General features: G+C 43.9%; 1 long non-coding RNA gene across 1 annotated transcript; it reads right to left on the bottom strand.

Moving 5' to 3' along the window:
* Positions 1-42,666: 42,666 nt before the first annotated feature.
* On the bottom strand, positions 42,667-59,282 carry LOC145516473 (uncharacterized). The gene is made up of 2 exons (XR_014061417.1): positions 58,827-59,282; positions 42,667-46,087 (listed from the first exon to the last, which is right to left on the bottom strand). It is a non-coding gene; the product is annotated as an uncharacterized LOC145516473 (long non-coding RNA).
* Between the last annotated feature and the right edge of the window lie 12,807 nt (positions 59,283-72,089).

Here is a 72,089-nt window from a genome sequence, read left to right as displayed (position 1 = left end):
GAAAGCTCTTGGGTCACTGGGAGCCCTGATGGGCAGCCTCGTTGGGACAGAGAGGACCCGCTGTGCATGCAGCGTCCAGGATACTCTGGGGCTGGTCTCCTTCCAGGCTCCTCTCAGCGTTCAGGGCATTTTCCAGAACACCAGAGCAATGGCAGTGAGTGGGCCGGGGGCTGGGTCAGACCTGGGCTGACTGGTCCTTCCTGTCTCCTGCATCCCTTCCAAATGAAAGCTGGCTCCAGTAGGAGGAGGGGCGGGGCGATGTCTCTCCCTCCTCCCTGGGCGTGGGGGGAGCTCTGCTCCAGAGAATCTGAGGGTCCCGCCAGGAGAGGTCAGATCCGCGGGATCAAGTTTAGAAGAAACAGCCTCTGAGCCAATTAGCACCTCCGCCTGTGGCCTTGCTGCTAGTTTATTGTGTGCCCCACTGCTGTCTCTTCCTGGGCCCCGTAGGATCAATTATCACTCTTCTCTTGGTCCTGACAAAATCACCACTGACGAAAGGAAGTGGAGGCACTGGCCAAGTCAGTACACACCTTTAATGAAACTCACTCAAGAGCCTTTTGAGTGTTTCACAGAGTTACGGGGAAAAAGCAGTAAGAACAACTCAGTATCAGAATTGTTTCTTGGCATTTGAGCCTATGTTAAGCTGCTTTTTAAAAATAGTTGATCTTTCTCACATATTTTTGTAATTTTCACTAGATAGTAATATATCCAAACTGAACCTAAATCAATTATTTTATTTTATTTTGCTAAAAATAATTTTCTTGTAGTTTTTCCTGGGTATGTGTTCAGTTCAATTCAGTTCAGTTGCTCAGTCGTGTCCGACTCTTTGCGACCCCATGAATTGCAGCACGCCAGGACTCTCTGTCCATCACCAACTCCCGGAGTCTACCCAAACCCATGTTCATCGAGTTGGTGATGCCATCCAACCATCTCATCCTCTGTCGTCCCCTTCTCCTCCTGCCCCCAGTCCTACCCAGCATTAGGGTCTTTTCTAATGAGTCAACTCTTCGCATGAGGGGGCCAAAGTACTGGAGTTTCAGCTTCAACATCAGTCCTTCCAATGAATACCCAGGATTGATCTCCTTTAGGATGGATTGATTGGATCTCCTTGCAGTCCAAGGGACTCTCAAGAGTCTTCTCCAACACCACAGTTCAAAAACATCAATTCTGCGGTGCTCAGCTTTCTTCACCGTCCAACTCTCACATCCATACATGACCACTGGAAAAACCATAGCCTTGACTAGACAGACTTTTGTTGGCAAAGTAATGTCTCTGCTTTTAAATATGCTGTCTAGGTTGGCCATAACCTTCCTTCCAAGAACTAAGTGTCTTTTAATTTCATGGCTGCTGTCACCATCAGCAGTGATTTTGGAGCCCCTCAAAATAAAGTCTGACACTGTTTCCACTGTTTCCCCATCTATTTCCCATGAAGTGATGGGACCAGATGCCATGATCTTAGTTTTCTGAACGTTGAGCTTCAAGCCAACTTTTTCACTCTCCTTTTTCACTTTCTTCAAGAGGCTCTTTAGTTCTTCTTCACTTTCTGCCATAAGGGTGGTGTCATCTGCATATCTGAGGTTATTGATATTTCTCCCAGCAATCTTGATTCTAGCTTGTGTTTCTTCCAGCCCAGCGTTTCTCATGATGTACTCTGCATATAAGATAAATAAGCAGGGTGACAATACACAGCCTTGACGTACTCCTTTTCCTATTTGGAACCAGTTTGTTGTTCCATGTCCAGTTCTAACTGTTGCTTCCTGACCTGCATACAGGTTTCTCAAGAGACAGGTCAGATGGTCTGGTATTCCCATCTCTTTCAGAATTTTCCACACTTTATTGTGATCCACACAGTCAAAGGCTTTGGCATAGTCAAGAAAGCAGAAATAGATGTATTTCTGGAACTCTCTTGCTTTTTCGATGATCCATTGGATGTTGGCAATTTGATCTCTGGTTCCTCTGCCTTTTCTAGAACCAGCTTGAACATCTGGAAGTTCACGGTTCACATATTGCTGAAGCCTGGCTTGGAGAATTTTGAGCATTACTTTACTAGCATGTGAGATGAGTGCAATTGTGTGGTAGTTTGAGCATTCTTTGGCATTGCCTTTCTTAGGGATTGGAACAAAAACTGACCTTTTCCAGTCCTGTGACCACTGCTGAGTTTTCCAAATTTGCTGGCTTATCGAGTGCAGCACTTTCACAGCATCACCTTTGAGGATTTGAAATAGCTCAGCTGGAATTCCATCACCTCCACTAGCTTTGTTCGTAGTGATGCTTTCTAAGGCCCACTTGACTTCACATTCCAGGATGTCTGGCTCTAAGTGAGTGATCACACCATAGTGATTGTCTGGGTTGTGAAGATCTTTTTTGTACAATTCTTCTGTGTATTCTTGCCACCTCTTCTTAATATCTTCTGCTTCTGTTAGGTCCATACCATTTCTGTCCTTTATCGAGCCCATCTTTGCATGAAATGTTCCCTTGGTATCTCTAATTTTCTTGAAGAGATCTCTAGTCTTTCCCAATCTGTTGTTTTCCTCTATTTCTTTGCATTGATCGCTGAGGAAGGCTTTCTTATCTCTCCTTGCTATTCTTTGGAACTCTGCATTCAGATGGGAATATCTTTCCTTTTCTCCTTTGCTTTTCGCTTCTCTTCTCTTCCCAGCTATCTGTAAGGCCTCCTCAGACAGCCATTTTGCTTTTTTGCATTTCTTTTCCATGGGGATTGTCTTGAACCCCGTCTCCTGTACAATGTCACTAACCTCTGTCCATAGTTCATCAGGCACTCTGTCTATGGGTATGTGTATGTCACTGAATATATAAATGATGGGCATACGTTAATTATTAACAAGGAAAAGTGCAATTTTGTTAAAAATAAACCCCTCTGAGTTTTGGAACATAGAGTAAAAGGCTTAAAACCTGATACATATTTTGACTAGACAGTTATTTTTTTTTCTAAACATAAAATAAATCTTCAAGAGGTCATGCTAAACAATACTTAGAGATGCTCCAAATTATATAAAGATAACTGGTTCCGTGTTTTTAAAAAGCAAAGTTTAGAAACAATTTGTAGACCTACCAAGACCTTGGTTTAATAAATGGCAGTGCATTAGGTACTCATTAAAAACCACTTTGTAGGAGAAGACGATGTGGACAAACAAATTGGTGGCATTTACCTTACAATGTGAAACTTGTAGGAAAAATGTATATACAACCAAAGGAAAGAGAGTACATACAATTTTTAAAAGGTAATTGTTTTGGAGTCACTTAATGATCGATTATTTTCACTTTCCTTCCTTGCACTTTCTTCATCTTCCCCAAGTCTACATACACTGACTCAATGGACATGAATCTGAGCAAACTCCAGGAGACAGTGAAGGACAGAGGAGCCTGGCGTGCTGCAGTCCATGGGGTCACAAAGAGTCGGACACAATTTGATGACTGAATAACAACAATAACAAAAAATACACTCTAAATTTGGCCTGCAAAATATAATACAAATGAGACACAAATTACATTTCTTTATATATAGTATTTATTGTTTAACAGCTTTATAGGATATTGTTGATATTCATTGTACTGTATCTATTTAAAGTGTACAGCTTGATGCAGTTTTGACATGTGAATACACTTGTAAAATCATGACCATAATCAAGATAACGAACCTAGGCACCACTGTTGCATTTCCTCACGCCCTTTGGCAGTCTGCCCTCCTGCCCTCCCAGCCCCTGCCCCGCACCTTGTATCTAGGCAACCATTCATCTACTTCCTGTCCTTCTGTCATCTTCAATCAGCTTGTATTTTTCACAGTTTTATATAAATGGAATCATATGTGGTGTGTGCACTTCTTTGGTTCTTTATTTCACCCAGCACAATTATTCTGAGGTTATTCCACGTTGTGGTATATTTCAAAGGTCATCCTTTTTCATTGCTCAGTAGTATTTCATTGTAGAAAGAAATGGCAACCCATCCCAGTATTCTTGCCTGGGGAATCCTGTGGACAGAGGAGCCTGGCAAAGACTGGGACACAACTGAAGCTAACTAAACAACAGCGACAACAGGAGTTCATTGTGTGGACGCACCGGGTTGCTTTTCCTTTCACCTGTTGATGGGCATTTGTGTTGTTTCCAATGTTTGTCCATTTAAAAAGGAGCTCGGATCAGACTTCTGGAGTCTGGTGGCAAAGGGGTATTTCTCGGGATTATTTTGGCCCACTAGACTTTAAGATAAAAACTAATGTCAACAGTGTTCTCCTTGAGAAGGAAACGCTCAGTGCTGGGCGCTGACTTTGAAGAAATTCCGAGTGTGACACAGCGAACTCTGCTCAGTGCTCTGTTGCTAACTGGGCTGCCTGCATTGAGTGCTGAGTCGCTTTAGTTGTGTCTGACTCTGTGCGACCCCGTGGACTGTAGCTGGCCAGGATCCTCTGTCCATGACGTTCTCCAGGCAAGAATGCTAGAGTGGGCTGCCATTTCATTTTCCAGGGGAATCTTCCTGACTCAGGGATCAAACTCATGTCTCCTGAATCTGCAGGGAGGTTCTTTACCATAGTGTCACCTGAGAAGCCCTAGAAAAGAGCGGACGTACACATTTGGTAATTTGATCTTTTCAAATTAGAACACTTTCTATAGTTCACGATTTTTTTTTTTATATAAATTTGTTTATTTTAGTTGGGGGCTAATTACTTTACAATATTGTAATAGTTTTTGCCATACATTGACATGAATCAGCCATGGGTTTACATGTGTTCCCCTTCCTGGACCCCCCACCCACCTCCCTCCCCATCCCATCCCTCTGGGTCATCCCATTGCCCCGGCCCTGAGCATTTGTCTCATGCATCGAACATGGAACAGAGTATGTAGTATAAAGTTGGGAAGGATGGTGGAAAAGCGTGGGACAAGGGCTGCAGTTCTAGGAGAGCTGGTTAAGGGATGAGGACAAGCTGCGTGGGCATCCGGGAGAAGAGCTGTCTCAGCAGAGGGCACAGCAGGTGCAAAGGCCCCACGGTGGACACGCTTTACGGGAGTGTCCCTGGCATTTAAGAAAGGGCCTCAGTATGTTAGCGTGAGAGAGACTTCTCACACACGGGTTTCCTTCAAGGACTTCTTTAATGACAGGATGAGACTATATTAAAGGTACAGTAAAATATAAATAAATTTAAAAAAAGATCAATGATGGTTTAAAAAAAAAGCAAATGTAATACTCTTCCTGTACTGTAGTAATGTGTAAAATTTTAGTTCATTAAATAATTAATTCAGAACAAGTATGTATACACACACACACACACACACACACACACTCACACTATATTTTCATGCTTAGGTATACAGATACAAATCCTTCTTTAAGAGGCAAGTCTTTGGAATTTTAAAACACAATTTTTTTTGTACCTGAAGTATAAGCTCTCTGTTTTCATTTTAATTTCAGCCAAGTGACATTTAGCAAAGCCCCAAGGAAATGTCTGAACATTATGTTTTCACATTTGACTCTGCTTTCACACTTAGTTAAAATGGCAGACCAAGAGGAAGATCTAGACTCTAGACTGAAGTCTGACCCGTCCACTTTGCTGTGCTGAGCCCGGGTCAGCAGGGGTCACATGCAGTAAAGGGGCGATCCCTTCCTCTCTGCCACAGTTATTCCAGTGATCTGCCACCACTGTGCATGGATCTTTGGGTTTCATCTAAGAGCTGGGAGTAGGGAAAAGACAACCATGATGGGACTGATCAGACTATGACTGCGTGCACTCTAGGTGGGAGGAGAGACTGTGTGAGCAGGTGTGCAGAACAGGACAGCAGGTAAGGGGTGGCTGACCCACAAGCAGCGAGGGCTGGAGTGTTGGTAGGAGGTGGGAGATAGGTTGTGGTGTCACCTGGGGAGTGATGGGGTTTTTTGTTCAGAACTGAAAAGTAAACACGGGACAAAAATGAGAAGAGCCACATGACGCACTGAGACATTTCAAATTGCTCAGGAGGGTGCAGGAGCGTCGAGTGCTTTGTGTGTGTGTGTATGTGAGTGTATGTGTGTGTATTTGTGTGTGTGAGGGTGTATATGTGTGTATGTGTGTGTGAGTTTGTGTATGTGTATGTGAGTGTGTGTATGTGTGTGTGAGTGCATGTGTGTGAGTGTATGTGAGTGTGTGTGAGTGTATGTGAGTGTGTGTGAGGGTATGTTTGTGTGAGTGTGTGCATGTGTGTGTTTGTGTGTGAGTGTGTGTGAGTGTATGTGAGTGTGTGTGAGTATATATGTGTTTGTATGTGTGTTTGTGTGTGTGAGTGTATGTGTGTGTTTGTGTGTGTGTGTGTGGCTGTATGTGTGTGAGTATATTTGTGTGTGTGAGTGTGTCTGTGTGTATGAGTGTATATGTATGTGTATGTGTATGTATGTGTGAGTGTATGTTTGTGTTTGTGTATGTGAGTATATGTGTGTGTGAGTGTGTGTGAGTGTGTGTATGTGAGTGTGTATATGTGTGTGTGAGTGTGTGTATGTGAGTGTGTATATGTGTGTGTGTGTTTGTGTGTGTGTGTATAAAGTACAGAAAGAAGTAGGCACAGAACAGCTCATGCAGGACCTCAAGTATTGTTCTACGTTTTCCAGGCTTCTCTTGTAAGCACTGTGGAAGACAATGGTGTTCATGTAAAATGACAGAACTCTCCTTTGGAAGGCTCATTATGTGAAAAAAGCAAGTAGTTCAATAGATTATGCTACATAGAAATTAAATAAAGCACAATAAAAGACTCTAAATTATTTGGTATACTTATATGTGCTGAAAGTATAAAATCATGGACTAGAAGGACAAACTCCTCTGAAAAGGGGGAGATGACAGGGACACATAATTTACTAAAATCTGTGAAGGCAAAATGAGAAATAGTTAATTTGAGTGGTGCATACATGGGTAATTGTTATTGCTACTTTTCTGAAACTTAAAAATTTTTAAGAAAAAAAATATTGATATTCCTGTAACTTTGAGTTGGGTAGAGGACTGGACTGGGAGGATCCCATGATGGTAGCTAGAGATTAGGGGGACCCCGACAACAGACAGGAAGAGGTACACCCTGGAAATATTAGGATGAACTTATTATGGTTGGTGATAACAGGGTGGTAGGAGAGAGGGAAAAGGTTTAGAGGCACCTCAGTTTTTAAAAATTGAATTTTATCATTATTTTCAATGTTTCATTTATTTTTTTAAATGGTGGAAAATCGTTTTACAGTTTTGTGTTAGTTTCTGCCCTATAACAACACAAATCAGTCGTAATCAAACATACCTCCCTTCCTTCCTGAGCCTCCCTCACCTGCCCCACCATCCTACCCCTCTAGGCCATCGCAGAGAGCCAGGCTGGGTTCCCTGTGTGATTTAGCAACTTCCCAGTAAGGCGATGGCACCCACTCCAGTTCTCTTGCCTGGAAAATCCCATGGACGGAGGAGCCTGGTAGGCTGCAGTCCATGGGGTCGCTAAGAGTCGGACACGACTGAGCGACTTCACTTTCACTTTTCACTTTCATGCACTGGAGAAGGAAATGGCAACCCACTCCAGTGTTCTTGCCTGGAGAATCCCAGGGACGGTGGAGCCTGGTGGGCTGCAGTCTATAGGGTCGCACAGAGTCGGACACGACTGAGGTGACTTAGCAACAGTAGCTATCTACTTTACACATTTTATCTTGGGTGATGGGTGGAGCAGTGCAGGTCATGGCACAATTCTGCATGGAGAATGAATGAGTCTGAGCTGAGAAGTAATGACCTAATCTTCAAAGAGACAAGTGTCTGTAAGACTTCTGGTTGGAGAGGTCTGGTAAGTTACCGGGCGAAGAGTTCAGGAGTCCAGGAGAGCTGCGGACCAGAGACTTAGGTTCGAGAGTCAGAAGAAGGGGGAGCATTTTCCAGCAACAGTGGACAGAGGAGAAAATGGTTTCGGAGACTTCTCAGCAGACAACAAGGTCTTTGATGGAAGAGGAGGGGAAGCAATGTGATGACCACAGCAGACACTGCTGCGCTTCTGCGTGGCCTCGCTGGTTTCCCATAACAACTCTTTTGGGCTGTGGTCCCACTTTACAGAGGAAGCTGAGGGGCAGAGAGATGAGGTCATTCATCCACAGTCATCCCAGGAACTCGGGTGGTCTGGATCCAGATGACGGCGCTCACAGGGACAGTGGGAATGGCTGAGCCCAGAAGGAAGAGAAGTCTCCTTGCTCTCCCCCACCACTCACACTCTTTTCTACTTGAGCTTTTGTTCTCTGTGGTGTGAAGACTTGACTTTAGAGAATGTCAGCTGGCGAATTCCTGAATTTCAAATGCCAGGAAGTGTTTTTCTGCCCTCTGATTTTGGTATCAGAGTATTTTGATATCAGTATTGCCACTGGCCCTTTCATGTATGTGATGCTGCATCCTTACTTTACAGCCGCTCTGTAAAGAAGGACCCAGGCCCTGAGTCTTCACCATGAAATCCCAGGGGTTCCAAAAAGAACTTTCTCTACCCTGCTCCATCACATGAGTGTGCGCGCACACACACACACACAAACTCAAGAAGTGCTGACTCACAAATCCTACTGAATTCTAGATAAACATCTTTTTCTGGACGCATACTCCTTGCATTATTGGAACACAGTACACTGGGCTGGGAGCACATTGGGGTGAACAGGGCTGACCTTGGACATGAGAAGAGGGGTCATAGAAGCAGCATCTTCTCCATGTAAGATCAGATATATCCCCCCATCCTTCCACAGTTCATTAAAATTTTAAGGTAATAAAAACTCAGTAGCCTTGTTGACCAAAATTTGTCAAGATGGGGCTTATCTTTGTGATGTTTAATGTAAATTCTCTTGGTTTAAAATGGGTTATTAGCTCTCTTTTTCCCATTACTGTATAAGAAAATGGCAATTTTGGCTACATTATAAATGTTAGTAGCAGGAGAGATAATTTAAACAAAAAAGCAAGAAGAAGGGAAATTGTGAGCAGAATTATTTTAATTTTAACTTGAGTTCTATTTGAGTTCCTGTTATTTCATTCTAATTAGGGGAGGAAGGAGTGTTGAATTTAGACATTTCGTATTTCCTTCAGTAACTTCAGCTATTTCTAATCAATTTTGCTTGCAGCTCAATGTTGGGTACAAAGTATTAAATTCTGTATGTGATCTTGCCTTACTATTTCTGCGTTTATATAGTAAACATCTTAAGAAATAAAGAGAAGTGTGAAAGATGAAAATATAATTTATATTCTTTTGAGATTAGAAATTCATTACTTACACAGAGGCACCGTTTTAGCAGTCATTTCCGAGTACTCCTTTAAACGAGATCTAAGTGAATCACATTTAAAATAGATATTTAAAAATGATTACTATAAGAGTATTCTGGCACCATTTTAAAAATTAAGAAGGAGAACAGGTCCTAGAATGAACCACTATCTATCTATTCTCTCTTTAAGGGACTTTGAGACTGTTGAAGTTCTCTTCCCTTATATAGACTCCATCCTCTTCCAAGTTGTTTGGCAGTGGGTTGAATGATTTAGATGAGGAGAAGTCCTATCTGAAATTTTAATCCATAGAGACCAAACATTTCCCCATTTGATAAATTGATGATTGTGGACGTGCTCGACATTACTCAGTCCATCTCTGTGAAAGCTAACCCAGATGAAGATCATTTCTGCTGTCTAACAGCAAAAGAGAGCTAGGCTGAGAAAGCCTGGATGAGGAGCAGGCATCACGAGATGCCTGGGTTCTGCTCAGTGGTGACCAATGACCAAGGAACAGGAGGTCCCCACCAGGCAGCACCATCTCTTGGCACTTTGAAGACAAGTATCACGGCACCACACTGAGAATGGGAAGACACCTGAACTGACATTATATTGAGTTGGCCAAAAAGTTCGTTTGGATCTTTCTGTAATATCTCATGGAAAAATCCAAACAAAAATTTTGGCCAAACCAATATTCTTTTCTATCCCCTCACAAGGAGGATTGTGAGTAGCTTTAGGGAAAAAAAAAAGCAATGACATTCCTTATAACTTGAAATTTGAAGGGTTTATATGTCCTATGGATCATTTAGATGAGAAAGTCTTCACAGGTTGACCAGATGTTCGTCTCTCTCCAATGGGGTATGTATAAGCAGACCCTTTTAAGGTGCTTGATAAAAATCAATTCTTACTTTGTACATTACTAACCACCATCATCCTGTTAAGCACTCAAGTAGGGGCCTTCATTCCTTTTGCTCCTGCAAGCACTCCATTGTGTAGCTTACAAATGATTAGATTCCCTTTTCCCTTTTTTCTTCTCTTCAGCTATTTCAGATCCTAAAGAATTTTTGCTTTAAATCCTTTAATTCACACCTCTGGAAGTCAGTACATTGATAGTCTGTGAAAGGATACTCACATTCTTATATGGTCTCGTTCCACATGACTGGGTATTGTATGCTACCAGATATGGCCGGTAGAGCTTCATCAGGGTTTGGGGTGGTTAGTTACACATTCCTTGGTACAGAAAATGTCTTCCCCTTTTTTCTGTCCTCTCCCTCACCCCACTGCGCTTGGTAACAAATCTACCTTCATCACCTTTTCTTACTCCTCTGTGGATGCCCTGCTTCTCTAATCAGGAGAATGCTCACCATTCCCAGATAGTAAGTCCGCTACATATGACTCTTCAAGTTGCAAAAATGCAAAGATGTAAATCTTCCCTGCCAGCTGTTGTACTTCTGTACTTTCCAAGGTACTGTACCATTAGATTAAAAATGTTTTCTTTGTTTTTTGAGTTTGTTCTTTAATGTATTATTTGTGTGAAAAATATTATAACCTTATTACAGTACGGTACCATATAGCCAATTGTGTTAGCTGGGTACCTGGGTTAACTTTGTTGGACTTACGAACATGCTCTCTAAACAGACTTGTTTGTAGGTAGGAGACTTACTGTGCAAGCCTTTGGCTCCTGCTGTCTTTCTTCTGCTTGCTGTGGCTTCTGAATTATCAGTCAGTGTCTCCTATGAGCCACTTCATCTCCCAAAGCCTCAGCTTCGTAAGCTCCCTAGGCAGGCCTGCTTTGCTCTGGAGCCCTGGGGGCAGCTCCTTGCTTATTATTGACTCTCCCCTCTCTGCTCCTGCTTTGTGGCTCGCTAGCTCCCAGAGCGCCATTCTGTGTCCTCACAATGCCTGGCACGTACTGAATGCTTGTCTCTTGAGCTGAATTCCTTAAGTTGTGTACCAAGGAACACAGTGCTCTTATAAGTACAAGCGTCTCAGTGAGCAGGAAAAACCAACCAGCCACATAGGAAAGTACCGGGTAGAGCTGGAATTATGTGAGTCAGAAAACAAAGAGCAAAGGAACAATGCAATAATGGTCTTCACATATTGCAAAACCCTCTGTAACACTGGTGCTTAAAGAATGTGATTGACGCTGGGCTTATGAGTTTCCTAATTTTTAAAACATAGAAGTGCAATGGTTCCAAAGACATGATTAAATTCTGCAAAGTATTTCCAAAGGGTAAAGAGATATATTTTAGACAGTCAGATAGAAAGGCAGGTAGGTGGGTAGGTAGATAGATGGATGGAAAGATAATAGATGGATAGATTCTTAGTATAGCTTCCCGAGGACTACAATTTGGAGAAGTAGAGTTAAAGGCTGAATGACAAACAAATCCTCACACATGAAGGGCGAGGTCCGTGCAGGCATTTCTTTGGTGGTCCGGTGGTTGAGGGTCTGTCCAGTGCAGGGGTCGCGGGTTTGATCCCTGGTCTGGGAGCCAAGAGCCCATGAACCAAGGAGCGAGTAAACTGGCACACCAGTACGGAGCCCCTATGATGCAATTAAGACCCAGTGCAGTCAACACTAAACAGCTATTTGTTTAAAAGTACTGCTGGAAAACTAGAGATATTAAACGCACACACACACACATATATATATAAGGATGAGGGCTGTGCAACATAATTCCCCAGCCCAGGACACTCGACACTAAACGGCAGATGTTTTTTGAAAGGTGCTCCAATGAGCTGAGGCTTCACTGTGCAGCAGGAACTGTCTACCTGGTTTTGCTCAGTCTGGGGCCTGGGCTGTGGTCTTATTTCTGGTGTAATAAGCCACATGGTCCAGGATGACTTGTGAGTATGTTGGTGTCAAAGCAATATTGTTTTCGAAGTCTCTAATTGTTCAATCTCTGTGTTTTGCAGCAAGATAGAATTTCATGGAAAACAAAACAGAGGCTGCATAAGGACCCCAGTATGGCAGAAAGCAAAGAGGAACTAAAGAGCCTCTTGATTAAAGTAACAGAAGAGAGTGAAAAACTGGCTTAAAACTCAATATTCAAAAAACAAAGATCATGGCATCTGGTCCCATCACTTCACGGCAAATAGATGGGGAAACAGTGGAAACAGTGACAGATTATTTTTGGGAGCTCCAAAATCACTGCAGATGGTGACTACAGTGATGAAATTAAAATACGCTTGCTCCTTGGAAGGAAAGCTATGACCAAACTAGACAACATATTAAAAAGCAGAGACATTACTTTGCTGACAAAGGTCCATCTTGTTAAAGCTATGGTTTTTCCAGTAGTCATGTATGGATGTGAGAGTTGGACTATAAAGAAAGTTGAGCACTGAAGAACTGATGCTTTTGAACTGTGGTGTTGGAGAAGACTCTTGAGAATCCCTTGGACTGCAAGGAAATCAAACCAGTCAATTCTAAAGGAAATCAATCCTGAATGTTCATTGGAAGGACTGATCCTGAAGCTGAAACTGTAATCCTTTGGCCACCTGATGTGAAGAACTGACTCATTTGAAAAGACCCTGATGCTGGGAAACATTGAAAGCGGGAGGAAAGGGGGACAACAGAGGATGAGAGGGTTTGAGGCTATCATTGACTCAATGGACATGAGTTTGAGCAGCTTTGGGAGTTGGTGATGGACAGGGAAGCCTGGCTTGCTGCACTCCATGCGGTTGCAAAGAGTCAGACACAACTGAGTGACTGAACTGAACTGAAGGACCATCAGTGGGGCTTCCCAGGTGGCGCTAGTGGTAAAGAACTTACATGACAATGCAGGAGTTGTAAGAGACTCAGGTTCGATCCCTGGGTCGGGAAGATTCCCTGGAGGAGGACATGGCAACCCACTCCAAGATTCTTGCCTGGAGAATCCCATGGACAGAGGGGTCTGGCAGATTATAGTCCATAGGGTCGAACAGAGCTGGATATGACTAAAGCAACTTAGCACATACATACAAGGACCTCTGGAGAAGGAAATGGCAACCCACTCCAGTATGCTTCCCTGGGAAATCCCATGGACAGGGGAGCCTGGTGGGCTACAGTCCATGGGGTCGCAGTGAGTCAGACATGACTGAGCCACTAAAAAAACAGACAAACAACAAGGACCCCAGGGGCAGAGAATGCTATAGTCCTTCATTCTTCTGTTCACGTCATGGTGTCTGCTTTCCCAGCCCTCTGTCATCACATGACTTTGCAATGTCAGTCTAAACACCTGAGTCTTTTCCTCCCCTCAATTCAGTTCAGTTCAATCGCTCATTCATGTCCCACTCTTTTTGACCTCATGGACTGCAGCACACCAGGCCTCCCTGTCCATCACAAACTCCTGGAGTTTATGCAAACTCACGCCCATTAAGCTGGTGATGCCATCCAACCATCTCATTCTCTGTTGTCCCCTTCTCCTCCTGCCTTCAATATTTCCCAGCATCAGGGTCTTTTCAAATGAGTCAGCTTTTCGCATCAGGTGGCCAAAGTATTGGAGTTTCAGCTTCAACATCAGTCCTTCCAATGAGCATTCAGGACTGATTTCCTTTAGGATGGACTGATTAGTTCTCCTTGCAGTCCACGGGACTCTCAAGAGTCTTCTCCAACACCACAGCTCAAAAGCATCAATTCTTCGGTGCTCAGCTTTCAAATTTGCCAACAAATTTGGAAAACTCAGCAGTGGCCACAGGACTGGAAAAGGTCAGTCTTCGTTCCAATCCCTAAGAAAGGCAATGCCAAAGAATACTCAAATTGCCTCACAGTTGCACTCATCTCACATGCTAGCAAAGTAATGCTCAAAATTTTCCAAGCCAGGCTTCAACAATACGTGAACCATGAACTTCCAGATGTTCAATCTGGTTCTAGAAAAGGTAGAGGAACCAGAGATCAAATTGCCAACATCCGATGGATCATTGAAAAAGCAAGAGAGTTCCAGAAAAACATCTATTTCTGCTTTCTTGACTATGCCAAAGCCTTTGACTGTGTGGATCACAATAAAGTGTGGAAAATTCTGAAAGAGATGGGAATACAGACCACCTGACCTGCCTCTTGAGAAATCTGTATGCAGGTCAGAAAGCAACAGTTAGAACTGGACATGGAACAACAGACTGGTTCCAGATAGGAAAAGGAGTACGTCAAGGCTGTATATTGTCACCCTGTTTATTTAACTTATATGCAGAGTACATCATGAGAAACGCTGGGCTGGAGGAAGCACAAGCTGGAATCAAGATTGCCAGGAGAAATATAAATAACCTCAGATATGCAGATGATACCACACTTATGGCAGAAAGTGAAGGAGAACTAAAGAGCCTCTTGATGAAAGTGAAGGAGGAGAGTGAAAAAGTTGGCTTGAATCTCAACATTTAGAAAACAAAGATCATGGCATCCAGTCTCGTCACTTCATGGCAAATAAATGGGGAAACAGTGGAAACAGTGGCTGACTTTATTTTTGGGGGCTTCAAAATCACTGCAGATAGTGATTCCAGCCATGAAATAAAAAGATGCTTACTCCTTGGAAGAAAAGTTATGACCAACCTAGACAGCATATTAAAAAGCAGAGACATTACTTTGCCAACAAAGGTCCATTTAGTCAAGGCTATGGTTTTTCCAGTGGTCATGTATGGATGTGAGAGTTGGAGTATAAAGAAAGCTGTACGATGAAGAATTGATGCTTCTTCCCCTACAGCTTACCTTTCCTGTGCCCTTGCCCCTGGCAAAGATTTTAGTTTCAAATGGATTTTTAGATTAGGTAGAAAATGAAGTACAGAGATACTAACAACTCTTAAAACTTCTATATGGATTTGTAAAACAAATCTCAAGCAAAACCCTTTATCAATGATGGTTTTAATGAGCATGTAATTCCAGAAGACACAAAACAGTTTTATTTAGTATTATGAAATTACTAGGCATTCACCTGATTATTATTTCTTTGCCATTATTAAGCAGATTAAAGCATACATCTGTGAATTGAGGAAATGGGAGAAATTCATGAGTAGATGGAATGGGTCTTTAATAGGATTTTGAAGTCAAACGCATAAGATCTTCAAGGAAATAAGAAGAGCTGAGGGGTTTAACATATGAAATGGTTTAAGTCACCTTCAAGGTTGAGAGCCCCATGGATCTAAATGGATTATTTCTCCTTCAATGTTCATCCCACAGCGAATTCCAAAATGCTTTTCCATTTTACTCAATTACTGCATACTTTTAAAATACGTTAAAATAAGTGGGCTGGAATGGCTTTCCATTTCGCTCACAGACCTTCCTCGATTAGACCAGGATCCAGAGGCCCCAACACTCCAGCTGGGATGGCTGCTAATCAAAGGGTAAATAAAAGGTCTCTGGGAAAATCACACTGCAACCTAATACCTGTAAATAGTCATTGTTCTCTCAGTGTTTATGACATTATAAACATATTGTCAAAGCAGATAAAACAATTGTTTTAGGTACCTTGTATCTTCCATTTCGGAGAAGTAATAAAGACAATGTACTATCACTGCTATATTTAAAATGGATAACCAACCAACAAAGACCTAGCACATGAGATTCTGCCCAATATTATGTGGCAGCCTGGATGGGAGGAGGGTTTAGGGGTGAATGGGTACATGTATATGTATGGCTGAGTCCCTGTGCTGTCCACTTAAAAAAGAAAAGAAAAGAAAATATCCTGTGTGGGTTCCCTGGTGGTCCAGTGGTTAGAACTCGCCACTTCCACTGCAGAGGCCGGGGTTCAACCCCTGGCCAGGAAACTGAGATCTCATAAGCCACACAGCCAAAAAAAAAAAAAAAAAGAAAGAACAAGAAATTGTGCTACAATCTTGGTCCTCACTGCTCCTGGACAGCCTCATGGCCACGCCCAGCTCGACAGCATCTCTGAGCAGGAATCCGCGTCGCTGATTCAGATGACCAGCCTCACCTGTCCGCTCCCACGGGAACACACGTTCTGGAGACACGTCCAGGATGTGGGGTCTGATAGCACTGGACACAGAGCTCACCCTCAGTGTGAACAGGTGACGGGGATTCCCCTGGGCCCAGTCAACACCGTCACAGGCTGGTAGGAAGCTGCTGCTACTGGCTGAAACCCCATGTGCTCTGACCTGGAGAATCCCATGAACAGAGCAGCCTGCTGGGCTACAGTCCATGGGGCTGTGGAGTCGGACACGACTGAGAGAGGAACACACACACCACGTGCTCTCTGTAGGTTTCATACGCGACGTCCCCTCTGTCTGGAGCACAACTGCCTCCCATTTCTACCTGCCATAAACAGCCCACCCTCAGTGCCACATGCTCAGGGCAGCCCCATCACTAAGCCCTGGAACCTGAGTGAGACGCCCTCCCACGTGCTCCGACAGCACCTGGGCGCCTCCAGTCCTGCTTACTTCATCACCTTGGACATCTTCACCAGCCCTATTGATTAGTGTCCTGGAGCAGGACTGATGTATCCATAGAGATCACAGCAGAGCTCTGTGCTGTCAGGACTGTAGCCATGAATCAGGGGTGGCATCAGCCCTTGGAATACGGCTGGTGTGACCGAGAGACTGCCTTTTCACTTGAACTGAAAGGCACTGCAAATGCAAAATGCACCCGAGATAAGATCTAGACCAGAAAGAGGTATGTGTGATATGCATCAAGTCTATTATTACATGCTGAAATGACCATATTTTGGATATATTGGGTTAAATAAGGTATATTAAAATAATTCCATTTGCTTGTTTTAAATTTTCTAATGTGACTGCTAGAAAAGGTGAAATTACATGCGTGGTTAGCATTGTGTTTCTATTGGAGACACTAGTATAGCACAGAGTAGATTCTCTATAGATACCAGATTAATGTCTAGACTTTATTTTTATTTTGTAATATAGAGTTGAGTGGGCTTCCCTGATAACTCAGTTGGTAAAGAATCCACCTGCAATGTGGGAGACCTGGGTTTGATCCCTGGGTTGGAAAGATCCCCTGGAGAAGGGAAAGGCTACCCACTCCAGTATTCTGGCCTGGAGAATTCCATGGGCAGTCCATGGAGCTGCAAAGAGCAGGACATGACTGAGCAACTTTCACTTTCACTATAGAGTTGAGTATAAAATAAACAATTTAGATCTGATCAATGGTGCTGGGGAAAAGGACAATCTATTCTGACCAGCAAAAGAGACATATTTGGGGAGTCCAAATGACAGTATATAATGCGGCATGGAATAGATTTAAGTCTTCTTGATGCAGACTTTTTAACTGGACCCTTTATAACATTTTTGCCTCCTTTTCGACGTGAAATTTCATCACCAGTCTAGGATTTGGGCAGCAATGAGGCTCACTATCGCTGTCAATTCCTTGCTGCTAGGAATCCTCATTCTCAGCAGCTCTGCTGACCTTGAGCCCTGTGCTCTGAGGCCTCAAACTTCCTACCCATGACCTATAGGGTGAACTTGGTTAAGGAACCCATCGGACTCAACGATCTGGCCATGCACATGATCTCTTGCAAGAGGAGATTTCTCTTTCTTCTCTGTTCTTCCTGCTAAACCTGCTGAGGGGCTCTTTCCCTCCTGCATAGTTTAGCTCTCAGCCAGGGATCTAGGCAATTTTTGCTCTGAATTTTGGTCTCGTTCCTGTGGTTTCTGCGCTGGCAGAATTTCCTTTTTTTACTTCCAGCTGCTCTCCCAGTTCTGAGCTCTGAATGCCGCTATCTTTAGCTGATGAAGCTCAGCTTTGCCCCCCATCCTTCCCCCACCCCCACACCATTGTCTGCAGTCATAGAAGAGTGGGCTGGGCAGTGCCCTCAAGCCAGGGAGCCGTCATAAATTTGCCACTCGACCATTTCCAGTTACTTCTGGATGAGTTCTAGTGTGTTCAATGATTGTTTTATATATTTTATTCATTTTGAACATTGATATCTGCTAGGGATTCACATGACCTACTTCATATTTTTGTTCTTTTTTACCATTTCCATCAGCAAACTTCCACATCCAGTTTTCATGGTAGGTAGACAATGACAGCATCCACAGCTTGGGAAGGCCGTGTGGCCAGTCTCTTGCCTGGTCAAGCACAAGGGTGTGGGTCACACTTCCAGGAAGCCAGCTAAGCTACTAGAGGTACTAGCTCAGAATAAAGGAATATGGAGTGAAAAGAAGAGAGAGATGATGAATTAGTCAGCTTGAGCTACTATAAAATAGTCAGCTTGATGCTACTATAAAATAACATCAACAGAGTGGCTTCAGTTACAGGAAATCTCACAGTTTCCAAAGGCTGGACATCCACGATAAATACAACCGCAGCCTCGGTTCTCCCAGCGAGTCTTCTCTCTGTGGCTTGTAGACAACCACCTTCTCATTGTATCCTCACACGGTGCAGAGAGAGAGAAGAAGCAAGATCCCTGTTTTCTGTTTTTGTTGCTGCTGTTGTTTAGTCCCTCAGTCGTGTCCAACTCTTTGTGACCCCACAGACTGTAGCCTGCCAGGCTCCTCTGTCCATGGGATTTTCCAGGCAAGAGAGTGGGTTACCATTTTCTTCTCCAGGGGACCTTCCTGACCCAAGGATTGAACTTGCATTTCACAAATCCCATCACAGGGCCTCATCCTCCTGACCTCGTTTGAATTATTTACCTCCAAAGGCTACCCTCCAAATACCATCACACAGGGACTTAGGATGTCAACATATAAATTTGCCAGCAGGGCACAGGTGGGTCCCTAATATATGGACAGATCAGTTATGATCCTAAACCCACTGCTGTGTTGGAGGCTTTAGTTTGTCACACTAATATCCTTCTTTCATCTCTCTCCAGGAACTGAGGCTAGCCAGAATCTGGAGAAGCTGTTTCCAAGTACAGTAAAACCTCAAGGCCGTCGTGCATATGAGATGTTGACTCACAGCTGTATTCATCTTCAGAAAGTCCCCTGTAGGGAGAAGTCTTACCCAAGGTGCTGAAAGGCCATCTCCTTTCCCTCAAGTCGGGGGACAGCTCTGAAAAGGCATCCTGTCTCTACCATCTGCTTTTGCAAACTCAGTGCATTTAAAACTTACCTTCTCTACCCCTCCACATTGTCACAGATCACTGGCTTTGGGGGCCCTGTGTCATATGTCAAACTCGCACTATCTGTTTTACATATGGTAATGTATATGTTTCAAAGCTATTTTCTAAAATCAGAGGGAGGTGGGGGGGGTTTCAGGATGGAGGGGGCACATGTATACCTGTGGCTGATCCACACTGATGTATGGCAAAAGCCATCACAATATAGTAAAGTAATCATCCTCCAATCAAAATAAATAAATTGAAAAAAAAAAAACTTGCCTTCTGCTCAGTCCTGCCTGTTTCCCTCCCTCCCCTTCAGGGCTGTTGCTAAGAGCAACCCTGAATGTCTGTGTTAAGTCTGTGGCAGGGACCCCTACCCACCACCAGGGGTGTGAGGAATCTTGGTCAGAAGGTGAGCAGAGAGGAGCAGAGAACGCTAACCATTCCCATTTTGCACCCCTCCCTGTATTCAAGCCCTTCCACACACAATTTTGTAATTTTCTTACCAAAGAGGCACTGTTTATTTCATTTACTTTATACTCCTTGATTGTGGCCATCCAGTTGCTTTGCATAGTAGGCTGTTAGCAGTATGCTTTATGTAAATAGTTGAAAACTGCCTTTAGATTCTACTTGGCTCTTGATCCTCTTTTATCTACAGGAATTATGCCAGGAAAAGCCCTTTACAATACAATACAATTAAAGACACTGTCTCTTTGAACTTGAGACCAGTTTCTCTCATTACAAAATCCTTCACCAGCTCTGTATGGCAAGTCAAGCTTAGTGGAAGAAATACATTTTTTTTTTAATCTGCATAGAAGATGGAAGATCACACAATCTTTTGCTGGATCATTATTCTGCTGATTACAAGACTCAAAACAGAATGAGGGAAGAAAGGGCCTGTGGTTCCTGCTGAATCATCCTGCCATGGGGGGCAGAAGGTGCAGCAATGTCACTGTCACCTGGAGAATAAGGATGGATGCTCCTCGAGTCTCCCTAATTGAGGTCAGGTCAGTTCAGTTCAGTTGCTCAGTCGTGTCTGATTTTTTGAGACCCCATGGACTGTAGCACACCAGGCTCCCCTGTCCATCACCAACTCCCAGAGTTTTCTCAAACTCATGTCCATCAAGACAGTGATGCCATCCAACCATCTCATCCTCTGTCATCCTCTTCTCCTCCTGCCGTCAATCTTTCCCAACATCAAGGTCTTTTCCAATGAGTCAGCTCTTTGCATCAGGTAGCCAAAGGATTGGAATTTTAGCTTCCGCATCAGTCCTTCCAATGAATATTCAGGACTGATTTCCTTTAGGATGGAATGGCTGGATCTCCTTGCAGTCCAAGGGACTCTCAAGAGTCTTCTCCAAGAAGTCATTTCTTTTATCTGAAGAGATGAACAAGTACACGATTCCCTCCTTGACAAATGTACATAAATTTGATTGTCAAATAAATATTGTACAAATCCTATGTTGTCTGACTCTCAGTCAGTATCCCCTGATAAACACTAACGTGACTTGTTTCTCAGAGAATTCCATTTCAGAACATGACACTGAGATGCGGAGTACACTCTGCTCTCAGAAACCATCGTTAGCAGACAAGGCATTTGACCTACAATTTTGAAGGTAGTTTATTTAATTTTTCTGAGATGTCCCACTTTAATTCAAGTCTTGTACACAATCCAAAGGGATTACATGAGTTTCTTTTACATGCAGAAGTTCTCCCACATTAAATAAAATGGCAGTTGTTTGTCTGGCAGTTTTGAGTCTATTGCTCAGATGGGTGGTGCTAACCCATGCAGACTAGGTGAATTATCTGATTACTTTGTTAGTGAGCATCACACGATCAAGATCTCACCTGTAGGAATGTTAGTTGGAGTCAGTGCATCCCTTTTCAGTCTTGGGAGAAGGAAGCAGAACTTGAGAAGGGGAATCAACACAGAAAGAAGAAATCCTTTGGTCTAATGGAGAGACAGTGTGCCTTGCTCTAGAAATCAGGCACCGGGGCTGGGATGATCATGCTAATCAACAAGAGGCCCCAGTGTCTGAGTCTGGACGTTGCACTCTTCTCCCATCCAGGATGAGGCTCCAAGATGGTGGCTCAGTGGTAAAGCATCCACCTGCCAATGCAGGAGATGAGGGTTCAATCCCTGAGTGGAATAGATTCCCTGGAGTGGGAAATGACAACCCACTCCAGTATTCCTGCTTGGAAAGTTCCTTGGATGGAGGAGTATGGCAGGCTAGAGTCCATGGGGCTGCAAAAAGGCAGACACGACTGAGTGCTTGAGCAGCAGCAGCCCCCCACCCTGGACATGCCCCTCTCTCCAGATCCAGGCCTCTGCATGTCCCCTCTACCCTTCTCTTCATGACCCTTCCTGAGCTGAGCTTCCTCTGGGTCCTGGTTTCAGGAGATTCTCACATCTCCATCTTGTCTCTACCATAGGTGAGTTAAGTTGGGATAACAATACCCAGATCCTGCGGAGTTGGATTAGATGGAATAGCATGGGCAAAAGTGCATCATCAAAGGCCAAATGCAATTCAACTGCAGAATGTGTAGGAGTGAATGTCCCCTCTCAACAACAAGTCTCAGTTTCCTATGTATTATGAGACTTAACATTTACTTGTGCTTATAGTGAATTATTCATTCTTCTCTGCACTTCAGGACTGATATCTGTATGTGTAGTAAAAAGTTAATGGTATAACCATCATACAGTATTATATAACTGTTGCATGATATAGCTATTATATGGTATGGCCACTATATGATATGACCATTATGTGGTATGACCATTTGGCATTCGTGACAAAATCCAGTCAATTTCACTGTTTGAAGTTTTTTTAATAAAAGTTAGGGAAAAATTAAATCCCATAGCAATCTTTCACTGCTTCTGAGACTTTTGGTCTCTCTCTTAGTAGCGATGGTACTGAGGAAGCATGGTTGCAATCAACAAGTGAGTGTTTCTCAAAGTGTGACCTGGGAACCCACCCTGAGACCTTTGAGGGATCTGCAGGGTCCAAACCATTTCCTTAATAATAACAACTTCTAACACTCAGATGTTGTTTGCTTTTTAAAAGCTCATCCTTTTGCAAGTGTGTAGTGGAAATGTTTAAAGGCCTCTTGACTTGCGGCATCTCAGTAGATTAAATCCAGAAGCAGCTTGAGAATCCAACTGCCTTCTATTAAGTTAGACAATAAAAAAATTTTTCTAAAAATATAAAAAAAAATTCCACCTTCTCACTAATTTTTGGTTGTTTTGGAAAATATAGTTATTTTTGTTGGAAACGTATGATGGATGTTGACATGTAACGGTTTTATTTTGCCATTTTAAACCACATAAATAATTTTTTATAAAGTCCACAGTTTCACTAATATTGCAAACAGCCATTCTTAGCAGTATTAGTTGAAGTCTAGATCATTTTGATCATGGGTGTTTCTTTGGCAGAGTTTACATTAGTGCTATTTGCACAGCTGAAGTTAGGGAGTCCTTGGTACATGTTAGGAGAGCAAGGGGTCCCGAGAGAAGAAAGCTTGAACATCTCTGTAATCGCCATTTATTAGTATTTCATGAAGACAGACAGAGCCTCGCATGAAGGTCAGGAGGACCTGTCCTGGCCCTGCCCTCTTATAGAGCCATGTTCCTTAAACTCTCTTGAAAGTGAGAATGCTAATGGTACCTGCCTCACATGGATGGGGAAAGATCAGAAGAGTTGACAAGTAGAAGGTCCTTGGAGATGGCGAGTGTTAGAAGAGTATTTGTAGAACATAAAGCAAACCTCGTATTCTGATCATTTGCACATGATGTATTTCATTCTTCTCACATATCAAGGCCTCCTTGAGGAAGGAAGATACAGCTTCATGCTTGCCTCTTGCATCCCCACTGGAGCCCTCACACATCACTCCTGAATTACTGCAAGGTGGGGGTGATAAAGTGTCCCCACACCGTGTCCAAGTTCCTGGCACAGAGCAACTCCCCCACATATAGGTATTGCAGTGGGAATTAATACATACACACATCAATGCAATGGCTTGCATTTTATCTAGTTGGGAGTTGAATGACAAAAGTTCTCAAGGAGCCTTTATATGTTACTTTCATATGCACAGATATTAAACAAAGCCACACTTGAAACAATGCATCTAAGAGGGGTTCATAAGAAAACTACTTAAAAAAGAAAGAAGAGTGAATTCCAATTAGAATGCCAAGTGTTTACAAGTAAATAGATGCTTCTAGACACTTGAAGGTACTTGAAAACAGTGTTCATCTAAACAGTCTGAGCATTTGTTTGAAATATTATTTCCACTACACAAGTTTGTTTAATAAGTGCTCTTCAAATGAAGGGCTACATTAAATGTAAGTTGTAGCTCTGACTCAACCATTCAGCTCAGAATCACAGTGGGAGACAAACCTGGATGTTATGAAGTCTCCGTGTATGCAGTACGCATGAAGAAAACTGGTGCAGGTGACCAACAGCATGTGCAAAGAAGCATCAGTTGTCAACAAGCACTGCATATTGAAAAGAAAAAGCTTTGTTCCTTCGGCTGTTGCATCCAGGAACCAGAGCCAACAATTCAGTTCTTTTCACAATGTAGAAAAATAGAAAAGGAGAGGGAGAAGGCTAGGGGATATGGCTTCCTCTCCCTGATTTTAGCTATGCACATTGAATTTTGCAGGAAAAGGTTGATGATTAAAATATATCTGGTTTCCAATCTCTGCAGTTTAGAATTGCCTATTACAATGCTCAGGCTATGATGGCAAATTTGCTAAGCACATTGAATTCTAGAAAGAGCTGACAAAAATAAATTATGGATAGAGCATGCATTAATACAAATTGCCTTCATTTGCTGCACGTTAATTTCAAAACGAAAAGACACCTAAGAAAGCAAAAATATTTTCAAGTCTGATGCCATTATTTGAGTCGGCTTCCATGGAACGGTGGTAATGAATGTTGGACCAGGGCAGAAATGGTTCTGTTAAAGAGCTCATAAGCGCCAACCCATAAATACTGCTGACACTGATTTCCACTTTGGAGACTTTCTGCTTATTTTATTCAGGGATATTTTTAGGTATCTGAAATCTGTTGTATTTTACCAGATTCTTCAGTTCTCTCTGCCCTGTTGGTTGGACCTCAGTGTCCAAATGTCTTATTGAAAAAGGATATCTTATAACATTCATTTTAAGTGTGACCTAAGAATGTTATGGTGCTGGAGAAGACCCTTGAAAGTCCTTTGGACAGCCAAGAAATCCAACCAGTCAATCCTAAAGGAAGTCAACTTTGAATATTCATTGGAAGGACTGATACTGAAGTTGAAGCTCCAATACTTTTCCCACCTGATGCAAAAAGCCAACTCATTGGAAAGGACACTGATGCTGGGAAAGATTGAGGGCAGGAGGAGAAGGGATGTGATGGTTAGATGACATCACTGAGTCAACGGACATGAGTTTGAACAAACTCCGGGAGATGGTGAGGGACAGGGAAGCCTGGCAGGCTGCGGTCCTTGGGGTCGCAAAGAGTCGGACATGATTTGGCGACTGAACAACAATAAAATGTTATTTGCTTCTTGCTTTCTATCTTAGTTAAATTCCTTACATTCAAATATGTCCAGGAATGTTTCAGCTTGTTTTGAACATTTTGTTTGTTTGTTACTGAGAACTTGATTGTGCTAAAAAAATGTCAGCGTGGGTGGCTGAGACACTTCGATGAAGCAGGTCTCTGAGATGAGTTTTTCAGGACTTCTCCACATGGCCACACCCATCAGTCTCTGAGATGAGTTTTTCAGGACTTCTCCACATGGCCACCCCCATCCCATGACCGCTGCCTGACTTTGCACCAGTATACGTGTCTCTTCTCCCAAACTTGTCACCTCACCAGGTGCTTATAGGTATCTGCTGACTCCTGTCGACTTAGAAAATAGCCACAACCTAAAAGCCGAGAGTTATATTTCATTTGTTGAGTAGTTCTAGGACTCCAAGCCTGGGAGACAGCATCTCAAGTGATCCTGAGACAACTGCTCCAAGGAGGCGAGGGGAGGAGCCAGATTATATAGAAATGTTACAACAAAGGGCAGGTAGCCTGAACATCAAGAGATTATTGTTGATTAAAGGAAACCAGATATCCCAAATTAAGGGATTTAGTGCTTTTTTATGTATGGGAAGATGCAAGAGTCTGCTCACTGAGGTTGTCCCTTGCAAATGCAGCTCAGCACTCTGTGACCAGTATCCCGTGTTTTTTACACCTGGAGGTCCGCAGGGCTCACTGTAGGGAGTGGCTGCAGCCTGATGGCTCTTGGACAGCAGGTGTGCTTCCCCTTCCTGAGTGCCCTCAGGGCTCTGGCGTTCATATCGGGAGGGCCAGAATAGCTGATAACTGTGACACCCTTGTTTACTGATACGGCAGGAAACACTTCATTTCTCATTCCACTTTATCAGAGCCAAGGTTAGGCTTATGAAAATTAATCCCCACTTCATGGGAGCTATGACCAGCTTGGAGCAGAGGGCAGGGGGCACCCCAGGCATCGCTGGCCCCCCTGCCTCCTGTCAGGCCTCCCGGACACACCCCGCTGTCTTGCGGGGCCTTGAGCTCTGCCCCCAGTGTGGCTCTCAGGTCTTGTCTTGCACCTGATTTTGCATGAAACACTTGTTTTGACTACAGTTATTTCTGCCTCTTGTCTCACCTGATTCTGACCTCTGGCTTTTTCTGGTTTATTTCTACCTTCCGTGAAATGAAAATATCTTCTGCCTATCAATAAACAAGGAATGTCACAGCCAGCAGTGATTTCTGGCCTCCAGATGTGAACGAGGGCTCCCCAAACTGCGATCCAGCAGATGCTGCCACCCACCACGGTGATTGCTGAGGAGCTGGGGGAATGCAAGAAGCAAGGTCAACAAGGAAACAGGCTTGGCGCAGACAGCTGAGGTGCATATGAAAGGACTGAATTCAGTGAGCCCAGAGGCTTGCACCTTCCCATACATAGAAAGCTAAATTCCTTAACTTGATACCTGATCTTTGATATCCAGGCTGCCTGCTCCCTTTGTTGCAAACTTGCCTATAGCTTGACTCCCCCTCCTACCTCCTTGGAGCAGTTTTTTCAAAGCTACTGAGATGCTGTCTCCTGGGCTCAGAGTCCTAAACATTCCCACCAAATAAAATAACTCTTACTTTCAGGTTGTGACTGTATTTTTTAGTCGACACTTCCACCAAATATCCCTGATCCCCCTTGTTCATGAACACTTTGCCTTAATATTCTAACACCACACCCTCAGGTTTCATTTCATTTCCCTCATTGTCATGGGTTCTACAGAGTCCCCTTTGCTTTCTGAATTGCCCTAAAATTAAAATAGGAAAGAAGCTCCCAGAAAAAAATATCATAAAGTCCTGAATATTCACTGGAAGGACAGGTGCTGAAGCTGAAGCTCCAATACTTTGCCCATCTGACGCAAAGAACTGACTCATTGGAAAAGACCTTGATGCTGGGAAAGATGGAAGACAGGAGAAGTGGATGACAGAGGATGAGATGGTTGAATGGCATCCCGGATTCAATGGACATGAGTTTGAGCAAGCTCTGGGAGTTGTTGATGGACAGGAAAGCCTGGCGTGCTGCAGTCCATGGGGTTGCAAAGAGTCAGACACGACTGAGCAACTGAACTGACTGAACTGATATCATCTATATATCTCACTCCCCAAACAAACCTCAGTTCAGTTCAGTTGAGTCACTCAGTTGTGTCCGACTTTTTGCGACTGCAGCACGCCAGGCCTCCCTGTCCATCACCAACTCCCGGAGTTTACTCAAACTCATGTCCATTGAGTCAGGGATGCCATCCAACCATCTCATCCTCTGTCATCCCCTTCTCGTCCCGTCTTCAATCTTTCCCAGCATGAGGGTCTTTTCCAATGAGTCAGTTCTTGGCATCAGATGGCCAAAGTATTAAAGTTTCAGTTTCAGCATCAGTCCTTCCAATGACTATTCAGGACTGATTTCCTTTAGGATGGACTGGTTGGATCTCCTTGCAGTCCAAGGGACTCTCAAGAGTCTTCTCCAACACCACAGTTCAAAAGCATCCATTCTTCAGTGCTCAGCTTCCTTTATTGTCAACTCTCACATCCATACATGACCACTGGAAAAACCATAGCCTTGACTAGATGGACCTTTGTTGGCAAAGTAATGTCTCTGCTTTTTAATATGCTGTCTAGGTTGGTCACAACTTTTCTCCCAAGGAGTAAGCATCTTTTAATTTCATGGCTGCAAACCTACTCTCTCCGTGAAAAGTCTTAGCTTATATAAATTTTTCCCTCTACATTTTCCTCAATCCACAGGAACTTGAATTTTTGTGTTTTCAAATTACAATGTGGTCTATGAAGGAGATGGAGGGCAGGGAACAGAGTGGACGCTGGCATTTGACGAGAGACACAGCCAGTGGTCTAGAGTCTGCACAGATTCTTTTAAATGAATAATAATAATAAATAAGGGAAGCCTAGGTGACCCAGTGTTAAAGACTCTGCCTGTCAATGCAGGAATTGCAAGAGATGTGGATTCTATCCCTGGGTCGGGAAGATACCCTAGGATAGGAAATGGCAACTCACTCCAGTGTTCTTGCCTGGAAAATTCCATGGACAGAGGAGCCTGGCAGCCCACAGTTCATGGGGTCACAGGGTCACACACACAATAATAAATATAACTTGCTGAGTATTTACTCTTTAAAAGTGGACTATAAGCAATATTGTTTACCTTTAATTTATGCATTTATTATTTATTATAGTGAACACAAAGCCTTATTAAGTTTCCCTACCAATTTCCCCTGAGAGGTCTTCAATTCCTCAATCCATTCCACTCTTCTTAATTAAATTTACTTCAGCCAATATTTATTGATTATCCATTCCATCATTCTCACTACAGTCGAAACATAACCCTGAATAAGACATAATGCCTGTCTTTTAGAAGCCTGCAGACTACAGGGGGTTTTGGAAAATTGGACAATTGGGATTCAGGGCTACTGATGCTGAAGTTGAAGCTCCAATCCTTTGGCCACCTGATGCGAAGAGCCGACTCATTAGAAAGACCCTGATGCTGGGAAAGACTGAAGGCAGGAGGAGAAGGGGAGGACAGAGGATGAGATGGTTGGACGGCATCACTGACTCGGTGGACATGAGTCAGTGTGGACAGTGCTGAGTTGCCACATGACATGAGAAAGGGCAAAGCCTGGAGGACGCAGGGTCTGAACCAAGAGGACATACTTTTCTGCCCTCTACCTTCCATCCAGCTGATTTGGGGAGGGGGTCCTCTGATGTCACACCTCTGCGCAATTTTAATAAAAGCTGAATTCCCGTGTTGGTCCTCTCATAGCTCCAGGGTCATTGCGGCACTACAACCATACACTGCTAGTTGACACAGCCAGCCTGGGATGCTCTGCTGTGTGTGGTCCTGTGGTGTAAAAGCTGACTCACAGTTTTCTTGGGGGAAATTTAAAAAAGCTACATTGGATAATACCCCATGGGATACACTTGTATCCATTTTCTATTGTTGCTGTAATACATACCACAAAATGAGTGGTTTAAAACAACATAAGTGTATTAAGTGTATTACTACTCACTCTGGTATCCTTGGGCTTCCCTTGTGGCTCAGTTGGTAACGAATCCATCTGCAATGCAGGAGACCTGGGTTTGATCCCTGGGTTGAGAAGATCCCCTGGAGAAGGGAAAGGCTACCCACTCCAGTATTCTGGCCTGGAGAATTCCATGGACTGTATAGTCCATGGAGTCGCAAAGAGTTGAACACGACTGAGTGACTTTCACTTTCATTTCATCAATAGTACATATATATGTCATTCTCAGTCTCCCAACTCATCCTACCATCCCCTTTCCCCCTCTGGGTGTCCATATGCTTACATAACAACATAAGTGTATTACCATATACGTCTGGCAGTCAGGAGTCTCACTGGGCTAGAACCAAGATATTGGCAGGGCTGTGTTCCTCCTGGAGCCTAGGGGATAATCTGTCTTTTTGTTTTTCTAGCTTCTAGAAGCTACCTGCCTTCCCTGGTCCAGGGTCCTCCATCTGTAAAGCCAGCTTTAGAATCTTCAAATATCTCTGTGACTTCAATTTCTCTTCTGTCTCCTTCTCTTACTTATAAAGGCCCTGTTGATTCTATTGGGCACTCTAGATAATTCAGGTCAATTTTCCAGTTTCAAGATCAACTGATCAGCAACTTTAATTCCATCTTCACCATAATTCCTCTTTGCCGTATGATCTAACATGTTTGCAGGTTTTGGAGATTAGGACGTGGACGCCTTTGAGGGGGGTGTTATTCTGCCTACTACAACATTTAAGATTCTTCTCTTTAAACATTCCAGCAACCCAAATGCATGTCTGGTTTAAAAACCTCAATATTTCTGGTGATGTTGTAACATCTTCTTTCAGATTAATTCTTTCAGATTAATCTACCACTGAAAACCATCAGAAAATCTTGAGAAAGAAATCCCTCAGATTTGCTTAAGTGAGTCAGAGAACTACTTAAGGAGGCCAGAAATTACAATGTCCTAGAGAACTCACTGAGATGAGTCCAGCATTCTGTGACACTATACTCTGTAAAGAATTTGTTAATTCATAAGTGTTGTAAGACTCAGAAATCAAAGATCTGAGTAAGAAACAGGAGATCAAAGTCTAGGCACTTGAGCTAAGGTTGGTTGATGATACAAAAGTTGGAGTTGTGGAATCTAGAAAAATGCTAGAGAGGATCTTACTTGCAAAGCAGAAAGAGAGACCCAGACTTAAAGAATAAGCATATGGACACCCAGAGGGGGAAAGGGGATGGTAGGATGAGTTGGGAGATTGAGAATGACATATATATGTACTATTGATGAAATGAAAGTGAAAGTCACTCAGTTGTGTTCAACTCTTTGCGACTCCATGGACTATACAGTCCATGGAATTCTCCAGGCCAGAATACTGGAGTGGGTAGCCTTTCCCTTCTCCAGGGGATCTTCTCAACCCAGGGATCAAACCCAGGTCTCCTGCATTGCAGATGGATTCGTTACCAACTGAGCCACAAGGGAAGCCCAAGGATACCAGAGTGAGTAGCCTATCCCTTCTCCAGTGGATTTTCCTGACCCAGGAATAGAACTGGGGTCACCTGCATTGCAGGTGGATTCTTCACCTGCTGAGCTATGAGGGTGATTCTGTGTATAAAACAGATAAATAATGAGAACCTGCTTCTGGCTCAGGAAACTCGACTCAGTTCTCTGTGTTGACCTAAATGGGAAGGAAATCCAAAAAAGAGGTTGTGTGTGTGTGTGTGTGTGTGTGTGTGTGTGTGTGTAGCTGATTCAGTTTGTTGCACAGTAGAAATTAACACAACATTGCAAAGCAATTATACCTACAATAACAAATTCATCGGCATCCAATATGGAGATGCTAAAATCAGGGAAACAAGGGGAAGGCTTTCAGGTGAACAAGAAGCTTTCTGTTCCCTTCAGACCTTTGCTGACCTTTAAGTAGCTGGTGGCAGAGAGAAAAGGGAAGGAGGACTAAGCTCGGCCTTCCAAAGACAAGGTGGCCTCATAACCTTCCAAGTTCACAGGAAGGACCCCGGAACCAGAAAACAAAAACTCAGTGTCAACCGGCTTAACCCGAGTCTGGACTGAAGTCATCTGCTCATGTTCCAAGTGCCTTCTAAGTAAAGATATGCACATTTTTATTAGAGGAAAACAACCACAACAGGAGACTCACCTATTTCTGTAGCTTTTCCACGCTTGGTGTTTAGCATTCTGTAAACAATGGCCAGGCCTGTTGTGAGGCAGAAGGAAAGAGTTAATGCCAGGAGAGAAAAGAGAAAATGGATGTCAGTGTGTGGCAAAAACCACTACAATATTGTAAAGAAATTAGCCTCCAATTAAAATAAATAAATTAATTTAAAAAATTAAAATTATAATAACTAATCATAAACACCATTAAATATATACCATTATGAAAATTTTTTAAAAAAAATAGAGAAAATGGAAAGGGATCCAGGGAAACCTTTGCTGTCTTGGATGACTCCCTCTGGGGAGAGGCACGGGTGAGGATGTCCAGCCTCAGGGACAAGTTCAGGGACAGGAACTGCATTCCCCCAGCCAACAGCCCCCTCTCCTCCTTTCATCCCAGCTGACGGCTGGCGGCAACCAGAGGGGAGACTACAGGCAGAAACTGCCCAATGGGGTCCCTACAAAACCATGGGAGAAAACAAAGGATTATTGTCCAGCACACTGAGCTCTGGGGAGATTTATGTATCATTAGATAGGAAATACAGCACTCCAAAATACATCCGCATATGTCCATCCAAAGACCTGTATGTAATGTTCATAGTAACATCCTTTGTAATAATGGAAAATTTCCCCAAACTGAAAAAACTCAATGACCATTCACAGTGGAATGGATAAGTAAATCGTGCTATATTTATGCCAAGAAATACTACAGAGCCATGAGAATCAATAAAGTACTGACGCATGCAACAATATGGATACATTTCAAAAATACAATATTGAGCAAAGACTGTGTACTAAGTGGAAGTTAAAGTGTTAGTCACTTAGTCACGTCTGACTCTTTGTGACCCCATGGACTGTAGCCCGCCAGACTCCTCTGTCCATGGGATTATCCAGGCAAGAATACTGGAGTGGGTTGCTATTCCCTTCTCTAGGGAATCTTCCCAATCCAGGGATCAAACCCGGGTCTCCTGCTCTGCAGGCAGATTCCTTACTGTCTGAGCCACAGGGAAGACTACTAAGTGATTCCATCTATATAAAGCTTAAGAACAGGCAAAACTAATTGATGGTGATGATGTCAGGATAGTGACCTTTCAGGAGGATGTAAGTGGCCATTGAGAAAGGCATCAGGAGTATTTCTAAGAGATAATAAAATTCTATTTCTTTATCAGATAGTGGTTGAAAAGAACTATTTAACTTTTGACAATTTATCAAGATCTATAATTCCTTTTGAGAAACAGCTCATAATATCCCTATATGACAATGCCATTGAAAGTATACACAAGCAAAGAAATCTCAGAATATTTTGGATAAGTAATAACTCTTCTATAAATCTCTCCAATTAAAAAATAGAGCAGAGACTTCTTTGGCGGTCCAGGGGTTAAGACTCTGCCTTCCTGAGCAGGGGGCACAGGTTCGATTCCTGGTCAGGGAACTAAGATCCTACATGCCATGCAGAATGGCCAAAAAATAAGCAAGTAAATAAATAAAATGCAAGATAAAAGAATATTCAATCATAGTGTTAAAAAAATTAAAGAAATAAAAATAGAATAGCTTGCCCTGAAGATATAGGCCTGCTATTCGGTGGGAGAGCCTGGATAATCAAAAAGAAGGCATTTTCCATTGTTTGGCAGGCTCCAGTAACTGCAGCCTTCCCTGAGAAGAAAGCAGACAGTGAATGGTGATGAGGGAGCTCCTCCACCAGGCTCTGTGTGATGCACTGTGGAGGCTGACAACCCTCCTGGCTATTGAAGTCTGCAAACAGAACGCCAGGGATGCCTCAAGACGTTAAATCTCTCCCAGGCCCAGGATGGCTGGTGACTGTGCGGAGCTGATTCTGTAGCCCAGCGGAGGAGGCTCTGTGCTGCCCGGCGGGAAGAGCCTCGAGACACGAGAACCTGAGGACTGCAGGGTCTTTCCTGCTGCAGGCTGAGAGATGCCAGCCAGCCTTCAGACTCAGCTCTGCTCTGGATCAGGACCAAGGTTTTGCCTGCTTTCTGGGCATCTGAAAAGCATAATCAAATTGCACGGCTTTCACACTGAAAATCATAAAACGGCAACTTCAATACTCGGCTGGTTACCAAAACACCAACCTTAAAATTATTTCATTGGCTTGAGGGATACATTAGTTCGTTTGCGCCTCATTGCGTTCTGTTTCCCCAAATTAAATTGTTCTCAGAGTCTCTTTTGCTCTTAAAAGTTATGCAACAGCAGTTTTTTTTTTTGTCCTGCATGAGGTTGTGTGTTAGTTGCTCAGTCATGCCCAACTCATGATCCCAGAGACTGTAGTCTGCCAGGCTCCTCTGTCTATATTGGAGTGGGTCACCATTCCCTTCTCCAAGGGATCTTCCTGGCCCAGGGATGCAACCTGGGTCTCCCACATTGCAGGCAGATTAATGTAATTTTATTAATCGAGAGGGAGGCAGTTGAAGCTACTCTTGTTGAAAATGTGGAATCTCTGCAAAGTGCACCATGAACACTACAGCGTGTTAGCTAATGACCGTTTCTTCCAGCAAAAGATAAAAAATACAGTAAAAACTCTTGAGGAAATTGGCTTCATCAATTCTAAAAAATAGTTTCTTTTCAATGCAGCTATGTGAAAACATCAAGAAATAGATATTAAAACTCTTTTTTCCCTCTGCTGTTTTCCCCAGCGTCCAATTCTTTTCGAGATCTGGGAAAACTTCTGTTTTGATTTTTTCTTTTTAATCTCTTCTCCTGTGAGAAAGTGTATTTTAAATATCAGTTCAGTTCATTTCAGTCGCTCAGTCATGTCCAACTCCTTGTGACCCCATGGACTGCAGCACGCCAGGCTTCCCTGTCTGTCACCAACTCCTGTAGCTTCCTCAAACTCATGTCCATCAAGTTGGTGATGCCATCCAACCATCTCATCCTCTGTCATCCCCTTCTCCTGCCTTCAATCTTGTCCAGAATCAGGGTCTTTTCCATTGAGTCAGTTCTTGGCATCAAGTGGCCAAAGGATTGGAATTTCAGCTTCAGCATCAGTCCTTCCAATGAACATTCAAGACTGATCTCCTTTAGGATGGACTGGTTGGATCTCCTTGCAGTCCAAGGGACTCTCAAGAGTCTTCTCCAACACCACAGTTCAAAAGCATCCATTCTTCGGCGCTCAGCTTTCTTTATAGTCCAACTCTCACATCCATACATGACCACTGGAAAAACCACAGCTTTGACTAGATGGATTTTTGTCGGGAAAGTAATGTCTCTGCTTTTTAATGTGCTGTCTAGGTTGGTCATAGCCTTTCTTCCAAAGAGCAAGCGTCTTTTAATTTCATGGCTGCTGTCACCATCTGCAGTGATTTTATATTTTAAGTATAATGTGTACCTAATTGATTTCTAGTTCATGTCTAAGTTCAGGAACTGCTTCTTTAGGAAAGTTTTTATTCTTAAACTCTGACCCGCAGTGAAGAGGGACAGTCTTCTACTAGTTCCATAATGTAAAAGAGTAAATATTTAAAAGACAGAATGTCTATTTTTTCTTTCTGTTTCTAACTCTAGTTCACTGTGAAAGTGAATTTTAAAAATAGGGCTTTGCAGCCCAACTCAAAAAAAAAAATCACAACAAAGTTTCTGTTCATTTCACCACATATCACTATCTGATATGGACCAGAAAAAACACTGGTTCTGGAGACATAAATAGGGATGAAGTTGCCCAGTTCTTAGGGCAATGAGGCTCTTCAAACACAACTGTTGCATTATCGAAAGATGGATGATTTTGATCTAAAATGTGGAGATTCTATGAGAATTGGGGAGGTTTCTTTGACTGAGGGTCTTACACACACACTCACCCACACTGTTTTCTTCATCTTGCAAATAGTTTGTTTAGTTCTGTTTGCTGTTTAAGAGAGAAATAGAATAATTCTTCTTATTTGGTTTGCAAATTAGTAATGGGAAATAGCAATTTCCAGCTCAATGACTATAACATTTTAAAATTATAAGTTCAGTAAAGTAGAGTAGAAGACAGAAAAATCTAGGAAGGAGGAACGTTGATGGTAGAAAGTGACACAGACTCGGAGGGTAAAGGGTAAGCCTGCAACATAGCCCTGGTGACAGTCCCGCAGCTCACTCACGCTCTGAGGCCCAGCTGGTTCATTGCATGCTGTCCACCAGGTGCTGTCAGGTGTGAGGGTACAGTGAAGGGACAGCACGGCATCTGTGGGACGTTTTAGAATTAAAGGTACAGCTCTGGCAGTCATGGTACCTACATGTCGTTAAGGTCAACCCTACACCCACTCCCTCTTCAAATTAGTTTAGAAACAAACAAGATCATAAATCAAATACACCCACAGCAAACCTGAGTTTGTGAATCCTTGTTTAATGTAGTATCATACACCCACATGCCCAAATCCCGCATCTGGAGGGCTGATTTGATATCATCTGGATGATTCCCAGGAACCCATAGGGGTGGATCCAGGGAGATTAGCTTTCCCACACCCTGTGTGCCTGGGTTTCAATTCGCAACAAGCCTCTCAGTAAGAGCCAGGGCCTCAGATCAAAGGATGAGCTAGACAAGCCTCCGAAGCACCGGCCAGAGCACGTTGGCAAGCCACTCGGTGACTCTGCGTGTTGCCTTTCAGACAATGTCTCTGGTTTTCAAAGATCAAATATCAGTCTTCTGTTATGGCTCCTAAAGTGAAGGTGCTCGTGCTGAGCTGCGCAGTCATGTCTGACTCTTTGTGACTGCATGGACTGTAGCCTGCCAGGCTCCTCTGTCCATGGGATTTTCCAGGCAAGGATACTTGAGTGGGTTGCCATGCCCTCCTCCAGGGGATCTTCCTGACCCAGGAATCGAATCCATATCTCCTGCATCTCCTGCACTGGCCAGCGGATTCTTTACCACTGAACCACCAAAGTGAAGATGAAGTGAAGTGTGAGGTGTTAGTCAGTCAGTCGTGTCCAACTCTTTGTGACCCCATGGACTGGGGCCTGCCAGGCTCCTCTGTCCTTGGGAATTCTCCAGGCAAGAATGCTGGAGTGGGGAGCCATTTCCTTCTCCAGGAGATCTTCCCAACCCAGGAATCGAACTCACGTCTCCCACTTTGCAGGCAGACTCTTTACTGTTTGAGCCACCAGGGAAGTTTATAAAGTGAAGATAGATCTCTGCCAAACTGGCTTCCTAGAGCCCACCCCCCACCTCCACAATGCATGTTCACAGATACGTATACAGGCATACACATGTGTGTGTATACACAGGCACACACATATGCAGACACACACAAGTGCACACAGATATATCCTAATCTTAGCAATCAGAGCATAGCTAAGTAGCTGACGACAGGAAGGTAACTTGTTTCTATAATGTATGATCCACTCAGCTTTCCTTTCTCTGTCCCCGTATAGAACTTCTGGAGCAATGGCATTGAATGGGAAAGATTTACTCATCAAAACCAGAAGATCCCACATGCTTCAGAGCCACTAAGCCCATGTGCCACATCTACTGAGCCTGTGCTCTAGAGCCGGAGAGCCTCAGTTCCTGAGCCCATGACTGCACCCTCTGAAGCCCACGTGTCCTGGAGCCCGGGCTCCAAAACAAGAGAAACCACTGCAATGAGAAACCTGGGCACTGCAACTAGAGAAAAGTCTGCAAAGCAATGAAGATGCAGCACAGCCAAAAATTGACTCAATGGACATGGGTCTGAGCAAACTCCAGGAGACAGTGGAGGACAGGGAAGCCTCGCGTGCTGCAGTCAATGGGATAGCAAAGAGTTGGACACAACTTAGCGACTGAATAACAACAGCAATTTAAAAAAAAAACAAGGCTGGTCTGCTCTTCCGTATGCTAATATGTGCATATGAAAGCACCAAAGCTCTGTCCTGTCTTCAGTTCTAAAATGCCTTATGCTCTGCATGGTCCCGTAAGCATCACTCACTCTAAATGTCCTAGAAAAAATAGAGTAGAAAGGTTTTTTTTTAATCCCCCTTGAGGACACTGCTCTTCATCAAGGAGAGGAGAATCCAGCATCCGTGATGCCACATCAGAGCTGGTCCTCGCTTCTCTACGAAGTCTCCGTGACTTGGAGTCAGGCAGTTGCAGCCAAAATGTGCCCCCGACATCCAATGTGAAAAGATGTGAAAGGAAGCCTACATCTTGGTTCCTTTATGAGCATTTTTCTTTGTACTGTTTTATTAAATTCTTGTCAAAGAACCTGAGGTCAGGAGCCAAATAAGGAGAGAGCATTAAGGATCAGTTTCTTTGCATCATGGTAAAATAATGCAGGATCCTTCACCTCTAGAGCCAGTGGCATGGAACCCAAGGAAGGAAAGTGCTTCCAGGCAGGGGATGACTTCTTACTGCTGGGGGTTAATGAGGTGGTCAGCACAGACAGGTGGACATAAGGCAAGGAAAGCACAGATGAGCGGTTTAGGTCATCAGTGACCTTGACAATGGCCATTCTGTTGGGAAGCCCTGGTGAGATGGACAGAGAGCTCGTCCTGCTCACTTTCACTCCACAAAACAGAGACACATGGACATAGCTGCACATGGATTCATAAAGAAAAACAAAATGATGTCTGCATGATGATTTAGGAAAATAGCAAACAGCCTTCTGAGCAGCATCTCTGACTCCCCTTGGCTTCCTCTGTTCTTGCTCTGCACAGCACTAGAATGTTCCTCCTACAAAGCCAGGTAGACCATGTTAATCATGCTCAAAACCGCACGAGACACTGCATTCAGAACAGAAGCTGGCTCCTTATCCGTCTGAGCTCTGCTACCAGCCGCCCAGCCCTCGCTCACGTGGCCACAGCTCTCCCACATGCTCTGAGTATCACCCCTGGCTAAATAAATTGTGCAGGTTTACGTGACTGAACTCAGGCCTGGTTGCTCGTGGCCTAAAGGCCAATACTCCAGAGGCAAGTGCTGGTGGAAGGGAAAGTTTGCTTTATCCTGGAGGCCACCAACCAGGGAGAAGGTGGACGCATGTCCAAAGGCCAACCCCTCACTCCCAACTGGGGGCAAGAGCTTTTAAACTGGAGTTCCAGAGGTATGTAGATGGATGGAGGGGGCTACATGCAGAAACAGCACAGTCATCTTGAAGTTGGTCATCATTGGTCTGACCAGAGTTATCTTGGTTGTTTTAAATACAGTTAATCTTCAATTCCAGGGTCAACTTGTTCGAATTTCTTGAGGCCAGTTCTCAGAATTGTGCAGCTAATGTCATGGCTACAGTCTGCTCATCATGTAGTTGGCTTCTACCTGGCGGGAGTTTCAGTATCTATAAGACGGCTCACAGGATACGGCTCAGAATATTATCTACAGACCCTGAGGAGGAACTAAAGGTCCTTGGTTACTGACTAAATTGTTATTATTTCGTCCTGTTTGACTGCTTTTCTTTGTTTCTTCATTTTCTCACTTCTTTGATTAAATTTGTTCTTTGCCTGAAGTTTATCGATGGGAAAGAGACAGGCAAAGGACTTGGGGGGGGTGTCTGTCCTAGGAAGTCCTCGTAGAGTCCTTCTCCATTTCATTTATATGAGATAGTGAAAGTGCTCCTGTAAGTATACAAGCAAAAAGACAGCTCACTGGGAAAATGAGCGAGGAGATGGACAAGGAATACATAGAAGAGGAAATACACAGTCAGAAATCTCAACATCATTGGCCTGCAGGAAAATGAAAGCTGAAACAACTGTACCTCATATTTTCCATGCAGATGACTAGCAAAACACAGCAAGTACCATATCTTCCAGTCTGAAAGAGGATTCAGAGAACAAGATGAAAAACCCTTGCTAGTTAAGATGAGGATTGCTACAGCTTTCTGAAATAAATCTCTAATAATTTGATAGACACACACCCTTTGCCCCAGCAGTGCCATCTTTTTAAATAATCTATCTTGTTACAATCAAAGAACAAAAATATTAAATTAATTGCACAAGAATATTTTTGAAACATGAATTTTCTGAATATGTTTGAGTATAAAAAAACTATAAAATTATAGCTAATTTGCATTGTTGTACAGCAGAAACCAGTACAACATTGTAAAGCAATTTTCCTCCAATTAAAAAATTATATTAAAAAAGCCACCTTTTCAAATGCCTACCTGAAAATATAGTCACATTCTAAGGTATTGAGCAGAGAAGGCAATGGCAACCCACTCCAGTACTCTTGCCAGGAAAATCCCATGGACGGAGGAGCCTGGTGGGCTGCAGTCCACGGGGTCACTAAGAGTCAGACGCGACTGAGCGACTTCACTTTTTGCTTTCATGCATTGGAGAAGGAAATGGCAACCCACTCCAGTGTTCTTGCCTGGAGAATCCCAGGGATGGGGGAGCCTGGTGGGCTGTCGTCTATGGGGTTGCACCGAGTCGAACACGACTGAAGCGACTTAGCAGCAGCAGCAGCAAGGTATTGAGGATTAAGGCTTCAACATATGAATTTGAGGGAGGGGTTGTGATTCAGTCAGTGCTGGCTGTGTATGATTCAGTCATGTTTGACTCTTTGTGACCTTATGGACCATAGTCCGCCAGGCTTCTCTGTCCATGTAATTTTCCAGGCAAGAATACTGGAGTGGGTTGCCATTTCCTCCTCCAGGGGATCTTCCCACCCCAGGGACTGAACCTGAGTCTCTTGTGTCTCCTGCATTGGCATGCAGATTCTTTACCACTAGAGCTACCTGGGACGATTCAGCCAATTTGTTGTTGTTTAGTTGCTAAGTAATGTCTGGCACTTTGAGACCCCATGGACTACAGCACATCAGGCAGGCTTCCCTGTCCTTCACCATCTCCTGGAGTTTGCTCAGATTCATGTCCATTGAGTCAGTGATGCCTTCCTACCATCTCATCCTCTGTCGTCCCCTTCTCTTTCCGCCTTCAATCTTTCCTAGCATCAGGATCTTTTCCAGTGAGTCAGTTCTTCGCATCAGGTGGTCAAAATATCAGAATTTCAACGTTAGCATCAATCCTTCCAATGAATATTCGGGGTTGATTTCCTTTAGGATTGACTGGTTTGATTTTCTTGTTGCCAAGCGACTCTCAAGAGTCTTCTCCAGTACCACATTTTGAAAGCATTAATTCTTCGGCCCTCAGCCTTCTTTATGGTCCAATTCTCACATCAGTACACAGCTACTGGAAAAGCTACAGCTATAACTATTAGCCAATAGTCTTGAATGTATTTCTTTAACTATAATTTTTCACAATAAAACAGCCCCTAGAGCAACATTTTCTAAACCGTATATTGTAGCACAGGAATGGATTACAAAATAAAGTTTAATGAGTCACAATCCAGCTTGTAAAAAAGTTGAAATAGGACAGAGACATGTCAGATTGAGAAGAAAATCGTACAAGTTTGAGTCAGGATTATTTTATGTTGCACACAACTTTGGTTTCAGTGTTACATGTGGCGAGTGGCATAGATTGAAAGGTCCCATAGGTGCCCGTGTAGAACTCATGGCCAATGAACTTTTAAAAGCCACCATGGTAGATAATTGGAGAAGGAAACGGCAAGGCACTCCAGTGTTCTTGCCTGGAGAATTCCATGGACAGAGAAGCCTGGCAGGCTACAGTCCATGGGGTCGCAAAGAGTCAGAGACGACTGAGCGACTAACACACACACGGTAGGTAATCCATCCTTCCTGCTCTGCAACTCGGACGGTCCTGTGCCTTCTCTACGAGCACAGCCCCAGATGCTGTGCCCTAGAAGGAGACTATAGTCCTCCACCTGGAGAAACGACCCCGTTAGTGCTTCCACGGGTTTGTGACTTCTTGAAAAAGGCACAGTTGGTTTTTTTTCCTCTTAAAAATAATTCAAGGCTGAAAAGGGCAATTAGAATATTTAAGATTAAGTGATGGGAAAGATTTCCTAAGATGGAACTAAAAATAGTGTTCAGAGGCAGAGTCAGAACACATAGAGATAGCAGACGAGTGGTTTAAGTGAAATGTTTTTGTCCCTCCAAACTCCTCCACGCCACATAAATAAGGAAAATAGTTCAGTTCAGTAAACTCTAGCTGGGCCTTTCAGTTCGAGAGTGCATATTAGGGACTCTGTGGTGTGTGCTTTATGTGCCCATGTGCCCATATGCCCATGTTCAGGCTTACCAGGTGGCAGAGTGGTGAAAAACCTGCCTCCCCATGCAAGAGATTTAAGAGACACGGGTTCGATCCCTGGGTTGGGAAGATCTCCTGGAAGAGGGCATGGCAATCCACTCCAGTATTCTTGTCTGGGAAGTTTCATGGACAGATGAGCCTGGTGGGCTACATACAGTCCATGGGGCTCTCAAAGAATCAGGCACGACTGAGCAGCTTAGCACACATGCACGCGTTCAGCATACTAGCCATGAGGTAGCAAGCATTTTAATCTCCAGTTTAGAGACAGGACACAGGGTTTAGGCCATCACGCGGATGCTCCAGAAGGCAGAGCAGTCGAGAGCCAGGATTCGCACCCCTGTCTTGACTGCCTCTATCCTGCCTCCTCCCCAGGATGGCCACAGAGCTGTACAGCCCAGCACAATGAGAATCAGGGCGCTTCTTGATGACATTAAGCATTTCAAGAGGCCACAAGCAGAGAACAAACCAGACACGGACCCTCAGGATACAGCTCCGTGTGATGGCTGAGTGTGCACGTGTGGAGCTGCCTATGACGCCCTCAGGAGTGTCTTTCCTCCAAAGTGCTCTGACCCTGTAGCTACTTCTCCTGTGTCCTGCCTGCTCGGTCCTTCCTGGACCATTGTTGTTGTCTCCAGAGAGAGGGGCACGTGCATCTTGGGACCAGTGTCACCCCAACTGGCTGCCCCACAAGGGTCCGGCGCCACCTCCCGCCCAGTTAGGTGCTGATGCGGCAACTCACGTCACGTCCTTGCCGGTGATGTGAGACCTGGAGTGAAGTGCTTCATGAGTGCTTTTGTTCTTAGGACAAAAGGGGAAAACAAAGCTTGTCCTGATGACTTTTGAGAGACTGTGTCTTTTTGCATGTAAATGGAATATTTTGTTGCTGCTGTTTTGACGTCTGAAAAGCCCTCTTGGTGTGGAGAGGAAAGGCAGGGGGGGAACCAGGTGACGTCTGCGGGGCTCTCAGCCTAAGCACTTGCTGTTGGACCTCGTTGTGTTTCGATAGCACTCTTTGTGTTCAGTGAGATTTAATGGAACAGGTTTATTTCAGCAAAGTGAGCTTTAGTCTTACGTCTGTGTCTTTCATCTTGTTCCTAATGGACTTACTCTGAGAGCTTCTGTTCTCACCATGTGCCCTGGGGGCTCTGAGTCCCTCTGGGGACTTACGTACAGCAGGCAAAAAAAAAAAAAAGAAAGAAATTAGGTTTCAAAATGGTTTAGATCGTCAAGGCACCAGACAACATGTTTCATACTGAGCCGGGACTCCAAGGTTCTGGTCACAGATGGAGAGGGGCTTGTTGACAAAAATGCCCTTTTTCAGGCATCTTTCTACGGAGGTGGTCATGGAGTCTTAGAGCTCTGCTTGGGCTGGGTGGGGAAGGGGGGCAGACAGAACAGTTGGAAGTGGGTTTTTCTCACACCACACAGAGCAGATTATGTCTCGACTTTGCTTTGTATCTGGTTAAACTCAAATATTCTATTTAAACTGAAAGTGAAGATCACAATAATTTGGATCAGAATTTCTGTCAAGCATTCTAAAAAATAGAGCTCCTCGTACCTTTTAAAGACTTACTTATATTTGGAAAATGTTTAAAAAGATGAAAAGAGTAAGAAATTTCAAGAGAAAAAGATAACAATCACGTAAACATATTACCAAGAAAAAATGGTTGGAATGAAAATCTGGCTAAGTATATTATATTGCCGAAAAACTAAGTTGAATTTATCATGTTTATTTCCAAGAGACTGAATGAGAATTCTTTCCTGCAATTTTGCCAATAGGGTTTCACATGAACATTTCCATCTGCCTGTTGGGTTTTCATCTGAATATACAATAAAGGACCAAATTAGATTCCCACTGGAAGTGATAACTTTTAAAGTACTTGAGTCAAAGACGTCAGATAGTCTTGAATACTCAGCCTATGATCCCTCGGTGAGTTTGAATCGATATTTCCAATTAACTTGTGCATGGGATTAGGTGTTAACCAAGTGAGAAGAGGAGAAAGACGTGTGATGTAGCAGGTGCAAATATAGACACTCTATTTCAGAAGACCCAGCTTGGTTTTATAACTAGTATAATAACAAGTTTTTTGATTTTTTTATCATGATGTTAAGTTTAGCTTTTTTTGTAACTTATCTCATTATTATCAAAGCTTTCTTAAGGAAAAAACTCATCCCATGATCAAAGCAGGTGCAAGTCAATGTCACAGACAGTGGGGGCTGGGGACACGGCAGAGGGAAGATCCATGCTAATCTCGACTGGAGTCTCCACGTGATCTTTGTCAGACTTGGGTGTAAGATCAGCTTACACGAGCGGCATTTCGAGCTGTGATTTGTCATGCTTTCTATTGGGCCTTCATGATGGTCCTCTTTCAGGGAAATGGAAAGCAAACAGAACAACCAGAGATTTCTTCCTTCCAGTTCTTAAAGGTGGCATGGTCTTCCATTGGCTTTCAAAATTTAAAACATAGAAAACAATAAACTAGAAAAGCATGATAAACGTGCCCTAAGAGAATGAGGACACGCGAAGTTATCCCAATATCTGGGAGCAGACCTCCCAGGGCTGTGTCAAGGGACACATCCTTGCTTGGGGTCTCCTGGCCCACCCGGCAGCTGCTGCAACTCTCAGGAAAATGAGCTTTTCCAAGCCCCTCCTCCTCGTCCCTAGTGTGTGTGCCCAGCCCCGGATCTGTCCCTCCATGTCCTTCCCTCTGCTCCATCCTCCTCCCCCAGAGGGACTACTCTTCTTTGCTGGGGGACTCCAGCGCCTGGGTCTTTGCAAGGTGTCCAAAGTCCCAGTCGTCTTCCTTGACCCCAGTCCCTTTCACAGCAGATGACAGTCACTCATTGGCTTGCTCTTTTCTCGTGCCAGGAACCTATTTTAAATGCTGTCAATCGCCCCAGCTTCTTCTTGTAGAAAGTCCAGCTCACAGGTTTGTCTTTGAGGTCCTCCGAAGCTCTTCTGCTGGATTCCACTTCACAAGCTGAGGTCCACCTAGATGATCTGAGTGGGCCATCTATGCAATCACAGGGCTCCCTTTCAAGAGGGAAGGAGGGTCCGTGGGGGAGAGGTGGCAATGAGAGTGGAAGCAAGCACTGGAGCGAAGCAGGCAGAGGCTGAGGCATAGGGCTGCTTCCTGAAGCTGGAAGAAGCAAAGGCTGAGTCTTCCTCTGGAGCTTCTGGGAGGAATCAGCCCTGCCCACACCCTGACTTCCGCACCGTAAGGCTGGCTCCCGCAATTGTAAGATGGTAAGCGTTCACTCTTTTAAGCCACCAAGTTTGCAGTGATCCGTTAGAGCAGCTGTAAGAAACAAATACGTGGATCAAAAGTAGAAATGGTGTACAGAGAGGTGATCATTCTTGCTCACTCTGTCCAGCTACTTGGGAGATGCTACTATCCTCTGAACTCAGATTGTTCTCCTGCAAACCCAGGGGCTGTCCTTGGCACCTCCAGGCTGTCTTGCATTTTTATCTCTCAGAACACTCCCAGAGCATACTATTCATTTTTCTGGCCAAGCACTCCTCCCTTCAAAAAGCCATTTGTATGTGCAATAATGGCATTGGAGAAGGCAGTGAAACCCACTCCAGTATCCTTGCCTGGGGACATCCCAAGGACAGAGGAGCCTGGAGGGCTATGGTCCATGTGGTCGTGAGAGTCTAACATGACCTAGCAACTAAACCACCAGCACAAAAATCTACCCTCTGTTTCTACTCCAACCGTTGAATCACATCATAGTTATATCCGCAGTGCTCAGTTCAACCGTCTTTTGCATGGCTAATTCTCTTAAGCTGGGTTTACCACCCACAGTGGCCTCCCAGCTCCTGTACGTAAGACACAGTCCTCGTGCTGAAAACAACCACAGGAGCAGCTTCAGGAGCAGCAGCCACGTCCCAGACGCCTGCCCTGCAAAGTGTTCACTTTGCTGCTGTGCACCTAGTACCTCCCACTGCATTTCTTGGGCAACCTCTCTTGTCAGGCACGTGGAAGAACTCCTGGGCTGTGGGTTTGCCTGATGTTTTTTCCGGATGATATTGACGTTTTTCATGTTTGGCAAGAATAGTACGGAAGTGGCGTGCCCCTTGACGTTCTCCGTCCCCAGGAGACTCAGTTGGAAGGTGCTCTTCTCTAAAGAGGAAGCTCGTTACACGGGCAGTAGAAAGGAGGAGAGGAGTGTGACCTGCAATGCCAACTAGGCTGCCCTGCCTGCACCTTGTCCAGTGACACAGCTCAGGGAAGCTTCCACTGAAACAGGGATCTTGAACTTCGGTGTTTTCAAGAGTGACATCGAAGATGCCCTGGTCTGAACAGAAACGCCTGTGTTCAGGTGTCTCCTGAGCCCTCTGACTTTGTTTCCTGGGGTCCCTTCCCAATGAAACTGCCTGATCTCTTTTCTAATGGGTTTCAGGATGTTCCTGGTTTTACTTTTAACCCCCAATTCCCATCACCTTCCCTGGTGGTCAGATGAAATGGGCAAGTTGTCATAGCTTCCTTTTAGGTTAGAAGCTATGACCTTGACTTGTTTGGGTCACATAAACACACAGACTCCAGGCACATAGGCAATCGAGGAATTGATACTTGCTCTCTCGACTTGACGGTATTTGCAGTTCAACTCGGAACGCAAGCAATTCATTGCTTCCTTGACACTCTGGGATTGCTGATTTTGCCTTTAACCAACAATCCTTGGGTATGAAAAATGCATCGAGGATCTTACAAATCAAAACACCAACCAAAAGTTTTTCCTTTTTAGCGTAAATGGCTCTTTCCATTGTGGTATCCATGATAACTGTTATAAATAAGTGGTTGGCAGTTGGGAGGTAGAGAGTTGAGATCCCTTCAAGTCCCCAAGTCTTCCAATTGAATGGGCAGAGTGGGTATTCCGTCATCAAAGATCAGTGAAGGTCTTCCCTCTGTCTAGGCTCTGTGTCCATACCATGAAGAGACCGCAGGTGGGGAGGTCAGGAGAATGTTGAGGGTGGGCTCAGAGAAGATTTTAGTTAGTGAAGGAGCTCAAGGAGAATGAGGCTCTCTTAGTTCTTTGTTTTTCTCCCAAAGGGCAGGTGTATCAGCAAGAATTAGAGTGCTTTGTCTTTGCCATTATCCTGGAAACATATGGCTCTTGGGAGTAGAAAAGAGGGTATGAAAGATGAATTAGTGTTTTAAGAACATACAAGGACAGGTGTGTGAATTTTGACATAATTGGACCCACCTGAGTGCTGCTCTCATTGAAAGATGTGGCAGGGTGAATAATGCCCCCAGATGTCCGGACCCTAATCCCTGGAATCCACGGACATGTTTTGTTATGGAAGAACTTTGTAGATAGAATTAAGGTTACTCCTTAAATAGGGAGATCAGGCTGGATTTTTTTCCCCCAGGTGATACACTGGGTAGGCTCAGTGTAATTGTGTGAAACTTAAAAGTGGAAGAGGGAGACAGAGTAATTGTCAGAGGGATGTACCAGCAAAAGATGAAGCAAGAAGGTCTGGAAGCATATGAGAGACTCAGCCCTTCATTGCTGGCTTGAAGGTGGACAAGGCAGGCAGATGGCCCCCAGAAGCTGGAAACAGCCTTCAGCTGGCAACCAACAAGGAAACGGGCGTCTATCCTATTGCAAGGAATTGAACTCTTCCAACCTTCCGGATTAGCAGGAGACAGATTGATTCTTCCCCACAGCCTCTGGGAAGAACTACATCCTGCCAAACTTAGATTTTAGCCTGGGGAGAGCCATGTCAGATTTCTGGCCCCCGGAATGATAAAACAATAGAATTGTTGACTTAAGTCAGTAATCTGGCTGACTGTTACACAGCTCAGCAGTCTGCAGGACTGCACGCAGACAGTACAGATAAACAAAGGAAAAGGACCTCGTGTCTCACGTACAGTTTCCCAATCTAAGGTGGGCGTGAAAGACTGAATTCATGGGCTCTGTCACAAATATTTGCTAACACAAGTTGAAATTGCTGAAAATGGAGCCTTTGGGTAAGCAAGTGTTGCCACAGTTAACTGACCATCCATTGAGAACCAGCGACCACTTGGGCTGGGAAATAATAGCTTGTCTGTTTTCCTTGTCATTTTCTATTATTTCTCTATTTAATTTTATTTTTTTTTCAATAAACATGCTGTTTTAGAAAAACAGCATGACAATTAGAGGCCAGTCGTGTATTTTGCTGCTATAGTTAGAGATCTGAAAAACAGTTCATCTTTCTCTCTCTTTTTCAGCAACAGTACCCTAAATTGTTAAGTTGCTACAATTTTTTGGACCCAGTGGGACTCCCCAGCCTTATTATAGTCTCTGCCATGATCTCCTGATTTTCTGTGTAATCTTCTCATTAGTTCATGCTTTTCAACTCTCTTTACCTGTTGTCTAGCATATGGCAAGGTAACTTACTTCACAGAGGTCTCATCTCTTTTCCTGACCTCAGAAAGCAATTGTTCTCAGAGATAAGCCAGGAAAGCTCTAGAAAATTCCCATAAGGAGGAACATCAGGAGAGATGTTGACCCCCTAGGGCCAGACCTAGAGAGAAGGCATGGCCCATACCCAGACTGTGCTCTCGGAGCCCCTCCTTCTTTGAAGCAGCCCTGCCCTTAATCTCTGACATCTGGCTTCCCCTGCTGCCTGTCTTCTTCTGGGGCCCCAGGAGAGGTCCTGGCACTTCTCAAGCTGAACCCCTCCACACAGTCATTAAGGCTATAGATAGCATTCAAAAACTATTGGCTTTATTTTTGTTGTTTTACCAAATTCTAAATTTTATGTTGTTTATTTACTTTTTAGAGACATGGATGTAGAGAACAAATGTATGGATACCAGAGGGGAAAGGCGGGCAGTGGGAGGAATTGGGAGATGGGGATTGACATATAAACACTATTGATTCTCTGTATAAAACAGAAAACTGATGAGAACCTACTGTAGAGCGCAGGGAACCCCACTCAGTGCTCTGCAGTGACCTGAATGGGCAGGAAGTCCTAAAAAAGACTGGGTAAATGTATATGTACAATTGACTCACTTTGTTGTATAGCAGAAACAAACACAGCATTGTAAAGCAACTATGCTCCAATAAAAATTGATTGAAAAAATAAAATTCTTGGCTGTAAATCTTAGCACACTCTCGCATTGAGGAATGACCAGTGTTGCCATGACGGCAACAGCCCCTGGGAACCCATGGCCTTGTCCTGATGATGCCAACTTCGTCTCTAGTTCATACACGGTTTCCTCTCCGAGTGTCTTGGGCAGCCTCTTAACACACCTTACGCATTTTGTGGATTTCTTTGCTGTTGGAGATGGCTGTTTCCACCAGGAACTGGGTGTAGTCTCCAGCTAGAGGCCACAGTGATTTCATTTTAGTTTTATGGTGATTTATTTGATTTCATCCCTTGCCTTGATTGATTTTCATTGAGTATGGTTCCTCTGAGAAGTGTATTGCCCCCGTTTTGGGCATCAATCTTATAGGTCCAGTTTTATTTAATATAAGTGATTTTTTAAATCAACAGACTTTATTCATATAAAACTATTTTATGTTTATAGCCCAATGATCAGAAGGTAAAGAGAGTTCCTGCATACTGGTTTCCTCCTCAACACACAGTTTTCCTTATTATTAAATTTTGTATTCATGTGGTTGTTGATGTTGTTCAGTCCCTAACTTGTGTCCAACTCTTTTCAACACTGTGGACTGCAGCACACCAGGCTTCCCTGTTCTTCACTATCTCCCAAAGTTTGCTCAAACTCATGTCCATTGAGTCAGTGATGCCATCCAACCATCTCATCCTCTGTTGTCCCCTTCTCCTCCCGCTCTCAATCTTTCCCAGCATCAGGGTCTTTGCATCAGGTGACCAAAGTATTAGAGATTCAGCATCAGTTCTTCCAATGAATATTTGGCATTGATTTCCTTTAGGATGGACTGGTTGGATCTCCTTGCAGTCCAAGGGACTCTCAGGAGTCTTCTCCAGACCACAGCTCAAAAGCATCAGTTCTTCGGCACTTAACCTTCTTTATGGTCCAGCTCTCACATCCGTACATGACCACTGGAAACACCATAGCTTTGACATAAGCACCTTTTTTTCAGCCAAGTGATGTCTCTACTTTTTAATAAGGTATCTAGGTTTGTCATAGCTTTTCTTCCAAAGAGCAAGCATGTGTCCTCAGAGCTGCCTCTGGTTGCAAGAGTCCCAGATCATGACCTGTAAAAGCAAACACTGGTCAACAGACGTCTCTAAAACATGCTCACACCCTGCATTAGTCATCATGTGCAAGCCTCCCAGTGTGACTCAAGGTAATTAATCTCCTTTGGAAACTCGAGCTCCCCCTTTTTTCTTCTGAAGACCACTTTTTCACCGGCCAGCTGTTGTGACACATGATACAGTTTTCTGTCAGTCTTGGGCTCATCACAGGACAATACTTAACTTTATCATTTTTTTAATCTCAACAAAATTATTCATGTTCATTTCTGCACTTCTCTGGTGGATCATAGTCTGTCTCAGAAAGAACTGGCCTCAGTTCTAAGACTCACAAAGTCACTGCAAGTGCAAACAGCAAAAGAATCCCTAGTATTCAACATGCAGGAGGCATGAAGTTTCTCCAAAGAACTGAACCCATTAAGGGGTAGTGGGGAAAATAAAATCATGTAAGGTATTTCAAACAGAGGGGGATATACTGATATTTATAGCAGATGTTGAAAGTCTAAAGAGGCAAAAAGAAGTAACCCAGATGTCGGTAATTCTTGAATGCACCAAACCTGTCCAGGGTTTATCAGTAAGCCATTTATGAATAAGTGAAGGAAGCAGTTAAGTACCTTTAGTTTGGGGACACACAAAGAAGAAGTGGGGTTCCATTCACTCAAAGCTCAGAAGAGGGGCCCCATACGCTGAGGCTCAGATCTCAGAATGTGGGGTAACTAGCGTTTCCCTGGTGGCTCACCTGGTAAAGAATCTACCTTCAATGCAGGAGATCTGGTTTGATTCCTGGATCAGGAAGATCCTCAGGAGAAAGGAATGGCTACCCACTCCAGAATTCCTGCCGGGAGAATCCCAGAACAGAAGACTTAAGGGCTATAGTCCATGGGGTCGCAAAGAGTCAGAGACAACTGAGTGACTAACAGTTTTCACTTTCAAGAGCCAGCTGGTGCTTAGATCTGAGTGAGAGCCTCATTCAGGCAGCCTTGGTACACCACGAGCTGTGTCATGAAGCCAGTGCTAGAGGTTGGTGCCCAGGGCAGAGAGAGTCCTGAGCCACAGATGCCCTCTGCTCGGGGTGGTGGTGGGAGATGCCTGGGGGAGCTGGAGCCGGGAAGGGAGTACCTTTTCCTCTCCTCTTGCCTCTAGTTCTCTTCAGCATCTCCGCCCACAGAGCCTAAGAGGAAGTGGAGGAGAAAGCCTGAGGAGTGGGGTTAGAATCACAATCTCAGCATCACGTGATCTTGGAGCTGAGAAACAGCAGACACATGACCTTCACCTCTCACTGGCATCCAGGGTCCAGGGTGTTCCTGGCATCCAGGGACACCCTTCTGACTCTTTGCCATTCCTTCCCATTTTATCACCTACAGATTTCTGGGCTTAGAAAATGCAAACTGCCTCATAAAATGAGGATACTCTCGCTCATAAAAGGGGAGACGCAACACCCCCAAATCACTATATCTACCTCTGGACAGTGTTGACTTTTCTGCTACTCCAGTCACAATCCTCCATGAGCCATTCTGTAACCTAAAGGTTAAATTGTGAAGTTTGTCACTATCAATGATGCTTATATGAACAATAGGAGAAAAGAGGAAGGAAGGAAAATTGGTTCATATGCACAAATTGTAGTATGTGCAGTTGTTACAATCACTCTTTAATTGTAACAAAGTTGATATTTATTATTTTTATCACTCTCTCCATCCCACCTGCTCTAATTCTTAGGTGGTATTATAGTTGACCAGCCTTGTTTTCTTGCATGAGGTCAGTTCAGTTCAGTTGCTCAGGCGTGTCTGACTCATTGTGACCCCATGGACTGCAGCATGCCAGTCTTCCCTGTCCATCACCAAGCCCCAGCTTGCTCAAATTCATGTCCATTGAGTCAGTGATGCCATCCAACCATCTCATCCTCTGTCGTCCCCTTCTCCTCCCGCCTTCAATCTCACAGCATCAGTGTCTTTTCAAATGAGTCAGTTCTTCGCATCAGGTGGCCAAAGGATTGGAATTTCAGCTTCAACATCAGTCCTTCCAATGAATATTCAGGACTGATTTCCTCTGGGGTTGACAGGTTTGATCTCCTTGCAGTCCAAGGGACTCTCAAGAGTCTTCTCCAACACCACAGTTCAAAAGCATCACTTCTTTGGCGTTCAACCTTCTTTATAGTTCAACTCTCACATTTTGCTACTGGCAAAACCATAGCTTTGACTAGACAGACTTTTGTCAGCAAAGTAATGTCTCTGCTTTTTAATATACTCTCTAAGTTGGTCATAGCTTTTCTTCCAAGGAACAAGCGTCTTTTAATTTCATGGCTGCAGTCACTGTCTGCAGTGACTTTGGAGCCCAAGAAAATAAAGTCTCTCACTGTTTCCATTGCTTCTCCATCTATTTGCTTTGAAGTGATGGGACCAGATGCCATGATTTCATTTTTTGAATGTTGAGTTTTAGGCCAGCTTTTTCACTCTCCTCTTTCACTTTCATCAAGAACCTCCTCAGTTCCTCTTCACTTTCTGCCATAAGGAGCAACCTAAACTTTTATTTCTTAAGTGTCTTTCACTTCAATGATTCTGTTTTTATTAGGATATTGTAGTTTTCCATCTATATTTACCTCCATAAAAGTACTGAAGTGAACACTGGAGATTCCCTGGGTTTTAAACAGCAACAGTCCCTAGGTCTTCCTGGTGATCAGAGTGAATCACTTACTCCAGCAAATACAGAATCATGTGGCATCAAGACAGCCGTAGTCTCAGCTTTGATTCAGTGGAGACATTGCTGTGTGGCCTGGTGGGATCATTCCTCCCCTAGAAACAGTGATGGTCAATGTGATGTGTCAACTTGACTGGGACAATGAGGAGTCCAGATAGTTGGTCAAACCACAGTCTGTGTGTGTGTGTGTGTGTGTGTGTGTGTGTGGTTGTTTCTGGATGAGATTAACATTTGAATCGGTAGACTGAGTAATGGATGTTGCCCTCCCTGACTTGGACAGACCTCATCAACTGGCAACCTGAACGGAAAGAAAAAGGCTGCCACTTCCAAGAGATGGGGAGGAGTCCTCCTTCCTGGCTGCCTTGAGCTGGGACACTGGTCTTTTCCTGACCTTTGGACTCATGCTGAAACATTGGCTCTCCTGGGTTCTGAGTTCACTGCTTTCAGACTAGAACCACACCATTGTCCTTCCTGGGTCTCCAGCTAAACGAATGCATTTCTCAGCCTCCATCATTGTGTGAGCCAATTCCTTATAATAAATCTTTAGATACAGATCTTATTGATCTATTTCTCTGGAAAACCCTGATACAGGACCTAAGTCCCGGGATTGGAAATCAGGAGGGACAAGGGAAGCATTTGTCTAAGCCACAGAATTTAAGGGACACCAAAAAACTCTAATCAAGGTGAATAATATTTTATTGCAATATTCTAAAAATCAATACTGATGCCAAAAATCCACGATGAACAAAAATACTAAAATTTGAAATGAAGCCACAATCCAATGTAAGCCAAACCACGCTTGAGCCTGCAGGAAAAATATGTACTTTTATATATGGTATTCCATGTATTTTGTTTTTATGGATGATTCTTTCTAGAACATTAAATTAGTTGAAAAATTATTGAAAAATTGAACGTAGGTATATTGGAACTTGAAACATGTTTAAATATGATATTTACATCAAAAGCAGAGCTTATTATAATGTTACTCTTCTGGCTTTAATGGAAACAAAATGCATCAATAATATTTTCAAAATCAACTTCTTTGCTATCTCGTTTTCAACTGAGAACTGCCCTCTTGGACAATTTCTCTTCACCAAGTGAAAATTTTAAATAAAGTTCAATTATCCCAGGTTACTAATCCTATCTTTATTTAAATTTTTGATATTTTATGCATCAGAGATATATTTTTAATTGCATTAAAATAATATTTGTATTGATGATGAGTTTTTGACGCTCCTAGAATTTTACATGTGAGGCGGTTGCCTCAATTGCCTTACTGCAAACTTGGCCCTGCCTGTTAAGACCCCTTATTCAGTGAAGTTTGTTGTTAGATGTTATGGTGAGAGGGAAGTATAAAAGGAGCATCCCCAATTTTTAACCCATACATTTCCAGATACATACATACTGCCTCTGGGAGAAACAGTTCCATATAAAGTGCTCACTGGGTTTAAAGCAGCATTGCTTCCTGTGATAGTGCTCCAGCTTTTTAGGGTATTGTTTCTTAACTGGAACCATAACTACAGACTTAGAGCTGTCCGCTGTCTCATCTGACCATGTGCTTCTGTATTATTAAAACCAGGGAATTCCAGGGACATGAGTCCATCTCTGTATGACTTTTGCTGTGACATTTCTTGCTCTGTTAGGAGCGTGATGGTGAGGTACCATGTTGGTGGATCGGGCAGTTCAGCACCACAGACGTGGTGCTGGCAGAGGTACCGCAGGTCAGACACTCAAATCCACATCCAAACTCCATTTCTAGCTGGGAAAAGACCAATCATCGCTCCTTCCACAATGGAAGGCGTTTCATGTAATTACCTTGGCACAAGTACTTGGATGGTGCCCTCAAGGACTGAAGGCCGTGTCAGGACACAGTGGTATTGTCAGGGTGGATGCTCAGGAGTGACAGGGGCCAGACCGGCATCAGTGAAAGGAGGTCCATGTTGCTGAGCCACGTGTCGCCTTGTAGCAAACTCCATGCCATTTCGTTTGGTGCTGGTGTGGCTGACGGGAGAGGACACCCGAGGGAACAGGAATCTTGTCCACCTGTACTTTCCTTGTTGTTATCGTTTATCCATTCTCCCCCATATTCCCCTCCCATCCAGGCTGCCACTTAACCCTGAGCGGGGTTTCATGTGCTGCAGAGTCCGCCGTTGCCGGTTACCTGTTTTAAACATAGCAGTGTGTCCAGGTCCTTCCCAAACTCCCTAACTATCCCATCCTTCCCCCCAGCAACCATAATCTCATTCTGGAAGTCCATGAGTCTATTTCTGTTTCATTAATAAGTTCATTTGTATCATTTTTTTTTTTAAGATTCCCTAGTGGCTCAGACGGTAAAGCATCTGTCTACAATGCGGGAGACCTGGGTTCAATCCCTGGGTCAGCAAGATTCCCTGGAGAAGGAAATGGCAACCCACTCCAGTATTCTTGCCTAGAAAATCCCATGGACAGAGGAGCTTGGTGCAGGCTACTGTCCATGGGGTCGCAAAGAGTCGGGCATGACTGAGCGACTTCACTTTCACTTTCATATAAGTGATGCCATATGATATTCCTCCTTCTCTGTCTGACTTCAATCAGTGTAACACTCCCTAGGTCCATCCATGTTGCTGCAAACTTGTCCACTTGGTTTTGATAACCTCCTCTGCAGAGGAGCTCTCTGCTAGGTATTCACAGTTTACAGACACCTTCACAGCCTGGGTCCAGCCTGCGAGGCCCTTCCTTGTACCTCTTCCCCAGGCTTTCGGCCAATTCATTCCAAATGCCCAATCTCCAGGAAACCCATTCACTGAAGCTTGCAAATCAGCATGGAACCTTTTCTCAGCTCTGCTTTAGCTGAGAAAAAAGTGGACAACAGACTGTATTGCTTAAAGCGCTGGCCATGGGAGGAATTTACGTTCAACCCTGGTCATTTATGAACATCTCTCTACGATGCTATAATATTGCAGCCATCAACTGCTGGTAAGGGCCAATAAATTATAAAAATCATCCATCACATTGATGTTTTTATTCCTCAGTCAGGCAGCCATAGGAAACTTGGTGTGAAGTCTTGGGACAGGAGACAATAGAAGGAACAGATTCCATGAGACTCTGAGCCAAATGTTCACACAATTTTCTGTGCTTCTGGAATTTAATCAAGGCCTGTATCTTATATGTCTTTGCATTCGATGATGGATTTGATGGTGGGCATGTCGACCATGCAGGTTGCTGACCAAAGGGTTCAACGGTAAGCTGGAACATCTGTCTTAAAAGCGGAGTGGTGGACTGGGGTTCTGTCCCACAAACCAAAGGTTCAGTGTTGTGATCATCCGTTGGGGTCTGTCATAGTCTGCATCCAGCGTCCCTGCTCAGCACAGGCGCTCTGAGGATCATGGTCCTACGACTCATATGGGAGGACACGTTAGCCATAAATGGACAGAAATGCGGTCTTCCCAGGTGGTGCTAGTGGTAAAGAACCCGCCTGCCAATGCAGGAGACATAAGAGACAAGGGCTTGATCCCTGGGTCAGGATGGTCGCCTGGAAGAGGGCACGGCAATGCACTCCAGTATTCTTGCCTGGAGAATCCAACCGATAGAGGAGCCTGGGGGCTACAGTCCTTGGGGTCACAAAGAGTTGGACACAACTGAAGCGACTCAGCACACGTCATAATGTTGCAGGGAAACCAAAACTATCACCTTTTTACTCTAACATGATTAAAACATTTTTAACAACTCTGTACTGATTTCTCCACCATATAAATAACTTAAAATACCAGTTACTTAGTTATTTAACGCTTCATGAACTCATCAGACTGTGCAGTTGTTTGCAGTATGCAATGATATTGTACAAAGTCAGGTGCAAATTTTATTTTTCCTCTAGACTTCCCAATGTAGCATAAATAAAGAGTGAAATAATTGGTAAACATATATAACTAATGCAAAAGACTTTGCAAAAGAAAATTCATGAATAAGGCAATATTAAAATGAAGTTTTCTTAATGAGGAAAAAAAGTTGCTTGAGTAGGTTTTAGTGATGACATGGGCAAGACAGAGCATTTTGTTACTGGTCCAGTTTGGTGGCAGGTGGACGTGGACAAGAGTGAACAGGTGAAAGAGTGAGTGAAAGGTCAGTGGGGACTGACAGAAATGGAAGATGACTTCTCTTCTTCCTGTATGAGATCCTAGAAGTGACTGATTGTAAAGCGTGAGCAAAGCAACAGGCAAAGCAATGCTGAAAAAGAAGATAAAGGAAAGGCATGTGTGTGTGTGTTTGCTACGTACGGCAGCTGTAACAAAGTACCACCAACTGGGAGGCTTAATGTACTCGAAAGTATTAGCCCACAGGGCTTCCCAGGTGGCTCAATGGTAAAGAATCCTTTTGCCAGTGCAGGAGACACAGGTTCAATCCCTGGGTCCAGAAGATCCTCTGGAGAAGGAAATGGCGACCCATTCCAGGATTCTTGCCTGGAAAATCCCATGGACAGAGGAGCCTGGTGTCCCTGGGGTGGCAAAGAATCAGACACAACTGAGCTACTGAACAACAAAATTGTCTCACAGTTCTGGAGGCCAGGGGTCTGAAATAAAGGCAGAGCTGGATTCTTCTGAAGTGGCAGAGAGAATCCGATCCATGCTTCTCTGCTGGCTTCTGGTGGTTTGCTCACAGTCATGGACACTCCCTGGTTTGTGATTGCATAACTCCAGCTTCCTCCCTGTGTCCACCCCAAGAGCATGCCCGACTCTGCGTCCATGTTCCCCCCGTTTACATGTTCACCAGCCGTACTGCAGGAGGGCGGTCCCGACGACCTCAGCTTGACCACCTGCAAAGGGTATTTCCAGGTGAGGCCATGCTCACAGGTACGGGGATTAGAACTTCCATATCTATTTCATCTTGTGGATTTTCTGCTCGGTCTTAGGATCGGCCATTTCTCTAAGGAGCTCTTCTTCTTTTTTTTTTGTTGGAATGTGGTGCTAGGAGCTGAGATCTGGGTGCATGGTGTGCTCTCTGTGACTGGAGCGTCTTTCTAAGTGTTTCTAAGCCCTCTCAGCTGACAGATGAAGGAAAAGCATGTGTGTACACTAACACGTGTATGCAACATACCTACAAATGCCCCAATACATGGCCAAGCATCTATGTTTAAGCTAGATGTGAGCTTATATTGAGGTCTCCTGACCCTTCACCACGTGGATCATCTTAGCCTGCTCTTCTTGCTGGTTCTGTGAACTCACTCCATCACCTGGAAACCAGGCTCCCACCATCCACCATCCACTTACTGAATCGTTTGCTTCCAGTACACACATAGGACGGCCGCAGTGTTGTGAACCTACACCCTCATTGGGAACACCTTTATTCGCTGGAACCCAGCACTGGAGCTCATTTTCCTTTTCCCTTCGTTGTAGAAATTCTGCTCTCTTCCAAGTGGTTCATCAGTCTTTTCCTCCTTATCCCCTGCAGTGAGCCGGTTTCACACTTCTAAGACCATTATATTCTTTTGTTACAGCTTCCATTCCTTCCTAAGACCCTCTGAACTCCTAAATGATTTTTTAATTTGCATATGTTAAAATGTATTCTTTCCGCTATAAATGTCTATGGATTTTGACAGACATCTAGTGCCACGTACTCACAATTACAGTATCCCACAGAATAGCAGGAAGATGCTTAGGCACTTCATCTGACGTGTTGCAGAACACAGTAGTATTTTTCTCTTTTCTTCCTTTTACTGTTTAGTGTTTGGCTATGCTGGGTCTTGCTGGCTGTTCTCAGATTTCCTCTGGCTGCAGTGAGTGGGGTCTCCTCTCTAGCTGCGGTCCTCAGGCCTCTCATTGCGGTGGCTTCTCTTGTTGTAGAGCACGGGCTCTGGGGCAGGCGGGCTCCAGTAGTTGTGGCACATAGCTGCCACCAGGCTTAGGTGCTCCAGGGCATTGTGGGATCCTCCGGCACCAAGGATCGAACCCATGTCCCCTGGACTGGCAGGCAGACGCTCAGCCACTAGACCACCAGGGAAGTCCCAATAGTGTATTTCTCAAATACCGGGATCTGAGCAGAGACTCTTCCAGCTGAGAAATGAAAATGCTTTAGTTGTGTCGGGCTGCTTGTGGGGTCCTCTGTGCCTGAAATACGTGGCTGATTCATCTCAATGTATGGCAAAACCACTACAATATTGTCAAGTAATTAGCCTTCAATTAAAATAAATTAATTAATTTTAAAAAATAGATGAAGTGTCATTTACCCACACAAGCTTATGTTGTTGTTACTCATCGGAAAAAAAATTCAAAGGAAAAATAGTCAGATTCTCATGAGTACAAGTGACTTCAGGGATGACCTTACGTTTCCAAATTACATTATTTCAGCAGAGTTTACGCCTGGGTTCCAAGCATGAGGAAATTATTTAGATGATGTTTACTAGGGCTTCCCTTGTGGCTCAGTTGGTAAAGAATCCACCTGCAATGTGGGAGACTTGGGTTCGGTCCCTGGGTTGGGAAGATCCCCTGGAGAAGGGAAAGGCTACCTGCTCCAGTATTCAGGCCTGGAGAATTCTATGGACTGTATAGTATATGGGATCTCAAAGAGTCAGACATGACTGAGCAACTTTCACTTTCACTTTACTATGGTAGAAAGTAGCAAACATCCTGATGCAGAGCTAATCACAGTTTAATTCTAGTTATTCACAAAATATTAATCTTATGAAAAGGTTGTTGCCAAAACATCTTACATGCTTTATAGTTTACTATCTGAGAGACAGGCCAGTCGTTGAGAATTTAATATTTATAATCCTTAGAGCAATTTAAGCCAAAATGTTCAAACTCAGCATATTTTTTTGAGATCTAACTGTATTGATTCATTAAAATCTAAATTGCTTATTTAAATGTTTTATAAGGGTTCATCATATAAATGGACTAAATTTTAAAATTCATTTCTTTAAGGAAGGGCAATCACATTGCTCATTATCTGATTTAATGTTATATACCCTGTGGAATGTTTTGGCATCCACAGATTTTGTGAATGTCCTCTTTCAGTACTTACTTATTATTTTGAATAGAAGTATTGCAGTGAATGATTTTCCTAAGTTCTGAGGTACACTGAGACTGGGAAGCCTCTAAAGAGATGAGAGGGTGAAAGAGATGAGGTCTGAGATGAGACCTACGCATGAGGCTGAGGTGGGCAGTGTCCACAGCTGCCAGGCCCGGAGGAAGCCCAGCACGGCCCATGCGTTGGCACTCGTGATTTCGTGAGTGCACGTGGGATGAGATAATGCAGTGCTGAGGCCGTGGGAGTTACCCGTGTTGCAGAGGTCGACCTCTGAGCTGGTGGCTGGCAGAGAGCAGAGGTGGCAGTTTTCACAGGTTGAGACAGTATCTGTCAGTGGAGGGCATGCTGGCCCCTGAGCTGAGTTTAAGGGCAGAACTCCTGCCCTGGGGGAATTTCAGGAACAAATGCTGAAACCCACGGTTGTTGTTGCTTAGTCGCTCAGTCATGTCTGACTCTTTGTGACCCCGTGGAATGTAGCCCACCAGGCTTCTCTGTCCATGGAATTGTCCAGGAGAGAATGCTGGAGAGGGCAGTCATTCCCTTCTCCAGGGGATCTTCCCCACCCCATCATCTCCTGCTTGGCAGGCAGATTCTTTACCAATGAGCCACCAAGGAAGCCCTATATCCACCGCCCAAGTTATAAAGATATGGGTGAATGATGTCAGGTAAAAACAATTCTGGACTTGGGATATGATGACATATTTTAGATCATTTGAAAAATCCAAATGAAGTGACTATGGTTCAGGCATCCAAAATGGAGCTGGTGGGCCCCAGGGATGTGGATTCAGGCACTTTCCTGCATCAGGAGAACTTGAACTTTCTGAACGGCACCAAACAGGTAATCATTTGCAAAATGTTATCAGCTAGTCCCTTCAGAAATATGTAACCGTTTCAACCCCAATCAAACCTTGCTTAACAAGCACACTTTCTTCTTACAGAACCAATCCTAATTCTTTTTTTTTTTTCTTTAATACTGCTGACCTTTTCTTTTCTTTCTTTATTTTGACTGTGCGGAGTCTTAGTTGCCCCATGTAGAATCTTCACGGTGGCACTTAGACTCTTTAGCTTGTGGACTTGGTTGCTCCACGGCATGTGGGATCTTAGTTCCCCAACCAGGAACTGAACCCACGTCCCCTGCATTGCAAGGTAGATTCTTAACCACTGGACCACGAGGGAAATCCCTCCAGTGCTAATTCTTGACAAACAACTTACATAACCATGCTTTTTGCCTTTACGAGCTTCCTCCATCTTGAAGTCCTATGGAATACAATTCAAGTGTTTTCCAGGCTGTAGTCCTAAAACCCCAAATTAAAACACTGTGTTTTTTCGTTTGTTTGTTTGTTTGTTTTTGCTTCAACAGATCTCTGTGCTTGAAATTCTCAGTTAACAGCAAGCAGAGCCTTTGTTCTAAGGGATTAAGGCAGTAAGGGGAGGGGTCTGTTGCCATAGGGAGAGTGTTCTGATCCTCACACCTGCGGGTGTCTCAAAGGGCAGGCATCCAGGAGGAGGGGAGTCAACAGGGCAACAAAGAACCAGGTGTGGGCTGGGTGGCATGAGGGGACAGCCGATCAGGGGACGCTTTCCTTGTAGGTGGCTGGTCCTTGGGAAAAGTGGTAAACTGGCTCAGTGAGGGTGGGTTAGAGTTCGGAGGCCTGGGAGTTGGAGAGACAAGTCAGGAACTTTTTTCAGATTGGTCGGTGGGCATAAAGAATTCAGCTGATTGTTCAGAGGCAAAGAATGGGAACTGAGAAGTATGTGTTGGGACTTTTCATAGATCAGCAAAGGGGGATCCCAGAGTCTTATCTACGTCATCTGAAGAAGAATGGGCCTTTTTTTCTGAAACTTTTTATTTTATATCAGAAGGAGTGGGGCTTTGCAGGGAGCTTTTTCCTGGATCCTGGAAAGCAGGACATACCACTCTCCTGCTCACACTGTGACTGACCTTGGAAGCTAGAGTAGAGGTGGCTGGGTCCTAGTGGTGGAGCGAAATGACACCCAGACCAAGAAGCAGCTGGGGCCCAGCCTGAAGCAACGGACCAGCCACAGAGTGACAGGGTCAGGCTGCGGGGCCCGGAAGCCCTCCTACAAAGCTGGGTCCATCGCAGAGATTTCTGTAGAGAGTTCCTTTCATTGCTGTTCAACAAACTCTTAAAGCAGAAAATGAAAATACACATCTACAGTGAGAGCAAGAATGACTACATTACAAACACAGCAAGCGCTCATTTCCCAAATCTAATCCACTACTAAATTTTTGGGAAGCAGGAACCAACACTTCATTTTACGTTGAAAAAAGTATGTGTTTCATGGTTCCCAGCCCCTAAAAATAACTGCGTGCTAGTTTCCCCAAATATCACTAAAAGACATTTAAACTTTTATATAAAACTACACTGAAGGTTTGTGCAAATTATAAAATAGTTTTAAAGCTATTTACATAGTTATTTGACATTTAATGCACTGATAGAGGCTCACCTACAAAATACAATATAGATACAAATCACATTTCCTTCCTACACTGAAGACACATACTACTATGACACATAGAGAAATTGCGGTCACTAGGATACAATGGATGCAAATAGCACTCAGACAATCAGAAGGCAGAGCAGCTAACACTAGTGTTCTTACACTAATGGGAGAGTTTGTTGTGTGGGACTTGAGCTTGAGGAGGGGGAGACAGAGGCTCTGTGGTCACAGATATTTGGGGGTGGAGGGAGCAAGACTGGAGGGGTAAAACTGAAAGTTGTTTATACAGACTTTGAGGTGTAGACAGAGCCACGGGTGAACAGAACCCAGCATAATTGTGACATGAGTGTATGGCTCTTAGAAATGTGACCCTGTGCTTGGGATTGTACTTCGAATGTGATACTAGCAATCACGCTCTCTGCAGGAGCTACATCCTTTAACTGATGTACTGAATTCTTTCATTGCTTTTTTTTTTTGGGTAGTGCTTAATTTTAACATGTATTTAAGACCTTATCGGTCTTCTGTGGGTTAAACTTTTTTCTTCTTCTCAAAGTGTTTATAAGTTTCTTTTGACCTTTGATGATCTTCAGTTTTATTAGAAGGCACCTAGATACAGATTCTTTAAAGTGCATCCTGCTGAGCACAGAATATGCGCTTCTGCCAAGTGCTCCGAACACATGTGTGAACTGTCTACTTACTTGAAATTTCTAAGCCGTCATCACTGCAGACGTTGCTGCTCACCCTGCAGCCCGTGCTCCCTCCACATGTGTTGGAGCTTCTTAATTTACCCCTTGAGTATCATTTTCACGTGTTCTCTCTCTTTATTTCTTAGTATTTAGGTTCTGTATTTTGGTACTGTCTTTTAAATCTCTAGTGATTTTCTGTTATCCAGTATTTATCTTGTGAAACTATATTTTTATACTTTCTAACTGGTCTTTAAAAATCTCTTTCTGCTTGTTTCATATCGGCCTTTTGCTTTACCATTCTTATTTTGACTCTTAGACATCATTCCTTCTCTTTTTGAAGATTGTTCCATTATTTGCATCTTATTTTGAATGCCTGGGCTTCCGTGATAGCTCATTTGGTCAAGAATCTGCCTGCAATGTGGGAGACCTGGGTTTGATCCCTGGGTGGGGAAGATCACCTGGAGAAGGGAAAGGCTACCCTCTCCAGTATTCTGGCCTGGAGAATCCATGGACTGTATAGGCCATGGGGTCGCAAAGAGTCCAACACAACTGAGCGACTTTCACTTTCACTTTGAATGCCTGCTTCCTTTAGTCAAGTTTGTGAAGCTCGAATTTCCATGGAATTTCTCTTCTTCATGTGATTTCTAAGTGGTGCATGTGCTGTGTATTGTGTCAGTGTATGTGTAGTTTGGGGTACTGTGTCTGGGTGATGTGTTGCATGTGCGATGTGTGTTAAGTGTGTGGTACGCGTTATGTATTGTGTATGCACTGAGTGTATGAATGTGGTGTGTGGATTGTGGATTGTGTTTTGTATATTGTGTATTGTGTGGAATGTTTCTGGTGTGTGTATGGTGTGGGACATGTGCGTGTGTGTAGTGTGTATGTTGTGTATTGCATGTACTGTGTGTATGCTGTGGTGTGTGTAGTCTGTATGGTGTATGCAGTGTGTACGTGGTGTGTGTGTGATGTGGTGTGCATAGTGTGTCTGGGGTATGTGGTGTGTATGGTGTGTGATGTGCATGGTGTGTGTGTGTGATGTGTTTGTTTCCCTCTCCTTGTTCACACACAGATGCTGCTATTTCTTGCCTGCCCACAAGTGTCTGCGTCAGAACCGTCATGTCCGCGTCCCCACGTGTCCACCGCCAGCCCTGCACACCCACCCCGGGTGAGCAGGCCTCCCTCTGTCCCTGCTCACCCAGGCCTCTCACCCACCGTCCTGCAGGAAGGCTCTCCCATCACCTGTATCTGCCTCGCTCAACCTCTTCTATGCGCTGAGTTGCTCGGTCATGTTTGACTCCGTGTGACCCTGTTGACTGTAGCCCGCCAGACTCCTCTGTCCATGGCATTCTCCAGGCAAGAATACTGGAGTGGGTTGCTATTTCCTCCTCCATGGGATTTTCCTGACCCAGGGATTGAGCCTGCATTTCCTGCATTTCGGGCAGATTCTTGACCCGCTGAGCCATGCTGCACAGAGATGTTCTCCTTGTTTTGAGTGACGTTATGCTCTCTTAACATGCTATGTAATGAACATTGCCCAGGAGAGAGTGCATCGGGGTGGCACCCGAGGACTTGAAGGGTCTTCTGACCAGACACTTCCTTCTGAGGTCCTTGCACGATGTGCTTGGAGCCAGGTGGCCCCAGCTAACCTTCCTGAGGCTCTGTCCTGACACCGAACAGGGACAGCCCTAGGTGGCGTCTGCCAGATGACCAATTTTAGAGATTAAACCCACAGGGACAGCGCTGTAGAATCCTGGCAAGTGTAGGACTCCATCACAATTAGATTGCTTTGTTAATCTGACGGTTTCCTTTGCTTAGATGTTAATGACAACCAGGCTGATTCCATTAGGGGAAGCACACCGACTGAAACCGCCCACCCTGGCCAGGCACCATAGTAACCATTTGCATGAGTTGTTTTATGATAGGAGGTCCTGGTAAGGAACACAGAACTAATAAGCCACCACCGACCAGAAGAGTTCAGGAAAGGTCAAAAGGAGACACCACATGTCCTACGTCCCAGAATCCTCTCTGACGTCCATCTTGCCTGAACAAGGCGTGCACCACCAGGAAGGACTCTGAGTCAGAATGACTGGCTAAAGACAACCTGGAAACTAATCCCATCACCATTAAACCCGAGACTGCGAGCCACGTGGCAGAGCTGTCCTCCTGGGTTCCCTTACCCTCCTGCTCTCCGCCCGGGCGCCCTTTCCCAATAAAATCTCTTGCTTTTTCAGTACATGTGTCTCCTCGGACAATTCATTTCCGAGTGTTAGACAAGAGCCCAGTTTCAGGCCCTGGAAGGGGGTTCCCCCTTCCTGCAACAATTCTGTCTTGGAGATTTGGAGCTCGGTTTGCAGTACCGAAGCGGACAGGGTGAAGGTGTCTGATGAGTGCTCTGCCTCATTGGAAACAGAATTGCCTTGAAATTGAAGAGCGAGCTCTATTTCTCACCTGGACTTCCATCGTTGGAAATTAAACCAAAGTCATGCCAGGAGTAAAATGCATATTTCCTCTTGAAGTGAGCACTGTGGAAGCTCTCTGTCACTATAAAAAGACTGCTTACATTGCAGAAGGGGTAAATGTTGGAAAACTGAAAGGGCTCAGATATTTACAGAAACAAGCATTCACCTGAGACATTAAAATGAGCATGAAATGTATGCATTTTCTCTTTAGTTTATAAGCAGAGTGTTTCCCTGTTGCGATTTCCCCCTGCTGTTAAAATGATCATCTCTGTTACTCAAGTGCTAGCAGGCAGGCCATTTGCAGTTTTAACTGATTTGGAGTTTTACAGGAATCCTGGCTTTTTCTTGTGTGGATGCCCTTATTGTCTTCTGAATTAGGTGTAAAACAAGAACAAATGCTCTAACTTTTTGGTGACCCCATGCATTGAGCAGGTCTACCTTCCACTTGTTTTCAGAATTTCAGGGAACATAGGATTTGAATATTTCTTAGTTCTAGGGAATCCTGTGCTGTTTGTAGTGTATAATGTGGGAAAATTCATGAACATCAAAATTCACATAAGTTGCCAGTTTTTCTCATGTTTTTAGGAAGAAAATGGTAGCAATATTTGACATAGGAACAGTTTTAAAGTAAGTGACCATTGATTATTTCAGATAATATGGAGAATGTGGTTTTTTTTTTTCAAACAATTCCTGAAGACAACAATATACTCCTACCTACAAGAAAAAAAAATGCATTCATGCACCATGGGCCCTGTGGGCAGAAGCTTTCAGGCCGGGTATTATTGCATTTCATGCTCTGCTCTGGCCATGGTTTCAGGCACCCAGGAGAGGAGCTGGATGTGTGAACGTGGAAGGAGAGATGCTTTCTGGACGTGGAATCAGACTCATCAGGTCAGCAGACCTTGGATACTGACATTCCAAGTGTGTGTGAGTGTGTGTGTGTGTGCACACACGCTCAGTTGTGTCTGATTCTTTGTGACCCCACGGACTGTAGCCTGCTGGGCTCTCTATCCATGGGATTCCAGGCAAGAATACTGGAGTGGGTTGCCATTTCCTTCTCCAGGGGATCTTCCCGACCTAGAGATTAATCCTACTTCTCTTGCTTTGCAGGTGGATTCTTTATCACAGCATACATATAATTTTATTTTACTGGAATGGAGAGACCATGTAACACCCTATTCCACCTTCAGTATTAAGTTTCAAGTATTGCATCTTTGTTGATGATTTTCTTTGACCATTTTCCTAATGGTTGGATCCCTCCTTTCTCCTAACAGTTAAAGGCAAGTTGTGTTTGTAAAAACACATGACTTACTTGGCTGATGATTGAGATTGGCTTGGATCTGTTATCAGTCATGTTTGTTCATGATGAAAGCTGTTAACATGTTAGAGATAGAAAGAAAATATCTCAACATAATGCAGGCCACATATGACAAGAGTACAGATAATTCATACTTAATGATGAAAGTTTGAAAGATTTTCCTCTGTGATCAAGAACAAGACATGGTTGTCCAGTCTCACCTCTCATATTCAGCACAGTCCTGGAAGCCGTAGATAGAGTGAGTAGGCAAAAAGGAAGTTAAAAGCCATCCAAGTAAGAAAACAAGATGTAAAATTGTCTCTGCAGATTAAATAAATTATATAAAGAAAATGCTGAAGAATCTACCACAAAACTCTTAGAGGTAATAAACCAATACAGTAAAGTTGCAGGATGCAAAATCAACATACAAAACTCAATTGTTTCTATACACTAGCAAAAACCTCTCTGAAAAAAGAAAGAGGAAAAAATCTCACTGACAATAGTATCAAAAATATTAAAACCTATGTAAATAAATTTTAACAAAAGAGATGAAAACTTTAAGACATTAAAAACTATAAGACACTGAAGAAAGAAATAAAAGACAAATAAATGGGAAGATATACCACATTCATGAATTGGAAGAATTTTTTTAATGCTATTGAAATGTCTATAAGCCATTTATGGATTCAATGTAATCATTATCAAAATGCTAATGACATTTTTCATAGAAAATAAAATGAACAGGAACGAGAATTCTGTTGTTCCAACACAGAGGAAAGAAATCCCGAGAAAGAAGAGCAAAGCTGCAAGTATTATGCTTCCTGATTTCGAACAACACTATGAAGCTATCCCACGTGGCGCAGGGGTAAAGAACCTGCCTCCCAAGGCAGAAGATGCAAGAGATGCGCGTTTGGTCCCCAAGCGGAGAAGATGCCCTGGAGAAGGGATCCGCTGCCCACTTCAGTGTTCGCTGGAAAATCACACGGACAGAGGAGCCTGGGGGGCTGCAGGCCCTGGGGTCGCAAACAAGACTGCCCAGCGGAGCCCACACACACATGAGAATCAGCTGTGTGGAACCGGCATAGAAACAGCCACCTAGACCGACAGACAGAACTAAGATCCTCAGAAACAAACCCACACAGATATGGTCAACTGATATTTGACATCAGAGCCAAGAATACTCAATTGGGAAAGGACAGTCTATTCAATAAATGATGTTGAGAAAACCAGATATTCACATGTTAAAAAATGAAACTGAACCAGTATCTTACACTCCTCACAATAATTTACTTGAATAGATTTAAGGCCTGAAATCTTAAAACTCCCAGACAAAAACACAGGCAGAAAGCTCTTTTACACTGGTCTTGGCAATGGTTTTTTAAATATGATTCTAAAGGCACAAGTAACAAAAGAAAAAAAATAGACAAGTGGGACTATATCAAACTAAAAAGGCACAATCAGCAAAAGACACGACAAGAGACACAATCAGCAAAAAAGGCAACCCCTGGGTGGGAGAAAATATTTGCAAGACAGTTATATGGTTAATGGTTAATATCCAAAATATATAAGAAACTCACACAGTAGCAAAAAGGCGAACAATAGAAATGGACAAAGGACCTGAGTAGAAATTTTTCCAAAGAGGGCATACAATTGGACAACAAATATATCAAATATACTTAACACCAATGGCCAACAGGGAAATGTAAATCAAAACCACACGATATCACCTCACACCTGTTAGAGAGACCATTATGACAAGAGACAGCAAGAACTGATGAGGGTACAGAGGAAAACGAACATTTCTGCACTGTTGGTGGGAATGCAAATCAGCGCAGTCACTATGGAAAAGAGTACGGGGTTCTTAAAAAATTAAAAGGGAAACTTCCATGTGATCTAGTAATCCTACTTCTAGGTATATAACCAAAGGATTCGAAATCGCTGTCTTTAAGAGACATCTCCACTCCAATGTACATTGTGGCATTATTACAAAATCAAAGCATGGAAACAACCTAAGTGTCCATTGACACAAGAATGGATAAAAAACAAGTGTAGGAATAATATTAGTACAATGGAATATTGTTGCTACTTAGTTGGGAGTTGTGTCCGACCCTTTTGCAACCTGATGGATTATAGCCAGTCAGGCTCCTCTGTCCATGGGGTTTTCCAGGCGAGAATACTGGAGTGTGTTGCCATTTCCTTCTCCAGGGGAACTTCCCAACCCAAGGATCCAACCTGTGTCTCCTACATTGGCAGGCAGGTTCTTTACCACTCAGCCACCAGGGAAGCACAACGGAATATTACTCAGCCATAAAAAGAAAGCAATCTTGTAATCTGTGACAACATGAATGAACATTCAGGGCTTTATGCTAAGTGAAGTCAGACAGAGCAAGACAAATACTGTATGATGTCACACGTGGAATCTGAAAAAGCTGAACAAAGAGTGGTTTGGTGGTTGCTGGGGGCTGGCATTAGGTCGAAATGGTAAGATGTTAGTCAAAGGGTGCAAACTTCCAATTATGAGGTGAGTAAGTTCTAGGACTCTAATGTACAGCATGGTGACTGTAGTTAACAAATTTTTTATACCTGAAAGTAGCTAGGAGAGTAGATCTTGAATGTTCTTCAACCAAAAGAGAAAGGTTATTATTGTGTTGGGTGAAATAATGAACCTTGTTGTACAGGATGTGTTCACTGACCTTACTGTGATGATCATTTCACAATATATACATGCATCAAATCGTCACATGGTTTATCTTAAACTTACATGATGTTAAATGTCAATTATATCCATAAAGGATACTTTGATCACATAAGGATGGCTCTCTCCATGGAAGGATGGGCTTTCCCAAGTGAGGACGGTGCTCTTGTCTTTCCCAAATTAGACTCTTTTGTCAGACTCAGAATCTTTGATTTGAATATTAGTGGCCCATGTGGAGCCTGGTTCCTTAAACTATGGCTTATTCTCCTCTGGAAAGAGTGAGCTAGGTGTCTTTCGGGTTTCAAGTAAGCTCTGGGCTTCTGACATTGTAGACTTAGGTTTTGTGTTACCGTTTGGAAGTCATCCGAATGCTGCATTCAGTGGACATCTGTAAGAAGTAACCCGAGCGTTAACCACACGGAGTCATAAGCACCTCTCATTTCCACCACAAACAGGGTGCTCCCCTTGACAAGAGCCGAGCTTGGCATATCAGGAAGAGAATCCTAAGTGCAGCTGCAAGGGTGCGTCTCAGCACCATGTCTCACATTCTTTCCACACAGGACCCAAACTGACCTGTGATGACCATTTCATGAATTTTGCTTTGTTCAGCTTGGTTAGCAGTCACTACACCAGCTTGTGCATCTCTGCTTGTGGTGTAGGATCCCACATGGGCTTTGTGTGACAGAAAGCTCCCTTCATGACTGATGCTGCCACCTAAATGTAGACGGTGCCCCGAAGGAGCAGGTTGTGGCCATGTCAGCACTGATGGCTTACTTCTGCCCCAACCGTTCTTCGGTTACACCCTTCGAATGGCACAACTTAAAACCCTGATCCTTAATCTGCGAATGTGTTCTGTTCACAAGTGCAAAGAGCAGCTCTCCTCACTCAAGTGGGAAAACATGAAGGGTATAAACAGCAGATCAACCGTGTTGTTACCTTCAGCTTTCCATAGGTTGTTCTTTAAAACAGCTTGGGAAAATTATTTAAAAGAGTGAAAGCCTTTTAGATTGCTTTCATGGTTAGCATCCTTACCTCCAACTTCTGTACTGCAATACCCATGCTTCTATCAGCTTACATGTTTACAAATAAGTTGAATTAAAAACAGAAAAAATTCTAAATCTCTTTGGACCATGAGTGCTTCCCCGATGGTGCAGTGGTAAGGAATCCACCTGCCAATGCAGGAGATGCGAGAAATGAGGGTTCGATCCCTGGGTCAGGAAGATCCTCTGGAGAAACAAATGGCAACCCACTCCAGTATTCTTGCCTGGAGAATCCCGTGGACAGAGGAGCCTGGCGGGCTACAGTCCATGGGGTCGCAGAGTCAGACACGACTGAGCACACGCTCACATTCGGACCACGTAATTCAGGGCAAGTCCCATCTTCTCTTTAAGCCTTGAATCCCTGACTTCTAAAATGATGCACTAACAGTTTCTGCTTCCTACGGTTGCTGTGAGGGTCAGTGAACCACTGCCCACCGGCTGGTTTAAGAAAAACACCCAATTGCTTTAAAGAAAATGTACATTCAGATGATATATTTTTTTTTACTAAACATTTTTAGTTGTAAATGACTAAGGCTTGTCTTCGGTGTTGTTCTTTTGTGAATAGTTTTTATCTTCATTCATTTAGGTTACGAAACAACCCATTACAGTCTGTTATATCTATGAAGCAGCTATCCTTAGAAGTAGGATTTTGAGGCATCAGGAGTCTTGTCTATTTCCATTTCACTTGCTTCCAACTTAAAATCTTAAAAATTCAAAAAAATATGCACACATATATACATATGTATAGATGCACAAACAAGCTGAATATAGACCATACACCATATGTATGTGTATATGCCCTCCTCATCTCACTCTCTCTGCATATGTACACACTCAGAATGTATATATAAGAAAATCTTGTGGGTTATGTGTTCAATAATCCCAAGACCAAAATAATAAAACCAAACCTAATAAAACACCAAGAAAGCAAAATTCCCCAGCTGTTATTTCCCAGTGGAAGTCTCGACTAACTTCCCAGTGAAATGATGTTGTAGTCTTGAACACTAAATAACACCCTCTCCCTACCCATGCCTCCGTTATGGAAAGTTCTGAAATCAACTGTAAACCAACTCCCAATTTTATAAATCAAAGCTTTCAAAAAGCACTGCCTAGTTGAAGCCTTGAAAATTAGAGTGTAGTTTAAACAGTCTAGCGGAATGCCTAAAGCACAAGAATAATATCTGAAAAGCACACAGTGCGTTTCGTGTGAGATCAGGGAAGTGGGCTTTGAGTTCTGGCACAAGCGGGGGCCCCAGCAGGGGTGGGGGCGGAGGAGGAGGACCCCCTGGATTCACCCCTGGCTGCTCCCAGCCGGTGACTGAGCATGGCGGAGGGCACGAAAGGGCCACTCCTGTCCATGTGGGGCTCCTCCACCATCGCACCTGCATATCACGTTGGCAGCACCTTGTCACAATGTGCTGAATCAGGTGTGCGTGTGGTGTGTGCGTGTGACATTGGCCTCTCACCGGGTTCATTTTTGCAATACGCTCCCACCTAAAAGCCTTCTCATACAGGTAAGCCTTAATTTCAGAAAACTGTGTAGAAATAAACCATTCGAAGCAGGTGATTATTTACGTGAGGGTGGGGCTTTACTGTGGTGCTTCTAGAAGTCCCCTTTGGAGTGTAATTGCTTTACAATGCAGTATTTGTTTCTGCTGTATAACAGCATGAATCAGCTACATATAGACGTATATCCCCTCCCTCTAGAGGCTCTCTCCCTCTGTCGCAGCCCTCTAGGTCATCACAGAGCACTGAGCTGAGCTCCCTCTGCTCCACAGCAGCTTCCCACTAGCCATCTGCTTTACACGTGGTGGGGTATATACACCCTTTTAAGGAGGCTGGATCTCTAAGGAGTCTCTTCGTCCCCCACAGAAAGGTAGATACACCTTTGAGTACAGTTGAGACATATGACTCGCTTTTTAACAGCAAGATATGCAAAAGTCATCTCCGGGATTATACTGTATTATCTGAAGCGGTCTAAGCAGACTGGCTCTAGAGAAGCCTTTGCTGGTTGAGGAAGTAACTGGCCAAAGAGTTTGAGGGCAGCCCCAGCTGAGAGCTACAAGGAGTGCTTTCTGCCCACACCCTGAGGGTGCTTGGAAGTGGGTCCTTCCCACTGCCTCCAAGTGAGAACTTACTTCTGCCCAACACTTCGCAGATTTGTGACTATAATCAGAGGACCCAGTCAATCAGCTGTGCCCTCCTCATTCCTGACCCACAGACACTGTGGGATAGTACAGTGTGGTTGTATTAATACAATATTGTGCTCTTAAAAACAGGTAAAGAAGATAAATCTCATATTAAATGCTTTTACCAAAAAAAGAAAGAAACCACACACACACAAAAAAGAACACAAGAACGTGCTTTGGAAGTGGTGGGTACATGAGTGCTGTGCTAGCATCACTGTTGTTGTTCAATCGCTAGGTCATGTCTGAGTCTTTGTGACCCCCTGGACTGCAGCACACCAGGCTTCTCTGTCCTTCACTTTCTCCCAGAGCTTCCTCAAACTCATGCCATCCAACCATCTCATCTTCTGTCACCCCCTTCTGCTGACCAGCAATCATGGGTGCATGCATATCTCCAAACTCACGAAGATGTGTATATTAAATATGTATGT

Source organism: Giraffa tippelskirchi, chromosome 8, assembly GCF_054371585.1.
Source record: "Giraffa tippelskirchi isolate mGirTip1 chromosome 8, T2T-mGirTip1v1.2.pri, whole genome shotgun sequence".
Lineage (NCBI taxonomy): Eukaryota > Metazoa > Chordata > Mammalia > Artiodactyla > Giraffidae > Giraffa > Giraffa tippelskirchi.
Note: the sequence above shows the minus strand (reverse complement) of the source record. Positions and strands in the feature narration are given on the sequence as shown.